Consider the following 72,089-nt stretch of genomic DNA (forward strand, 5'->3'; position numbering starts at 1 on the left):
CCCTCAACATGTAGTTCCTCCTTTAGCAGGCTTCAATCACAATTACTTGCTATTTGCTCAGGCTACTTTCACAGCATCTCCCAATCCTGTAATGGGTCTGACTGCTAATACCTGGATCAGACTGTTTATTTGTGTTTTTTTTTTTTGCAGTTTAATAATTAATTATCTACTTGAATTTTTAAGTAGTTCTTATATAAAGATAACAGTTTAATATGCTTCAAGTGGTGACACAAAGTATAATTCTGGAAAACTCTAGTAGCTTCTTTGTGTTGTATTATTTGACTAATGACTTTCTAATTTGTTAACTCTTCTCTATACATTTGAACTGAATTTTCTTTACCTGTGGTATAAAATTAGCTGTTCTATGTTAGCTGCTAATTTAGTTTCTTTGCCTTTCTCTTTGCTTCATAGATCTCTGTCACTGTCTATTCAACTTCCCTTTATTCTAGCAACTCTTAATAAATGATCATGAAGCAACAAGCTTTATGCCTCTTTCCTGACTTTTGAAAGAACCTTAGATAAGAACATCAGAATCCAACAGCTGGATTCTATCTTTCCCATTAGCAAGGAAATGTTGACAGGACCATTGGACATTACCACCTAGAAGGTCCCCTCCAAACTCTGCGCCTTTCTGCATTGGAAATCTGTCATGGTTCCTTCACAATACTGGTCACATCCTGGAACTCACTACACAACAGTACTGGAGGAGCACTTTCACTACAAGGGCTGCAGAGCCTTTAACTGATGCAACACACACAAAATGATGGATGAACTCAACAGGTCAGGCAGCTTCCATGGAGGAGACTAAATAGTCGACTCTTCAGGCCAAGACACTTCTTTGGGACCAAATGGTTGTCTACTGACATATCACGAGCAAAATGGGAAGAGCAATAAATGCTAACCTTGCTGCAGATATCCCCATCCTGAAAATGGATTCTAAAATGTCCGGTTTCCTAAGCAAAAGGAAACTAATTCAAAATTATTGAACGAATCAATGCAGAGTAGATGGGGGAAAGAAATTCATCCAATGGATAGGAAATATTTGGAACTCACTGCTTGAAAGAGTGATATAGATAATAATTATTACACTGGATGGCAAACTTTTTTGAAATTGTTGCTTCCTCAGAATTTTTTTTTTGGTTATACAGTTTAACACATGATTAAGGAGTTGGTGTAGGAAGGAGGGCATAAGTGTTTTGGATCATTGGGCTCTCTTCCAGGAAAGGTGGGACCTGTACAGAAGGGATGACTTGAACCTGAACTGGAAAGGGTCTAATATCCTAGTGGGAAGGTTAGGATATATTAGGTTAGTTTAGGTTAGAGTGTTTGTCCATCGTCGTCGATGAGGACCTCGACACCATTATGATGGTGTCGAGACTAGCACGTGATTTGGATTTAAGTGAGGGAGAGTTGCACAGCGTCTACCTCACTCTCTCTTTCCAATTCCCATCTGGATCCAGTGGCCAGAGTCCAGAGTCCAGACAGCTGGAGATGGGACTAGGTGCAGTGGATGACCAGGACGTCTTCTGTGTCTTGTCTTGCTCTACACGTTCCACGACGCTTGCAGAGACCGCCTCCTTGACCGTTGGACCTTCCATTGGTCTCGTCCGCTCAATCTGCCGGAGTCTGTCTTCACATGCAGGGTTAGACAACTCCCTATCTCACCGAGGGCTTGAGACCCGTTGGCTACCCTCACCTGGTTTAGCCAGCTTGTCGAAGCTGTTGCCCGGGGTATGACCGCTGTCGCATGCAAACAGCTACGGGGAGCCACAGGTGAGAGCTGAGTGCCAGATGGGGACCAAAGGTGGACTAACCGCCTTGAAAAGGATGAAACATGTTCTCCCACCAGAGGTACTAACCCTCCCCGACACCCCATACACCCCAGTGTATGTTAGAGTATCCTATACAAAAAGATAGGTCTAGTCCATGCATTGAGATTCTAAATTGGAGAAAGGCCAGTTTGATGATATCAGAAATGATCTGGCAAGTGTGGATTGGGACAGGCAGTTTTCTGGCAAAGATGTACTTGGTAAATGGGAGGCCTTCAAATGCAAAATTTTGAGAGTACAAAGCTTGTCAGAATGAAAGGTAAAGATAACAAGTGTAGGGAACCTTGTTTTTCAAGAGATATTCAGGCCTTGGTTAAGAGAAAATGGAGGTGCATAGCAGGTACAGGCAGATAGGAACAGATAAGGTCCTTATGGAGTATAAGAAATTCAAGGAAGTACTTAAGTAGGAAATCAGGAGGGCTAAAAGAAGATATAAAATTACTCTAGCAGACAAGGTAAAGGAGAATCCTAAGGGATTCTACATATATGTTAAGAGCATAAAGATTGCAAGAGACAAAATTGGCCCTCTGAAAGACCAGAATGGTAATCCATGTGTGGTGCCAAACAGATGTGGAAGATCGTAAATGAATTTTTTGCATCTGATTTACTCAGGAGATAGAGACAGAGTCTATAGAAGTGAAACAAAGCAGCATTGACTTCATAGCGCCTAACCAGATTACAGAAGGGGAGCTGTTTGCTAATCTGAGGCAAATCAGGGTGGATAAATCCCTAGGGCCGGACAAGATGTTACTTCAGACCCTATAGGAGACAAGAGCAGAAATTACCAGCGCCTTAGCAACAATATTTAAATCATCTTTAGTGATGGGAGAGGTACCAGAGGATAGGAGAAGAGCCAATGTCATTCTGCTGTTTAAAAAAATGCTCCAAACATAAACCAGGGAATTATAGGCCAGTGAGTCTGACATCAGTAGAGTGAAAGTTATTGGAACGTATTCCAAGGGACAGGATATATAAGTATTTAGATAGCCAAGGACAGGTTAAGGATAGTCAGCCAAACCAATCTTATAGAGTTTCTCGAGGAATTTACTAGGAAAGTGGATGCTATCTACATGGGCTTTAGTCAGGCATTTGACAAGGTGCCACATTGGAGGTTGGTCAAGACGGGTCAGTTGCTCAGCATTCAAGATAAGGTGGTAAATTGGATTAGACATTGGCTTTGTGGGCAAAGCCAGAGAGTGATAATAGACAGTTGCCTCTCAGACTGGAGGCTTGTGACTAGTGATGTGCCGCAGGGATCGGTGCTGAATCCTTTGTTGTTTATCATATATATCAGTGATCTGGATGATAATATGGTTAATGGATCAGCAAGATTAGGGGTGTAGTGGACAATGAGGAAGACTATCATGACTTGCAGAGGGATCTGTATCAGCTGGATAAATGAGTTGAAAAATGGCAGATGGAATTTAATGTAGATAAGTGTGAGGTGTTGCATTTAGATAAGACCAACCAGGGTAGGTCTTACACAGTGAAGAGTAGGGCACTGAGGAGTGTGGTAGAACAAAGGGATTTGGGAATACAGGTCCATTATTCATTGAAAGTGGTGTCACAGGTAGATAGGGTTGTAAAAAAAGTTTTTGACAGATTGGCCTTTATTAATCAAAGTATTGAGTACAGGAGGTGGGATGCTATGTTGAAGTTGTGTAAGAAGTTGGTGAGCCCTAATTTGGAGTATTGTGTGCGTCTTGGTCCTCTGCCTACAGGAAAATTGTAAATAATTAAGGAAAGAGTACAGAGAAAATTTACAAGGATGTTACTGGGTCTGGAGGACCTAAGTTATAAGGAAAGATTGAATAGTTTAGGACTGTATTCTTTTGAATGTAGAAGATTCAGTGCTTATGTGTCCAACAATAAACAGTCAAGACTTATGGATTCCATTTGCCCTGGTACAGTTTCTCCATGATCGCAATGTCCCGGTGAAAAATGTCACCATGCCAGTCACTGACAGCCCCAAGATTTGCAGAGAAAAGTCTAAATGGGAATGCAGAAAATTAATCTTTAGTGACATGTTGAACATTATGGTTTTATTTGCTTGAAGCATGTTGTCAAACAGCTGCACGTAGTTTGGTGCTCTGTCATTGCCAAGAAAATTTTCAGCAACATCCTTAAATGCCTTGCATGTGATTTTCTCAGATCCCACTAGAAGTCCTTTGAATTGCCTGTCATTGATAACCTGTTTGTTTTGTGGGCCAACAAAAATGCCTTTCTTAATCTTGGCATCAGATATTCTGGGAAACATCTCAAGTATCGAAATCCTTCATGGAAAATTTTAGTGCCTGGTGACAGCAGATTCCATCCTTGCAGTCTTGAACCCAGTAATTTCGCTTTTGCCTTTGACAACCCAAGTCTCTGACTAGATCAATTAACACAGATTGGGTTATCAGGTGAGGTACACTCAACAGAGAGGGTTTAATATCTGTATCAGTATCAGTGTCGTTTTCCATTCCTAGCTCGTGCATCATGGCTCCTCTGGACTCCATGTCTCTGGTGGTTTTGGTATTGGAAGACAATCATTATGCAGTACAGGTCTCAGGGCTGAAGGGAGATTGGGATATTCAATGGATTTTTTGTTTTTAGCAGAGAAACCAGACATACTGATCAGACAGAAGTAGCAGTATCACATGATACCATATTATTGGGACAGCGAACAGCATTGATTTTTGAGTACCTCTGTGTTAAGCTCTAAGATTGACAGTGCATGTTGTGCAACAAATGTGTGGAGCTCAGACTTTGCCTTGGTTGCCAATTTTACACCCAAAGTGGAGCTTGTAGGCTTTCTTAAAAAAGAGGGGTCATGCTCCATCTTTGAGACATAAGCGCACCAACTGCAAATATAACAGGAAGTATCGTAGCTGTTGCAACAGTGTTGAGACAGTCTGCTATCACAAATACTCCTGAAAATGCATTACTTTATTATAATGATTACACACAGTATGCTACATGTGTTGAGCAGGCGCATCAACGTGATCACAAACTGATATGCCTGTACACGTGAACATAATGCATAGAACGGCGTGTTGTGATGCTTTCATTGCCCTTCTAAAATTTGTCCTAGCATGCAGCATTTTCCCTGCCTAAGTATACCCAGGCATACCTGGCCAAGATAGAAGACTTTTCAGCCTACATTGTGGGCAACATTTTAATTGTGAACTATGAATTGATAAAACAAATATCAGTGATTTAAAAGAATGGAGAGTGATAGGGAAATTTCATGGTAACTTTCATGATCAGCAGCCCAAAATCCATAAGATACATCCAAATCCCATAAGATACACTCAAAACTATTCAGGAACAAAATCTTTGTTGTTACAACAGCATCCAACCGTGCCAGCCTCTGGGGTTTAGACACTGTAACTCTGCAGAATATGGATAGCTGGTGTGGTCCTTTAAAGATGCAGGCTCGCCCCACTAATTGGTAGCCAAGTTTTGGATTTTAATATTTAAAGAGCATCTGAACTGAGGTTTGATGTTTAATCATCAGCTCAACTTTGGATTCTTGTCTCGTATCTTGCTTAGAACTCTGTCTTTGTTTCAGTCTCACATTGTGTCTTGATTCTAGTCTCTGATGCTCCAGAACCTGGGTTCTATCCATTCTTGCCCATGTCTCTCATCACAGTATGATTGAGCCGAACCTGGACCCAGTGGGATATCAGAGCCTCTCATCAGCTTTGGTGAGCCACAGGAAGAAAATTTCTAGACAGAGCATGGAGATAGAAAACCTCCAGGTTGTCATGTACCAATTATTGCAAGGAGGAAACCAGAGTCGTTTGGGTGAAGCTGTCAGTTGCTCTGCAAAGTCAGTCTATCTTCCAACCCTGAATCGATTTGGCAGAGACCTGGGCTCTTGCTGCGGCTTCCTCACTCAGTATTCTTTGGTGTTTGAACTCCAGTCATCTATGGACCGTAGAAAGGTGGTCTTCATTATCACTCTCCTGACCAGCAGAGTCCTGGAGGTTGGAGATTTGCTGGATTTGGAGGAATTCATGGTCACCACAAAGAGGGTATTCAATCATCCCACCAGAGCAAACTGAGCCTCGGACCATCTGATGAAGGTGGGTCAGGGGGGTTGCTCAGCAGCTGACAATGCTATTGAGTTTCAGAGTCGAGCTCTTGGTTCTGGGCAGATTCTGCAGCAGATATTGGTTTTGCAGATGAGGACAGAGGAACAGGTAGAGGACAGTAGTTTCTATACCATTGAAACTCTCATACCCCTGATCCTCAGGTACTCTTGGTTGTCCCAGCATAAATCTTCTGTGAACTGGAAGGAAGGAAGAATCACTGCACAGCCCATTCGTTGCAAGGGAGTATGCTTCTGGCTTGGTGTTCTGACCCGAAGATTCTCCCAAGACTAGCAACTGATGACAAGGCAGACAAGCCAGACAGATAACCTGGAGCCAAGGGTACCCATACTGGCTCCAGCCAACAGGTACATGCAAGTTCTGACACTCTCTAGTCAAGCATGTGCTGGAACTAGGGAGAGAGAGTGGGGGCGGGTGGTTTCTCTAGCTCTGGAGCAAGCTAAGGAGGTGCCCAAGCCTTCTGGAGTTCTAGCAGTGAAGCCTGAGGGATTCAATTCCCAGGTCCCGTCTAAGGGAAAAGCTCCTAAATGTAGACCCGTCAAGCCTAGTCCTAGGAGCACAAAGACCATTTGTAGTGCCTTGTTGCGTCTCAGGCTGCGAAGGTGGAGGGCATGGAGACGCCGCTCTTGTCTGGAGTAGAGGCTCCAGGTCTCACTGCCGTAAAGCAGTGTGCTGAGGACGCAGGCCCTGTAGACTGCAACCTTGGTGTACGTCATCAGCTTTCTGTTTTCCCAGACTCTCTTTGTCTGCCTGGCGAATGTTGAGGCTGATCGTCGGATCCGTCTGTTGATCTCGGGGTCCAGGGAGAGGCTGTCCGTGATGGTGGAGCCAAGGTATGTAAAGTGGGTTGACCAAGGACATCAAGTGAGTTGACCAAGTCACCAACAATGAGGTCCTGGCCTGAACCCAGATACTCAGCCTCTTCACTCTGCTCCAACAACGCCGTCTCCGCTGGCTAGGCCACGTACACCACATGTAAGACAGGAGGATCCCGAAAGACCTGCGGTATGGGGAATTGGCCTCCGGCAAGAGAGCACAAGGGTGGCCCCATCTTCGTTTCGAAGATGTCTGCAAGAGAGACCTGAAGTCACTGAACATGAACGTCGAGAGGTGGGAAGGCATCACAAGTGATCGCTCTTGCTGGAGGCTGGAACTACGCAGTGATCTAAAGAGAGGAGAAGAGAAGCTGAGGCTTGCTGCTGAAGAAAAGTGCACTCGTCCGAAAAACAGCACCAAGGCAACACTGAAGGACAGCTCCTTCAAGTGCAGTCGCTGCAGCCGAGACTGTCACTCCCACGTGGGCCGCTACAGCCACAACAGATGCTGCTCTAACACAGACTGAAGCAAGACTTTCCAGGTGCAGATCCATGGTCTTGCGAGACTAACGGATGCCACAACATGAGTGCCTTGTTGCCATTGTCTGAGGATTTGAATTTCAACTAATGACTCTAGTGAACCTATGGAGGAGACTTTGAGGTCTGCTGAATCACCCCACTACCTAAGGAGCCACAGGAATCATCCTTGGGGAAGATTCTGGAGTAGCTACAACACTCAAGGTGGTCAAAATCCCTTCCGTCTACAAGGATTTGGAAGAGGTCTTCAGCAAGGGAAAGGCCTCAACTCTACAAATGTGCTATAGATCTACTGTCTGGTACTCTTCCTCCACAGGGTCGATTTTATGTGCTTTCAGGCCCAGAGAGAAGCGTTATGGAGTACATAAAGGAGACTCTTGCCATGGGATTCATTTGGTCCTCCAGCTCACTAACTGGTGTAGGCTTCTTCTTCGTACAGAAAGAGGGTGGGGGCCTGTGTCCATGTATCGATTACAGAGGGTTGAATTGCATAACACCCAAAAATTGTTACCCTTTTCCACTAATGAATACTGCCTTTGGATTCTCCAAGGGGAAAGGGTATTCTCAAAGTTAGAATGGCGGAGTGTGTCCAATCTAGTCTGCATAAAGGAGGGCAATGAGTGAAGACTGCATTCAACACACCATCAGGGCACCTCAGTCTCACGAATACATCAGCAGTTTTCCAGGCCTTTATAAATGACATGTTCCAGAATGCTCTCCATAAGTATATCTTCGTCTACTTAATGATATCCTCATCTTCTCAACGGACACCTGCAGACAATAAACTGCACCTGTGTGTGTTCTTCTCCAGGCAGCGATCCCCACCAGAGGTGAATTACGACATCAGAAATAGAGAGCTTGTCAAGTTGGATTTGGAGAAATGGCATCACTGAATTGAGGATGCCAAGAACCCTTTTATTATATGGACAGACCACAAGAACCTGGCTTCTATTCAGGAAGCCAAAAGGCTGAATTCTAAGCAGACTAAGTGGTCTCTTTTCTTTAGCCTCTTTAATTTCGTCCTGAACCCATTGACCGGGGTCAAAGAATCAGAAACCAGATGCCTTGTCTCATCTGATGATCCTGAAAGAGAGGAGCAGCCTAACACTATTTTGCCCCAAGCTAAGGTGATAGTACCAGTTCATTGGGGAATTGACGCACTGCTTTGCAAGGCCCAGGCGCAAAGTGAGATTCCCAAGTATGGTCCATAAAGTATGGTTGTTTGTTTGTCCCAAGTTCTGTCAGGTCTCAGGTACTTTAATGACACACATCAAGAATGACTATTCACCCAGGGATTGCCAGGACCTTTGAGAAGATCCTGGTGGCCTGGAATGGCGCGACAGGTCTGACAATATATGCAGACATGCAAGGTGTGTTCCTGCAACAAGGAGCCCTGCACTGAACCTCAAGGGCTCCTCCACCCTCTACCTGTTCCAGACAGACCAATGGCACGCATCTCCGTGGACTTTGTCATGGGTCATCTGCCTTCCAAGGGGAAGATTATCAGCGTGGTAATTGTAGATTAATATTCAAAGGTCTGCAAATTCGTTGCTTTGGGCTATCATTTGCAGTGGAGATGGCAAAATGATCCTGCACCAGGTCTTCAGGATCCACGGATTTCCGGTGAACATTGTGTTGGATTGTGATCCTCAATTTGTGTCAGGCTTTTGGACGGCATTCTGTCTGCTGGGTGGGGCAACAGTGATTCTTTCCACTAGATTTCACCCACAGTCTAATGGCCAAATAGAGTGTGTGAACTGGGATATGCCGGGCATCAGAAAAACCAGACAAGTGGTGTGAGCATTTGATGTGGGCCAAGGTCACCCACAACACTTAACAGCATTCTATACATGGTATATTCCCGTTTGAATGCTAATTTGGGTATTCTCTGCCATTCTTCCCTAATCAGGTGGTCAAGGTTGGACTTCCTGCAGCCGACGATCTCGTCCGATGCTGCAAGGAGAAATGGACTAGGGCAAGAGAGATTTTGTTGGCCTCTACCTGGAAAGCTGAAGTAAAGGCTAACTGCAAGAGAACACAGTGATCAACTTTACAGCCTGGGCAACAAGTTTGGCAGTCTACTCAGGATTTGCCTCTCTGGGTGGGGTCTAGGAAATTGGCACCCAAGTTCATTGGACCCTTCAAAGTTCTCAAAAATGTAAACCTGGTGGCTTACACCTTCCAGTGCCTCGAGATCCTCAAGATCAATCCCACCTTCCACATTTCGAAATTAAAACCAGTCCTTTAGCCCCACCACCATCAGTCCTGCGTCACCTAGGTTTATCAATGGGGTACAGGTCTTTATTGTAAAAAGTGAAATTGAGTGAAGTTATTCCCTTTGGGTCAAGAGTCTGATGGTTGAGGGGTTATGACCATTCTTGAATCTGGTGGTGTGAATCCTGAGGCTCCTAAACCTCTTTCCTGAGGCAGCAATGAGCAGGGAGCATGACCTGGGTGATATGGGTCCCCGATGACAGATACTGCTTTCCTGCGTCAAGACTCCATGTAGATGTGCTCAATGGTGAGAAGGCCTTTACCTGTGATGGATGGGCCGTATTCACTAATTTTTGTGGCATTTTCAATTTAATACCATATCAGGATGTGATGCAGGCAGTCAATGCTCTCCACAACACATCCACAGATGTTTGTCAGAACTTTTAGTTGTCATTTTCATCTACAATATTTTGTATATAAATGCTAAAGCCCCTATACAGTATATAGACACTAAAACCTATCTCCTCATAATCTTTAAACTTACAGGCATCTGTTAGTATCATGAGACCATGAATTTGCGCCTTGGGCGCAGGCCTGGGCAAGGTTGTATGGAAGTCCATGCAGCAAGTCTCCCCTCTCCACGCCACCGATGTTGTCCAAGGGAAGGGCATTAGGACCCATACAGCTTGGCACCAGTGTCGTCGCAGAGTAATGTGTGGTTAAGTGCCTTCCTCAAGGACGCACACGCTGCCTCAGCCAAGGCTCGAACTAGCGACCTTCAAATCACTAGACGAATGCCTTAACCACTTGGCCACGCGCCAACACAATCTTTAAACTATAATGTATATATACTATAACCTATGGACTCACTTTCAAGGACTCTACAAGTCACGTTCTCAGTATTAATTATTTACAATTTATTATTATTTGCATGATTTGTCTTTTATACATTGGTTTATTTGTCAGTCTTTGTCCATGTATCGTCTTTCTACTGTATTTCTTTATTTTCCTGTAAATGCCTGCAAAAAATTAATCTCAAGGTAGTATATGGTGACTTTGATAATAAATTTGGTTTGAACTATATAAATAATTGTATGAAGCAGTTATGTATGCTACCCTGCTATAAAACAAATTAATTAGTAATGCATGGCTGGTGCTCTTGATTTGGAACATTACTACCTTGCCAGCTCCTGGGCCACTGAGTGATGACTCACAATAAATAAAACAGAAACTGTATCCTCAGTGGGATATTCTCACTATTCTCAGCGTAAGTCAGAGGTGATGTATCAGGAATAATGTGTGGACTAAAGTGAATATTAATGAAGTAATTCTAATAGCGAGCCTGTTTTAAGTACAAACACACGAGGTTTTATCCAAATATTTTTTTTAAAGATTTTTTATTTGTCACATGTACACGTACCTCGTGAAATGCATCGTTTTGCACAATGACCAACACGGTCTGATGATTATGCTGGGAGCAGGCTGCAAATGTTGCCACATTTCTGGCACTAACATAGAATGCCCACAACTCACTAACTGTATATCTTTGGAATGTGGGAGGTACCTGGAGCAACAATATGGTCACCAGGAGATTATACAAACTCCTTACAGAGAACGATGAGAATGAATCCACAATTGGTGATCACTAGTACTGTAATACTGCTACTATGTGTGGATAATTGTGATATATTAAACAGAAACACACAAAATGTATGTTGGAATGGTGGAACAAACCCAGTGGGCCAAATGACCTAATTCTTTTTCAGTGTTTTGTAGACTTATATATGGCTTGCTTGCAGGACTAGGACTAAACATTGGAGAGTAACACTATCTGAATACAAAATACCTTTAAAAAGGATCTGCAGGTTCCAAAGCATAAAAGCTGAGCAACCATTGTGTTTTTCAAAGGGTTGGCTCCTTAAGAGAGGTTCAAGCTCATTTTCACTTTTCATTTCAGCATGAAAACATTTGCAGAATTTGCATTTTTATCAAATGCTTCCTTCAGTGATAAAATGCACCAAAATATTGACAGCAGATTACTAGCTTACGGCAGAGAAAATTTGTTCTTCATAACTCCTTACAGCTGAAATAGCTCAGTTGGGAGAGCATTAGACTGGAGATCTAAAGGTCCCTGGCTCAGTCCTGGGTTTCAGAAGAATTTTGGTGCAGACCAGTTAGTGCTTGACTTTACAGAGCCAACGATCATTGATCCAGTTTTGATTCCTGCCACTCTCTGTAAGGAGTTTGTATACTTCCCCATAATCACGCAGGTTTCCTCCAGATGCTCTGTATTTTCCGCACATTCTGAAGATGTTTGGTTAGGGATATGGAGTTGTAGACACACTACGATAGTGACAGAAGTGTAGTGAGACTTGCTGAAGCTGTCCAGCATAACTATTGCCAATTTGATTTAATGCAAACACTGTATGTCACCATGTTTTGATGTACATGTGACAAATAAAGCTACAGGATTTTGAATTTCAATATTTTATGAATATCGAATAAAATGGAAAACAGAATGTTAATGGACCTTGCTGTGCTAAACCATGGCAAGATTTAAGGGTGCTACAGTAGCGCAGCAGTTAGCATGATGCTATTGCGGCATGTGGTGTCAGAGTTTGGAGTCCAATGCTGACACTGTCGGTAAGGAATTTGTCTGTTCTCTCAGTGACTGTGTGGGTTGTCTCTGGGTGTTCTGGTTTCCTCAAACATTCCAAAGATGCACTGGTTAGTCGACTAATTGGTTACATGGATGTAATTAGGTGGTGTGGGCTTGTTGGGTTGCAAACACCTGCCACTGCGTTGTATCTCAAAAGAAGGACAGAAAAAAGTTTGCTATTGAGAGATATGATTCAGCTAGTTTTAAACAGGTGGGTTGCTGAGCAGCGCTGTTCGGTAAACCAGAAGAACATGTCCCACACTGTATCTCTCAATAAAGATCCAAAGCTTGAGGCCAGAACAAGAGCTTCCCTTTGCTTGTCACTGCAGGTTGCAGACACTGTTGGTTATATGTCTCTGCAGCTTACTTGTCAGCGCAGGTTACTTGGAACTGTATCTGTAACCGGGTGACCGTCGGAGCTGATTCGGGATCGTTCAAAGTGTGCTTAGGCATCCATCCGGGTAATGCTAGAATATTGCCTGTGCCTTTAAGGGAGACGGTGATGTCATTACTCACGCGCGGGAGAGTGGGGAGACCATTTTGCTTTCTGCTGAAGATGGGGTTAGGTGTTGGAATCTGGGTTCCTCCCGAGGCTGGGCGTGGTGAGGAAAGGTGCGCATTAATTGACAATATCCATGTGAATTCGTTTATGCTTGTTGGTGGATTGAGAATGTCGGTAACTTGACATGTTTTACATGTTTAGATTTCCACGAGTGAAGAAATCAACACTGGGTAGCGTGGCTTATACCAAGTTCCTCACCATCCAAGTGGGTCAGTCTTCCTGTAATTTAACTACCAGGCAATATCTTGTAAAAGTTGTGCCAAAATGTACCTTTTGTCTAACTTTATTGTATCGGGACTGATTGTGCATGTAACCGCGTAACGTGAATGTTTAGTCTCTGTTCGGAAGTTCAGCACGTGTGTATGTCTTAGATGAGATGTATTCGCTTACATTTTTTGCTGTTGTGTATAAGATGCAGGGTGGGTGGGATTCTAATGTTTGTATTGTGTTCCTTCAGGATTTCCACTACCGTATTTGTACCGTATTAGTACCGGTATTTTTTATACTGCATACGCAGTTCTGTCCATACACAAGGGTGTGAATTGAAAGTTAAACTGAGTTTGTAATGGCAAGAACTGGTTGTAAATTTGTTCGTTTTGTTTCGCGACCCTCTTCTGGCATTTAAACGTCGAAAACCGATAAAGGAATGAAAACCCGAAAAAGTCTTTGTTGTCCTGAGTGTGTACTTTTCCCCAGGCTACAAAATATCTGTAGGTTACTTGTCTCTCTACATTACATGTCACTGCAGGTTAATTGCCACTGTAGGTTACGTCACTGTTGGTCACTATTCACTGTAGATTCCTATTCACTCCAGATGACTTGTCAATGCAGGTTACTTGTCTCTGTAGGTTACTTGTCACTGCAGACTTGTTGGTGGATTGAGAATGTCGGTAACTTGACATGTTTTACATGTTTAGATTTCCACCAGTGAAGAAATCAACACTGGGTAGCGTGGCTTATATTCCTTGAAAGTGAGTCCATAGATTGTTGGATCAGTTCAGTGTTGTTGTGAATGAGATTTTCCACACTGGTTCAGCAGTCTGGTGGTTGAGGGATAATAACTGTTCCTGAACCTGATGGTGTGGGACCTAAGGCTCCTATAGCTCCTTTCTGATGGCAGCAGCAAGAAGAGAGAAAGGCCTGGATGGTGGGGGTCCCTGATGGACACAGATTTTCTATGACAGCACTCTTTAAACTATGCTCAATGGTAGGAAGGGTTTTACCTGTAAGGGGCTGGGCAATATTCATCAATTTTTGTCGGCTTTTTCATTTTTAGGCATTTTTGATTTCATTTCCAGACCATGAGATATTACAAGTAGGATAGACAAAGGAGAGATGGTGGATGTTGTATAATTAGACTTTCAATAGGGCATCAACAAGATGCCATACATGAGGCTACTTAACAAGTTAAGAACCCATGGTATTACAGGAAAGTTACTGGCATGGTTAGGGCAGTGGCTAATCAGTAGGGGCAGAAAGTGGGAATAAAAGGATCCTTTTTTGGTTGGCTGCCAATGACCAGTGGTGCTCCGCAGGAGCTGAATTTGGGACCGCTTCTTTTTATGTTATATATCAATGATTTAGATGATGGAATAAATGACTTTGTTGCCAAGTTTGCAGATGAATCGAAGATTGCTGAAGGGGCAGGTAGTATTCAGCAAACAGGTAGGCTGCAGAAGGACTTGGACAGATTAGGAGAATGGGCAAGAAAGTAGTAAATGAAGTACAATGTTGGAAAATGCATGGTTGTGCACTTTGGAATAAGAAATAAATGTGAAGACTATTTTCTAAATGGGGGGAATATCCAAAAATATGCTATGCAAAGGGACTTCAGAGTCCTTGTGCAGAACATCCTAAAGTTTAACCTTCAGGTAGAGTCAATGTTGAGGAAGGCATCTGCAATGCATATTCATAGAGGTCTAGAACATAAGAGCACAGGTGTGATGCTGAGGCTTTATAAGGCTCTGGTGAGTCCTCACCTTGAGTATTGTGTACAGTTTTGGGCTCCTCATCTTAGACAAGATGTGTAGGCATTGGAGAGGATTCAGAGGAGGTTTCAGATAAGGAACGTTTGATGGCTCTGGGTCTGTACTCACTGGAATTTAGAAGGATGAGGGAGGTATCTCATTGAAACCTTTCGAATGTTGAAAGGCCCAGACAGAATATATGTGGAAAGGATGTTTCCCATGGGGGGTGGGGGTGAGTCTAGGACAAGAGGCAACAGACTCAGGATAAAGGGGTTTCTATTTAAAACAGAGATCCGGAGAAATTTCTTTAACCAGAGGGTGGTGAATTTGTTATCACAGACAGCTGTGGAGGGCAGGTCTTTGGGTGTATTTAAAGCAGCACAGACTTGATTGGTCAAATGGCCTAATTCTGCTCCAATGTCTTGCAGTCTTATGATATTATGGTGATGCAAACATTCAGGATTCTTCACTGTACATCAATAGAATTTTGTCAATGTAGGCAGTAAAGTGAACAAAAGGAAATGTGACATTGGCCGGATATATTCTTCAGCAGAGACTCTTGGGACAATTTATACCCATAACACATTCCTGTGTATTTTCAGCAACTGTCAGGCTCAACTACATGCATAAAATTTCCGCGGTACCATAGTTACCATGGCAAAATAAAGAACAGCATTACCATAGAACAGCACAGGATTAGCCCCTTTGACCCATCATGTCTGAGCATAACACAATGCCAGATTAAACTAAATCCCTTTTATCCACATGTGATCCATTGCCTCCATTTTTACCAATATATCCACCAGTCTCATTGAAACCTTTCAAATGTTGAAAGGCCTAGACAGAGTAGATTTGGAAAGGATGTTTCCCATGGTGGGAGAATCTAGGACAAGAGGGCACAGCCTCAGGATAGAGGGGCGCTCTATCAAAACAGATGCAGAGAAATGTGGTGAATTTGTGGAATCTGTTGCCACGTGTAACTGTGGAGGCCAGGTTGTTGGGTGTATTTAAGGCAGAAATTGATAAGTTCTTGATTGAATATGACATCAAAGGTTACAGGGAGAAGGCCGGGAACTGGGGTTGAGGAGGAGCTAGGAAAAAAGGATTAGCCATGATTGAGTGGCGGAGCAGACTCAATGGGCCAGATGGCCTAATTCTGTTCCTATGTCTGATAGTCTTATGGTCTCTTAAATGCCACTGTTGTATATGCTTCCCCCAGGTTGTGACCTTTCAACTGGACTGGTCTCTAGATGAAGGGTATTGACCCAAAATATCAACTGTCCATTTCCCTCCATAGATGCTATCTGGCCTATTGAGTTCCTCCAGAGTTTTCTGTGCGTTGCTCCAGATTTTGATGCTGCCTAACCTGCTGAGTATTTCCTGCCCAATTTTTTTCTCAAACTTTCATCATCTGCAATACTTTGCTTTAAAGGCCTTTAGTAGTTTGAGCATTTGCTGTGCAGTTACACAGGTGACTTCCATCAAATACACCCAGTATGAGTCTACCTCTAGGCACAACTGCTAAGAGATTCCACTGGTTCTTGACAGCAGAAGGCCCTTCCTGAGCATCATATAGTGGATGGGAAGACAAGCCACATACGATGCACCTTCAATTACTCCAAAAGACGGAAGTAGGGTAAATACTGAAAGGCTTTTATTCACAGTAGAATATGACTTCCAGCATGCTGAGTGTCTGCCCCTGGACCGAGGAGGAGGAGCAAGGCGAAATCACCTTTATTCAGGGGTCTGTGGGAGGAGCCACAGGGGCAGTCAGCAGAGGGGCGTATCCAGACAGTTAACCCAGTTACAACATATATATGTGTGTGTGTGTGTGTGTGTGTGTGTGTGTGTGTGTGTATATATATATATATATACATATATATGTGTGTGTGTGTGTGTATATATATATATATATGTGTATGTGTGTGTGTGTGTGTGTATATATATATATATATATATATATGTGTGTGTGTGTGTATATATATATATATATATATATATATATATATTGTGCGTTGCACCCGGTATGGGAGTGTCGTGTGGTGTCTGTGTAGGGCTTGGAGTGTGCGGTGTCTGGTGGGTATATATATCGGTGGATACGAGGTTAATAGTCACCACGGAGAGTTCAGGGTAGGGGCCCGGTGCTCTTGCGGGCGCCAGGTTGCGGATGGAGACCGTGTCCTCCCGCCCATCAGGTAAAACCACATAGGCACACTGCAGGTTCGCGTGAAGTAAGTGAACCCTCTCAGCCATCGGGGAGTATTTATTGCTCCTTGCATGTTTCTGGAGCAGCACTGGCCCCGGGGACGTCAGCCAAGTTGGTAGGGTGGTCCCAGTGGTCGACTTTCTGGGGAATGAAAAGGTTCGCTGATGAGGGGTGGCATTGGTGGCCATGCATAACAAGGAGCGGATGGAGTGGAGCGCCTCGGGAAGGACCTCCTGCCAGCGGGAAACCGGCAGTCCCTTTGACCTGAGGGCTAAGAGTGTGGCCTTCCACACCATGGCATTCTCCTTCTCCACCTGTCCATTCCCCCGGGGATTATAGCTCGTGGTCCTACTAGTTGCAATTCCCCTAGCCAGTAGGTATTGGCACAGCTCGTCACTCATAAACGAGGATCCTCTGTCACTGTGGATATAGCATGGGTACCCAAACAGAGTGAAGAGCTTGAGCAGGGCTTTTATAACAGATGTGGTAGTGGTGTCGGGGCAGGGGATGGTGAAGGGGAACCTCGAGTACTCGTCGATAACGTGAAGAAAGTACACATTGCAGTCAGTGGAGGGAAGGGGGCCATTAAAGTCCACATTCAGTCGCTCAAAGGGGCGGGTGGCCTTGATTAGTTGTGCCTTTTCAGGTTGGTAGAAGTGCAGTTTGCACTCTGCGCAGACTTGGCAGTCCCTGGTTATTGTCCTGATCTCCTCATGGGAGTAAGGCAGGTTCTGCGCTTTCACGAAGTGGAATAGCCGGGTGACCCCCCCGATAGCAAAGATCTACATGTAGGGCGTATAGCCGGTCAATCTGTGCGCTGGCACATGTTCCCTGGGATAGGGCATCCGAGGGCTTGTTGAGCTTCCCAGGCCTGTACATGATGTCATAGTTGAAGGTGGAGAGTTTGATTCTCCACCTCAGAATTTTATCATTTTTGATTTTGCTCCGCTGTTGGTTATTAAACATAAATGCGACTGAACGCTGGTCAGTTAGGGTGAACTTTTTGCCGGCGAGATAGTGCCTCCAGTGCCTAATAGCTTCCACTATGGCCTGGGCCTCTTTCTCCACCACGGAGTGCTGAATTTCAGGGCCTTGAAGGGTACGGGAGAAGAACGCCACCGGTCTTCCCACCTGGTTGAGGGTAGCAGCCAGTGCGAAGTCAGAGGCGTCACTCTCTACATGGAAGGGAATGGCCTCATCCACCGCATGCATTGCTGCTTTGACAATGTCCCCTTTTATACGGCTGACGGCCGCGCGGGCCTCGGCTGAGAGGGGGAATGTGGTGGACTTGACCAGGGGGCGGGCCTTGTCTGTGTAGTTAGAGACCCATTGGGCGAAACATGAAAAGAAGCCCAGGCACCTTTTGAGGGCTCTGAGGCTGTTGGGAAGAGGGAGTTCCAACAGGGGGCGCATACGGTCGGGGTCAGGGCCAATGACTCCGTTCTCCACAACACCCCCAAGGACAGCAAGTCGGGTGATCCCGAACACACACCTGTCCTTGTTATAGGTGAGATTGAAAGCTTTGACCGCTTGGAGAAACTTTTGGAGGCTGCAGTCGTGATCCTGCTGGTCGTGACCGCAGATGGTGATATTATCCAGATATGGGAACGTGGCCTTCAGTTGGCACTGGTCTACCATCCGGTCCATTGCCCTCTGGAAGACAGATACACCATTTGTGATACCGAAGGGGACGCGTAGGAAGTGATAAAGCCTGCTATCCGCCTCGAAGGCAGTGTAAGGGCGGTCCTCCCGGCGGATGGGGAGCTGATGGTAAGCGGATTTTAGGTCTATGGTCGAGTACACCTTGTACTGTGCTATCTGATTGACCATATCCGCGATGCAGGGTAAAGGGTACGCGTCAAGCTGCGTGAACCTATTGATAGTCTAGCTATAGTCCACGATCATCCTATTTTTCTCCCCGTTCCGAACAACGACCACCTGCGCCCTCCCAGGACTTGTGCTTGCCTCAAAGACCCCCTCCCTAAGCAGCCACTGCACCTCCGACTTAGTGAAGGCTCTGTCCCCAGCGCTGTATCTCCTGCTTTTAGTTGCCACAGGTTTACAGTCAGGGATCAGGTTGGTAAACAGCAGTGGGGGAGGGATCTTGAGGGTGGAGAGGCCGCAAGTGGCGTCGATAATGCAGCAGTTGGCATAGTGTTGGGTGGGGTGTGTGGGTCGGTGTGTGGGTGTGGTCAGTAGCAGGGTATGTGACGTATTCCTACAAAACTGGGGATTTCCGACAGTGATTGGTGGGAGGGGCCCATCATACTCCATTGTCATGCTTTTCAGGGGCTCTGGAAGTTGAGCCCCAGTAGCACAGGGGCACACAGTTGAGGCATGACCAGTAACGTAAAGTCTTGATATTCTGTGCCCTGCACCACTAGCGTCGCTATACAACCCCACCTCCCGGATGTCTGTTGTATGCGACCCGGAAGCCATGGCGACCCTCTGACTTACCGGCTGTATCGCGAGTCCGCAATGCTGCACCGTGTCCGGGTGGATAAAACTCTCCATGCTGCCTGTGTCAAACAGCTCGTCCTGCGCCCCTCCACCAGGATGTCCATCATTGACCTTGCGTGCTGGTGGGGAACGCTTTGGTCGAGGGTCACGGAGGCCAGGGTTGAGTTGCTGTCTTGGTCCGGCGCGGTGGTGTGCCCCATGAGCACTCATTGGTAGTAGGCGGTGGGTGGTGGCGCCGACCAAGATGGCCGCCCCCATATCTCACACGTGGTGGCGGCGTGCAGGGAAGATGCTGGCAGGCAAGATGGCGACCCCGATGTCTCACATGTGGTGGCAGGCAAGATGGCGACCCCCATGTCTCGCACGCGTGCTGCTCGATCCCGCTCGCAGTTTGGACTTACAGACCTTGGCAAAGTGGCCCTTCTTTCTGTAGCTGGAGCAGGTAGCTTCTTGGGCCGAGCAGCATTTCCGGGGGTGCTTCTCGAGTCCGCAGAAGTAGCACTTCGCGCACTCGCGACTGGCAGCAGCCCAGGTTGATTCGCCGGCGGATTGCGGGGTTTGCAGCGCCCACGAGGCCATCGGGGGATCACGTGTCTGGAGAGCCTCAGAGTTGTGCAGAGCGGCCTCCAGCATGTCGGCCAGCTCGATCGCTGAACTTAAGGTAAGATCAGCTTTTTCCAACAGCTGCTGGTGCACATACACTGACCTGGTCCCCGTGACAAAGGCGTCTCTCACTAGGAGCTCTGCATGCTGTCCTGCCGTCAGCCCTTGGCAATTGCAGGCTCGCACATGCGTCTGTAGTGTCCGGACAAACTCAGCACTTGATTCCCCAGGCCACTGGTGCTGTGTCGCTAATCGGTGCCGCGCATGGATGGTGTTTATAGGCTGCAGGTATTGTCCTTTGAGTGCGTTCATCACGCCGTCATAGCTCGGCTGGTCTCTGATCATCAAGTAGACTCGTGGACTGACCCTGGAGAGTAGAACTCTGTGCTTCGCTGCAGGGTCAGTCACTTTAATCTCCTCTAGGTATGATTCGATGCAAGCCAGTCAGAGTTCGGAAGCGTTTCCAGCTTCAGGTGTTTGCGGGTCAAGGTCTAACTTGTCTGGTCTCACAGCAAGTTCCATGCTTTAAAATTACTGCGAATAAAATTGATGCATCTTCAGTTACTCCAAAAGACTGAAGTATGGTAAATACTGAAAGGCTTTTATTCACAGTAAAATATGACTTCCATGCTGAGTGTCTGCCCCTGGACTGAGGAGGAGCAAGGCGAAATCACCTTTATTCAGGGGTCTGTGGGAGGAGCCACAGGGGCAATTAGCAGAGGGGCATGTCCAGACATTTAACCCAGTTACAACATATATATATGGTTTACCACAACATGTGCCTGTCTTCCTTTCAGAAAATCTTGCAAATACCAGTGATAAACCATGCTGGGTCTTCACCTTTTATCTCAGTGTACTTAGATAAATTGTGCATAAGAATGTTGAACGTTGATCAAGGCTGATGCCAAAAGCCAAGCAAAAAATAAGAATCTAGAGGAAGTTCATGAGTCAGGAAGCTTCGTGGAGGGAAATGGACAGTTGGCGTTTTAAGTGAAACCATCCAGTCCAGATGAAATGTCTCAACCTGAAACATCGACTAGGTACTTCCATCCATAAATGCAGCTTAACCTTCTGAGATCTTCCTGAAGAACTGCCCATAACAAGTAGGATTTCAAAGATTTCAAAGTTTTCTAAGGTACATTTAATGTCAGAGAATGTATGCAATATACATCCTGAAATGTTTTTTTCTTTACAACCATCCACAAAAACAGAGGGGTACCCCAGAGAATGAATGACAGTTAAGTCTTAGAACCCCAAAATTCCCCCAGATCCCCCCATTGAGCTAAAGTGGCAGCAAGCAACGATCCCTCCACCCCACCAACATAAAAAAGCAGTGATACCTGCTTGTTTACAATATTAAAAGTCTGTTGTGTTACTTTTTTTGAACTCTGTGCCCAAAGATCTCGGGTCTCTAAGCACACAGCCAAAAATGTTCCAGCCTCTAATACACACCTGTCCGGAACACCGACCTTCAATCCGCCCATCTCCAGAGCCCTGAGATCCTAGGCCTCCAAAAGCGATCTGAACTCATAGGCTGAGACCTTGGGGTGCCGAACAACAGTCAGTTGTAAAGCCTCGAGAGCAGGTCCCATCCCCCCAAAGAACCGCAGTCAGCATGTAACTCCAGGTCAGGGTCTTCAATACAACCCTGAAAGGGAAAAATAGAGATATTAAAGATGGAAATAGAGCTGTTTCTGAAGATGCAAACAAAGTAACCCTCCTAAACTCTGCCTTTAATTCCAATCCCCATTCCCATTCTGACATATCGATCCTTGGCCTCCTCTACTGACATGTCATAGTCTACTCCCGGTGGCCCCCAACCTGAATGCATGATCAATTTCTCTAACTTCCATTAATTTCCCCCCTCCCTCTTCTCTCTTTTTTCCATTCCCCATTCTGGATTCTCCTTTATCCCTTCTCGTTTCCTCCCCTGCCCATCACCTCCCTCTGATGTCCATCATCCTTCCCTTTCTCCCATGGTCCACTCTCCTGTCCTATCAGATTCCTTCTTCTTCAGTCATTTATGTTTTCTGCTTATCACTTCCCAGCTTCTGACTTCATCCTCCTCTACCACCCACCTACCTTCCCCCTCACCTGGCTTTACCTATCACCTAGTTTGTACTCTTTTCCCTCCCCCCACTTTCTTATTCTGGCTTCTACCCCCTTCTTTTCCAGTCCTGATAAAGGAACTCAGCCCAGAACATCGACTGTTTATTCCTTTCCATAGATGCTGCCTGACCTGCTGAGTTTTTGTGTGTTACTCTGGATTTCCAACATCTGCAGAATCCCCTGTGCTTATGAGTTCTCCTAGATGCTACTTTTTTGTTCCAGATTCTTGTGTCTCTAAATCAGTCATGATTAAATGATGGAGCAGACTCGATGGGCCAAATAGCGTAACCTGGCTCCTATGTCTTATGTATTATGGTCTTAAATCCTAAGCATATGATCATGTTGAATTAACCATGTGAGAATTAAATACTTATAACTGGAGCAAGTTCAGCATGAGAGAGTTCAAACAGCTGAAGGCACTAAATGGATTGGTTATCACTGTCAAATCTACCATGCACTAAATTCTGGTTCTTTACGATTTGTATTTAAATGCCTACTCCCATCAAGGAGGAAGCTATGTAGCATACACACCAGAAGAACCAGACTAAAAGAACACTGATCAACATCTCCACCTCTACTTTGTTATTTCCTGTCAGTCGCCTTATGTGCAGACTAATGTCACTTTATGGATGTACAGTCAATTTATGTATATGAGCTATCATATGTATTTATATTTATTGTGTATTTTTAAATTATTAGTATTTGTTCTTTACTTTTGTGTTTTTTCTGTGCTGCATTGAATCCAGAGTACAATTACTTCCTTCTAGATACACTTGTGTACAAGAAATGACATTAAACAATCTTGACTCTTGAATCTGAATGAGTTGTTAAGAAGTACATTTATTATAGAATTCATTTGATTAATCATTTCCTGAGAGGGATAAAATTAAGTCTGCAGTGGTTATGGTTTGTAAAGAGTGAATTTTATTTTTTAGTGATGTGTTGCTCTACAATGTTGAAATATTTGAGTTCTGATTTAACTTGTTTTGCATATTTGTTCTACTCCTGATCTGGAGTGTTGCTATAAATAGAACACTCGTGTTCTCACTGCTGTCCCACATTATTCATTAGCATGACTATACAGCACCATGTTAATGTAAAATGTCCATGCAGTAATTGCCTCAAAGCTTCGAAGGGGAAAAGGCCACAATCAGGACCCACTCACCATTTACATCAATGTGAAACCTCTTCAGATGTTTAACCGAAAATACTTTCAAGTGAAGTAAAGGGAGGCAAGCTTCACTGTAAATGGAATAGAAGACCAGGCACAGAGCTGAGCTTGATTTGTCTTTAGGTGTTTCATTAATTCTCAGTGTGTGAACAACATAGGTGTTGGATCCCAATGTTTCTGCATTCCAAAGGTTCTTCGGAAGTCAAGGATGAGGTATAAAATGTGTTGCTTACAGGAATTTTATTAAGTGTCTCAAGAACACAAAAAAGACAAAGAAAAAGGAAGTTGTCTCATACTCAGACCAGTGATAACAAAAATTCCAGTAATAACAATTTACTTATAAAATAGCCAGAGTCAAGTGTTATGACCCTTGCTACTGAAAGCTAAGAAGCTTCTAGGAAAATGCAGAAGCAACTGTACAGTATTACCGTAAAATTCACTGAACAGTTACATGTATTTAGATGATTATATACAGTACAAATACAAGTAAGCTTAGGAAAGTTAAATTATATGGAAAAAAAATGACAAAGTTTAAAATTCAACAATATAATTCACCTAGCTGAGGCCTGAACTAACTATTTCAGAGATTAGTCAAGTCCATACACATTCAATCGTAACACACATCAAAGTTGCTGGTGCACGCAGCAGGCCAGGCAGCATCTCTAGGAAGAGGTACAGTCGACGTTTCAGGCCAAGACCCTTCGTCAGGACTTCGCCCGGCCTGCTGCGTTCACCAGCAACTTTGATGTGTGTTGCTTGAATTTCCAGCATCTGCAGAATTCCTCTGGTTTACATTCAATCATAAACTATGTTTTGGCCAGACCTAATAATGAAAACAGATTTCCTTAACTGAGGGGCATCTGTGAACTGGTTGGGTTTTTCATCATGGTGCAGTTGTACCATGATGACTGGCTGTCAAAGAAAAATTTATTGAATTGAATTCTTCAGTTCCCATCATGGGATACGAACTGTCAGCTGATTGATACTGATACCAGTCCACGACAGGAGCACGTTGATTGCTCAGTAATGTTTTTTTTAAAATATATTTTGTAATTAAAGCACACTTTAGAAACAGAAAAATATTGTTATGCATTACTGCACTGTGGTAGATGTCGAGGTTCTATGGTAGTTTTCTAAACAGAAGCACAATCAAAACATGTCCAAAGGGTCCAGGAAAAATTGCAACCAAGTCAATAGGACCCTCACTTTTTCACTCTACCCCCAATCCACAACACACACACATACAGACATACCTCTGCTACACAATTGACACTAATTTAGTAACTGCACAGACGCCCAAATTGAAAAAAAATAATTAAATAACAATGCTGTGTTGCTTTTGTAGAATCCTACTAAGGTATTGAATTGTGTGGAGTGTGTCCCTGCTTTAGACTGTCAGCTGCTGTTTCTGATCAATTGATCTATAACATTAAATCAAGCAACAGGCAGTGAGTGGAAGATGAGCACCTGAACCAATAGCTTCCTTAATGACATTTAGATCGGGTCACAAATTGGGTCAGAGCACTTCCCTTGAAAATTCCGTTCTGCAGTTCCCAGCTTTGCAGAACGCAGTTCCTGCTTTGACAGTTCCTGCCACTGACTGTCAGTGGTGTCAGTCTCAGCAGCATCAACACACAATGGCAGCTTTAACATTCGGGGCTCAGATGAATTTTGAAAAGCTGAATCCTTTGTTTGCTTCAATAACAGTAAGACATATGAGCAGAATTAGGCCTTTCAGCCCATCGAGGCTGTTCTGCCATTCAGTTATGACTGATTTATTATCCTGTATTCACTGGAGATTAGAAAAATGAAGGAGAATCTCAGTGAAAACTATTGATTATTGAAATGCTTAGATAGAGGGCTGGCTGGTTGTGCAATGATATCGGCGCCGGACCCGGGAGCGGAGGTTCCCGGGTTTGAAACTAGTGGGGTCCGCTCCCGAGTACGCTTTCCATCTGTGCTGGGTTGAGTGTCGAGATCGCAACTCAACCTTGTAAAATAAAGGGAAAAATACTGTGAAAACATCTGTGTGAGGAGTGGCACGCCACACAGTCTCTCCCTTGCTCTCCCTTGCTCCGCGCCTTGTAAAAGCCATGAAAAAGACATCATCACGGATGCATGGACACTGGCACGCACACGCAGACCCGCACACATGCACACGCAGATGCACGTGCACAGACTTGCACACACGCAGGCACGCTAAAAAAAAATAAGGCTTAGAGTGGATATGAAGAGAACGTTTCCTTTAGTGGGGAAGTCTAGTTCTAGAAGGCACAGCCTTGGAGTACAAAGACATCTTTTTAGACCAGAGATGAGGAGAAATTTCTTTAGTCAGAATTGGTGAATCTCTGGAATTCATCACTATGGATGACTGTAGAGGCCATGAGTGGGTACAGTTAAAGTACAGGTTGATAGATTGCAAAAGAAAATAAATCAGCTCTGATCGAATGATGGAGTTGACTGAATGAGCCAAATAGCCAATTCTGCTCTAATGTCTTATTCTCTTGCCTTCTCCTTGTTACCTTTGACACTCTTACTAATCAAGAACCTTTCCACCTCTGCTTTAAATATACCCAGTGACTTGGCCTCCACAGCTGTCAGAAGCAATGAATTCCATAGATTCACCATCCCCTGGTAAAGAAGTTCTTCCTCATGTCTGTTCTAGAAAGATATCCTTCTGTTCTGAGGCTGCACCCTCTGGTTTGAGAACCCCTTTTCCCCCACAACAGGAAATGGCCTCATGTCACTGACATCAGTCATTATGGATGTAAATAAGGGCTGAGGGTCAAATTATTCGCAAATTCATTATTTTTTTGTTTCTAAAGATAAAGTTGATAAAGTGTAATAGGAGTGGAGGTATAAGGCCCTCTGCTTCACACCCCTATAATCCTACCACCAAGAGCAGCATGGGCAAGAGAGTCTCAAACACGTGGAGGTTTCCCACACCATTACAACATGAAAGTATATCACTGGCTCACACATAGTATATCAAACAAAATATTACCACAAATAAATTAATAAAATATAATTCAAAGTGTATGTAATATGCAGCACAAAGAAACAGTGAACAGTCCTAGTGACGGGACCTTGGTGGTGGCAGGGTATTCATTAGTCTTGAAGCTGTTACCAGTCTGGCATTCCTAGTCGGATGCTCCTGTACTTCCTTCCTGATGGTAATGGGTCAAAGGGATTGTGGAATGAGTGGAAGAGATCCCTGACAATGCTTTGGGCCCTTCGTCTGCAATGATTCCAGTAGATGTCAAAAATCGGGGGTGGTGGGGGGAAATCCGATGACCCTCTTGACATTTTTTATAAACCTCAGTAAGGTCTTGCGGTCTGATGCCTTGCAGCTTCTGTACCATACAAAGATGCAGCTGATTGGGACACACTCGATGGTGCTCCTGGAAAGCTGTTAGAATGGGGACAGGAAGCCTTGTATGTCTCAATCTCATCAGAAAGTGTAGATGCTGCTGCACCCTTTTGACTATGAGGAAGTGTTGTTGGTCCAGGTTAGATTTTCCATTACGTGCACACCAAGGAACTTAGTGCTCTTCACTCTCTCCACGGCAGAACCATTGACGAGTGGTCAATCTGCACCTTCCTAAAGTCTACAATCATCTCTTTTGTCTTGCCCTTATTAAGTCTTGGGTTATTGTTCTTGCACCTCTCTATATGCCAAATCATCATTGTTGTTGATGAGGTCAACCACTGTTTTATCATTATTTTGATGATGCGGTTTGAGCTGGATTTGGCAGTCATGAATCACCAGCGTGCTGAGCACACAGCCCTGGAGAGTTCGGGTGCTCAGTGTGATGGAGCTTGAAATGTTGCTGCTAACTCAGACTGACTGGGGTCTTTCCATCAGGAAGTCCAATATCCAGTCATAGAGAAGGGTGTTGACTCCCTCCCAGCCTCTGAGGGATGGTTGTGGTCAACGCTGAGCTGATGTTGATGAACCACAGCTGACATATGAGGCATTGTTTTCCAGGTGGGACAAGATGGACTGAAGGGCTGGAGTCGATGGCATCATCTGAGGACTGTTTTGAGCAGTTGGTGAGCTGACAGGGTCCAACGTAGCTGGAAGGTAGGATTTTATACAATCAATTACCAGCTGTTCAGATCACTTCATAATTGTTGAAGTCAGTGCCACTGGGTGTTAATCATTTAGACCAGTTATCTTTGCTCTCTTGGGCACTGGAATAATGGTGACTGTCTTGAAACCTGCAGGGACAGTGAAATGCTTCGGAGAGATATTGAAGATGTTCATTAAGACATCTGTTACCTGGGCCACACAGTCCCTCAGCACCTGAGCAAGCATGCTGTCTGGCTCTGCAGCTTTGCTTGGGTTTACCCTGGCTAGGGCCCTCCTCATCTTGGTTGTGGCCCGACAGGGTACCTGTTTCTCAGGAAGAAAGGAGGTTTCCCTTGAAGCACATCATTCAATTAGTCAACTTGTACATAGAAAGCTTTCAGCCTATCAGGAAGAGAGGTGTCACTGTTGTTGATGTGCAGCATTGACTTGTAGTCTTTTATGGTTTGTATACCATGCCACATACACCGTGTGAGTTTTCTGTGTGTACTCTCACTATGCCTTCCTGAAGGCAGGGGAGAGCATGGCTACTGCTGACCCTAGAGTGTCTATTCCCCGATCTGAAGACAGATTATGCAATGTGCAAACCTCTGCAGCTAGTCATGATTTCTGGTTTGCTCTGGCAGTGTAGTGCTTAATGGTGGTAATGTCTCCAGTGCATTTCTTATGTAGCCAGTCACTGATGCCGGATATTTATCAATATTGATGTGATGTTCAGAGGCAGCCAACACCCCCCCAGAATATGCTCCAGTCTGTGCTTTTGAAACAGTCCTGCAGCGCTGAGGCACCACCACCCAGACAGGTCCTGATCTCCCTGTAAACTCGTTTGACTCACTTAACAGGGATTAGCAATGTGGTCTGAGTATCAGGGGTGAGGGTGAGCAGGGATTAGCAATACCGATTGAGTATCAGGGGTGAGGGTGAGCAGGATTTGTCATAAGGCGGTGGCTGGGAACAGAACCAAGTGTAAGACATAGACATTGAAGGACTAGGGACAGGACTAGGAAACAGTGTGAGAGCAAGGACATGGACACGAAAACTGGGAACCCGGAACAGGACTGGACAGGAGAGCTAGGAGCCTGGGCTTGGACTCCAAGCCAGAGGCTGGGCAGGGCCCAGTACCTGGGTCTTGCCTTTGGCTCGGACCCCAGAACTAGGCAAGGACGAGGCTTGGCAGGCAGGCAGGACGAGGCTGGAGTCTTCGGGCTTGAGGCTAGAGGTGAGGCTTGGCAGGAGGCAGGAGGCTGGAGTCTTCAGGCTTGAGGCTAGGCAGGAGGCTGGAGACCAGGCTTGAGGCTAGGCAGGAGGCAGGAGACTTCAGGCTTGAGGCTAGGCAGGAGGCTGGAGACTTCAGGCTTGAGGCTAGGCAGGAGGCTTGAGGCTAGGCAGGAGGCTGGAGACTTCAGGCTTGAGGCTAGGCAGGAGGCTGGAGTCTTCAGGCTTGAAGCTAGGCAGGCTCCTCCTGGGCAGAGCATGGTTCACCTGGGCAGGGCATGGTACTCCTGGGCAGGACGCGGATCACCACCCGACGGAGGCGTGGGACGGGAAGGGACAGAACCAACCGTAGGTAACAGCAAGACGGCCTGGCTTACCCGACGGAGGCAAGGGACAGGAAGGGACAGAACCAACCGCAGGGAACAGCAAGATGGCCTGGCTTACCTGGGCGGAGGCAAGGGACAGGAAGGGAGCTAGGTAAAGGGTGGCTCCAGGACAAGACTGCCAGGTGAGACGAGGTGAGAGTTACCAGCAGGACAAGGCAAGGCTTCAGGCAATGCAAGGTGAGACAAGAACTTCAGGTGAGGCAAGAGTTACCGGCAAGACAAGGCAAGGCTTCTGGCAAAGCAAGGCGAGATGAGAACTTCAGGCGAGGTGAGAGTTCCTGGCGAGACAAGGCAGGGCTTCAGGCGAGGAAACAGAAGGCAGAGGAAGGGATACAAGGAGTAAGGACAAGAACAATCCAGCAGCCATGCCTTGGTCTCTGAAGGTATTTATGCAGCCAGCCCCAACAAGCATCAGCTGACTCAATTAGAGCTCAACAAGAACAGAAACAGGGTAGACAGGAAAACCTGGAGCAAGGGTCGATGGACCGGACCGTAAACCGGAATACGGACTTCACGGACCGGACCATGACAGGATTAGCAACGTGGTCTGAGTATTGGGGTGAGGGTGAGCAGGATTAGCAGTGAGGCCTGAGTATCAGGGGTGAGGGTGAGCAGGGATTAGCAATACAGTCTGAGTATCAGGGGTAGTATAGTCACAGTCATACTTTATTGATCCCTTTATGGTGAAATTGGTTTTCGTTACAGTTGCACCATAAATAATTAAATAGTAATAAAACCATAAATAGTTAAATAGTAATATGTAAATTATGCCAGGAAATAAGTCCAAGACCAGCCTATTGGCTCAGGGTGTCTGACCTCCAAGGGAGGAGTTGTAAAGTTTGATGGCCACAGGCAGGAATGACTTCCTATGACGCTCTGTGTTGCATCTCGGTGGAATGAGTCTCTGGCTGAATGTACTCTTGTGCCCAACCAGTACATTATGTAGTGGATGGGAGACATTGTCCAAGATGGCATGCAACTTGGACAGCATCCTCTTTTCAGACTCCACCGTCAGAGAGTCCAGTTCCCTCCCCACAACATCACTGGCCTTATGAATGAGCTTGTTGATTCTGTCGGTGTCTGCTGCCCTCAGCCTGCTGCCCCAGCACACAACAGCAAACATAATTGCACTGGCCACCACAGACTCATAGAACATCCTCAGCATCGTTTGGCAGATGTTACAGGACCTCAGTCTCCTCAGTAAATAGAGACGGCTCTGACCCTTCTTGTAGACAGCCTCTGTGTTCTTTGACCAGTCCAGTTTATTGTCAATTCGTATCCCCAGGTACTTGTAATCCTCCATCATGTCCACACTGACCCCCTGGATGGAAACAGGGGTCACCAGTACTTTAGCTCTCCTCAGGTCTACCACCAGCTCCTTAGTCTTTTTCACATTAAGCTGCAGATAATTCTGCTCACACCATGTGACAAAGTTTCCTGCCGTAGCCCTGTACTCAACCTCAACTCCCCTGCTGATGCATCCAACTATGACAGAGTTATCCAAAAACTTCTGAAGATGAGAAGACTTTGTACGGTAGTTGAAGTCCGAGGTGTAAATGGTGAAGAGAAAGGGAGACAAGACAGTCCCCTGTGGAGCCCCAGTGCTGCTGATCACTCTGTCAGACACACAGTGTTGCAAGCACACGTACTGTGGTCTGCCAGTCAGGTAATCAAGAATCCATGACACCAGGAAAGCATCCCCATGCATCGCTGTCAGCTTCTCCCCCAGCAGAGCAGGGCAGATGGTGTTGAATGCACTGGAGAAGTCAAAAAACATGATCCTCACAGTGCTCGCTGGCTTGTCCATGTGGGCGTAGACATGGATAAGCAGGTAGACGATGGCATCCTCAACTCCTAGTCGGGGCTGGTAGGTGAACTGGAGGGAATCTAAGTGTGGCCTGACCATAGGCCAGAGCAGCTCCAGAACAACTCTCTCCAGGGTCTTCATGATGTGGGAGGTCAATGCCACCGGTCTGTAGTCATTGAGGCCGCTGGGGCGCGGCGTCTTCAACACAGGGACGAGGCAGGATGTCTTCCACAGCACAGGAACCCTCCGGAGCCTCAGGCTCAGGTTGAAGACATGGCGAAGTACTCCACATAGCTGAGGGGCACAGGCCTTGAGCACCCTGGGTGAGGGTGAACAGGGATTAGCAATACATTCTGACTATCAGAGGTGAGGGTGAGCAGGGATTAACAATACAGTCCGGGTATCAGGGATGAGGGTGAGCAGGGATTAGCAATACGGTCTGAGTATCAGGGGTGAGGGTGAGCAGGGATGAGCAATACAGTCTGAGAATCAGGGATGAGGGTGAGCAGGGATGAGCAATACAGTCTGAGAATCAGGGATGAGGGTGAGCAGGATTAGCAATGTGGTCTGAGTATCAGGGGTAATGGTGAGCAGGATTAGCAACGTGGCCTGAGTATTAGGGATGAGGGTGAACAGGGATTAGCAATACGGTCTGAGTATCAGGGGTGAGGGTGAGCAGGGATTAGCAATGAGGCCTGAGTATCAGGGGTGAGGGTGAGCAGGGATGAGCAATACGGTCTGAGTATCAGGGGTGAGGGTGAGGAGGATTAGCAATGTGGCCTGACTATCAGGGGTGATGGTGAACAGGATTAGCAATGTGGCCTGAGTATCAGGGGTGATGGTGAACATGATTACTCATGCGGTCTGAGTATCAGGGGTGAGGGTGAGCAGGGATTAGCAATACGGTCTGAGTTTCAGGGGTGAGGGTTAGCAGGGATGAACAATCTGGTCTGAGTATCAGGTGTGAGGGTGAGCAGGGATTTACAGCGTGGTCTGAGTATCCGAGGTGAGCGTGGGTTGAGCCTTGTAAGCTCCACGAACATTGGCATAAACCAGGTCTAATATATTCTTCCCTCTGGTTGTGAATTTGACATTCTGGTAGAACTTTGGCAGGACTTTTTTTGAGTTCTCTTGCAACAATCATCGGTGGCTTTAAGGTCTCAGATTCCGGCATAGAGTTCCTGCAGTAAATAGCAATAATCACAATGGCAGTGAACTCAGTAACTAGAAGGGTCTGCACTTTACCATTAAAAAATCTGTCTGTGGTGAGCATTGGCTGTTACCACCAAGGCATTCACACACCTGTTCTTCTTGAAATAAACATATAGACCTCTTCCACAGGTTTTACTAGAGATCGCAGCATTTCTGTTCACCCAAAAGGAGATTCCGCCTTCTAGCTAGATGACTGAGTCTGGAACGCTCTATCCCTACAGCAATGGAGGAGTATCTTCATGTGAGGCTGCAGCAATTCCGAAAGGCAGTTCACCAACAGCTTCTCAAGGACACTTAGAGATGGGCCTTGGCTATAATGTCCACATTATGACTAATAATTTCCAGTGCTATTGAGAAGGTACTAAAAGTTATGAACTCTGGGTCAGAGTCAAAAAACCATTTTGTTGTCTTATTGATTTGTGTTGTGTGTTAATTGCTCCTGAATCATACCACATAAAAACAGAATCATTAACAAAGTTCCAGTAATTTTCCTCCCTCTCATTCTCTCTTTAACTATTTCAACTCCACTCTTATCCCATCTTCTCTTCTCACCTGCCCATCACCTTCCTCTGGTGTCCTTCCTCCTTCCCTTTCTCCCGTGGTTCGCTTTCTTCTCCTATGATTCCTTCTTCTTCAGCCCTTTATCTTTTCCACCTATCATCAGTCAGCTTTTACTCCTCCCCTGCCCTCACCTTCTCACTGCGGCTTCTTTCCCATTTCTTTCCAGCCCCGATGAAGGGTCATGTCCTGAAACATCAACTATTTATTCTTCTCCATGGAAGTTGCCTGACCTGGTCAGTTCCTTCAGCATTTTATGTGTTTTGCTCTGGATTTCCAGCATCTGCAGAAGCCCTTGTGTTTATAATGAATAAACTTATTTGGCTCTTAAGACTTTTGACATCAAAGCACGTTGAGTTTCTTGCATTAAAATGCTCGTGGCCTAACAAATTCATTATTTCCAATTCTTCAAAGTAATGGATAGTACTTTGTTACTTAGCCTTTATTTGACTCCATAATGAATGGGTCAACCACATGGGGCATTCTGACTAATCTTATCTTATCCCAACCCTAATGTTTAATGTCTTGGAGGGTTTGGGAGCTTTCAATATGATGTCCAAATGTAACAAAATACATACGTGCATAAAGGCAGAGATGTGTGTGATGCTTGCTCTTATTATCCTCTCTTTCTCATGCATTCTGCGGGATTCAATGCTCAGAGAGGCATGTTGCCAACACCGTTCATTGGCTGAGGCAGATATATTCATCCTGTGGCAGCCGCTTATGGATAAGACTGAATTTTCTAGTTTGATCCAGAGCCCATTTAGTTGCCAGCTCCATTATCACCAGCCCAGCAAGCTCTCAAGGGTATAAGTATGTGGAATGAAATACAAATACATTTCTTGGAAAACGCTGCACTTTGAGAGTTTGAGTAGTTTCTACTGCACTGGGGTATGAAGAGAAATTGCATTAGACTGCACCTACATTCCCAAGTCTTTCACATAAGTGTGCTCACTGATCCAAATAACTAATAATTATATCTCCTATCAGATTCCTTTCACCTTCAGCCCTCTACTTCTTCCACTGATCACCTCCTAGCTTCTCACTTCATCACGCCTCCCACCCTCCTCCCTTCTAAACCCGGCTTCACCTCTTGCTTTCTCAGTTTGTACTCCTCCTCCTCCCCTATATTCTGATCCTAGCTTCTTCCTCCTTCCTCTCCAGTCCCAATAAAGGGTCCTGGCCCAAAACATCAACTCTTTTATTCCTCTCCATAGATGCTGCCTGACCTGCCAAGTTCCTCCAGCATTTTGTGCGCGTTTTCCAGCATTTCCAGCATCTGCAAAATATGTTAATAATTATAGCTCTCTTTTCTATCAGTCTCAACACAAATTTAGATACTTTTTAAACTCCTCTGTTATAATCAATAGAGATAAGGGAATGCAGTCATGTATGTTTACATTCAGGAGTGAATGGGACAAAATAGATTAAGCCAGATTTGTTTGGCCCTGAAATGAGGCAGTATAGATGCAATATTAATTGGCAAGTTATTTCAGAGATTAATTAACTCTTTAACAACAAAGCTGTGCTGTTCTGTCACCTTCTTCAAAGTTCAGAGTAAAATGTATTACCAGAGTACGCACATGTCACCACGTACAACCCTGAGATGTTTTTCTTTGGGCATACTTATCAAATCTACAAAACAGTAACTAAACAGAATCAATGGACAACAAACTGTAAATGCAAATGTAAATGAATAGCAATAAATAATGAGCATGAAATAACGACAAAGGAGTCCTTAAATTAGTGTAGTTATCCCTGATGGCAGCAGGAAGAAGAGAGGTGCGGGGGAGATCCTTACTGGTGCTGTGCTCAAGTCAAGTCAGGTCAGACTGAGACCCTTCATCAGGAATCAGTAAGATTTGGACTCATTGTTGCTTCCTGAACTGCTGAGCTCCTCCAGCACATTGTGCGTGTCATTACATTCTGCACTTGATTTTTCTTTTTATCATCTCAATGTAATAATGAGTGTGGGCGGTGGGTGAAGATATGCCTCTACCAAAAGAGGTGTAAGGCGCTCCTTCCCTCCACTAGCCTGCAGGTCACCCCTGGGCAAGGTGAACCACCTGCTTAGCTCCCCAATCAGGGTCACGTGAAGCTATGGGAGCAGGTAGTGGATGGTCGTTTGAACAGCTGGTGTATATCACAAGTCCTAGTTATGCGACCACTGATACCGGGAGACATTCTCTGAAGAGTATTGATAATGGCTAGAATCGTCCATCTTGTAAAGACACAGCCCAGAAGAAGGCAATGGCAAACCACTTCTGTAGAAAAATTTGCCAGGAACAATCATGGTCAAAGACCATGATCACCTCTGTCATGCGACATGTCACATAATCTGTCTGTATGGCATTCAAACAAAAGGTTTTCTTAGTATGTATGACAATAATATAGCAATGCCTTTTAGAAAGTATCTTAAACAACACACCAAACCAAGAGCAAGAGTAGTTTTTTGACAGGAAGGGTGATGAGGCTGTAGAATTCACTCTGAAGTCCAGAGATACAAGTAGCAGATACTTTGGAATTCCAAGGTTGCACGATTAGGTGGATGCAGAGATAGGACACATGATAAGTGAATAAGTGTCTTTGAGAAGTTACTTGGCAGAACAATGAATAGCAGACACAGACTACTTGGACTTGAGCAAATCTACAAGGAGCACCACAACAAGAATGCGGCATCCATCATCAAGGACACCCACAATCCAGGCCATGCTTTCTTCTTGCTACTGCTATCAGGAAGGAAGTACAGGAGCATTAAGTACCACCCCACCCCAGGCTCAGGCTCAGGCTCAGTTATTACCCTTCAATCATCTGGCTCCTGAACCAGCATGGATAACTTCACTCACCTCAACACTGAACTGATTCCACAACCAACAGATTTACTTTCAAGGAGTCTACAACTCATAGTTGTTTGTATTTCCACAGATTGCCTTTGCTTACTCATTAGTTGTTTGTCTGTCTTTGTGTGTTTATTTTGATTCTATTATATTTCCTTGTGTTACTGTAAACACCCACAAGAAAATGAATCTCAGGGTAGTATATGCTGACATTTGTGTACTTCGATAATAAATTTACCTTTAATTGCCAATAGAGAACAAGAATCAAGAGGGACAAAGAATAGATTAAAATAGTCAAGGAGAATCATAAAAAAAGGAATCAAAGAAGCCATGAGGAGGAATGATGTCAGGGGTAAAAATAAAATATGCTGTCATGCCTGGACTGAAGACACATTGTTAATACAGAACAGAGGAAGTCTTTACCTAAATTTAACCGTCATGAAAGGAAACAGCATTTCTTATCAAAACAGGAAAACTATCTCTTGTTCTTCATCACTTATACAGTATATATAATATTCCTTTTTTTATTGTAATTTAGAGTGCATTTTATATATTGCATTGTATATTTATATAATTCTTTCTGAGAATATAGTTTTGTTAATGATAATTTTATGATTTAATAGTTTTACTGCAGAGATATGGTGTGACACTTCGGTCTTTCACTTAATTACATATGGAGAAAGAGCATGAAGTAATGACAAGGCTTTGATGTGTTATTAAGTTCTGCAATGGAGAATTATTGTGATGGAGAAAATTAGTCCTCAAAGCAAACAAAGGAGAGACCTAACAAAGGACAAATTACAAACAATCAGAATCATTATCACTGACATAGGTCATGAAATTTGTTGTTTTGTAGCAGCAGTACAATGCAAAATATAAAATGTGCTGTATATTGAAAGAAGACATAAAATAATATTATATATATATAGGTTCATCTGACCTAACTTGGTTTGTTGTCATATTCCATTGGATTACACTTCTCTAATGGGTCTTGGAATGTTTTCATTGCCTCAGGGAATTATATAAATGAAAACTGTTATTACTAGATTCTTTACTGTCCACCTTCTATCAGCTCACGGATAAACAACTAAGTGTTTGATCAATAGCATGTTCAGGCTTGTGTACCTCCAAGGAGGTGCTACAAGACACACACTCAATGTTTCAGGAACAGCTTCTTCCACTCTGTCATTAGATTTCTGAATGGGCATTGAATCAACCCATGAGCACTTACTTGGTATTTTGTTCTCTTTTTGCACTACTTATTGATTTATATATCTCATTATAATTTATCATGTATTTTATGCGCACTTCACTGTACTGCTGCCACAGAACAACAAATTTCATGACATACATCAGTGATAGTACCTGACTCTGATTCTATAGAGCCAATTAGTGCATTTGGAAAGAACTCCATACTTGGTAAGATTTAGGATTTCAGGAGAGAGGGGAGATTACATGTAGAGGGATGCAAGACAATTCAGTGGAAGGGCAGGGAAGAATTTCTGGCTCCCCCACTTCATTTCCTTCCCTCACTGCAATAAGTTCAAAGTAAATTCCAACAGTTCTACACACTTTTTGACTGGACTATTAACTCTTACGAACCAGATTTATTATCACTGATATATGTTGTACGACTATAAAACATGAAACTAATTGAAAGAAAAATGATGGAGTCAGGAAATGTGGGTCTTAGTTTTGCTTTGCTTTAATGAGGCGCGCACTTATGATGTGGTGGCGTGATAGAACATAGAATAGTACAGCACAATACAGTCCCTTCGGCCCACATTGTTGTGCTGACCCTCAAACCCTGCCTCCCATATAACCCCCCCCACCTTAAATTCCTCCATATACCTGTCCAGTAGTCTCTTAAATTTCACTAGTGTATCTGCCTCCACCACTGACTCAGGCAGTGTATTCCATGCACCAACCACTCTCTGAGTGAAAAACCTTCCTCTAATATCCCCCTTGAACTTCCCACCACTTACCTTAAAGCCATGTCCCGTTATATTGAGCAGTGGTGCCCTGGGTAAGAGGCGCTGGCTATCCACTCTATCTATTCCTCTTAATATCTTGTATACCTCTATCATGTCTCCTCTCATCCTCCTTCTCTCCAGAGAGTAAAGCCCTAGCTCCCTTAATGTCTGATCATAATCCATATTCTCTAAACCAGGCAGCATCCTGGTAAATCTCCTCTGTACCCTTTCCAATGCTTCCACATCCTTCCTGTAGTGAGGCAACCAGAACTGGACACAGTACTCCAAGTGTGGCCTAACCAGAGTTTTATAGAGCTGCATCATTACTTCGTGACTCTTAAACTCTGTCCCTCGATTTATGAAGGCTAACACCCCATAAGCTTTCTTAACTACCCTATCTACCTGTGAGGACATGTACCCCCAGATCCCTCTGCTCCTCCACACTACCAAGTATCCTGCCATTTACTTTGTACTCTGCCTTGGAGTTTGTATTCCAAAGTGTACCAACTCACACTTCTCCGGGTTGAACTCCATCTGCCACTTCTCAGCCCACTTCTGCAACCTACCAATGTCTCTCTGCAATCTTTGACAATCCTCTACACTATCTACAACACCACCACCCTTTGTGTTGTCTGCAAACTTGCCAACCCACACTTCTACCCCCACATCCAGGTCGTTAATAAAAATCACGAAACGTAGAGGTCCCAGAACCGATCCTTGTGACATATGCCATTCATGGACTTCTACATATAATTCACATGGAGAAATTTAAATAAAAAAGAATGCTTAATCAAATGATGTATTTACAATATTACTGCAATATTAAATACACAATTGATGTTGCCTGACCTGCTAAGTTCCTCCAGCATTTTGTGTGTCACATTTAACACTTGCAATTTTCCAGGCAATTTCATAAAGTTAGTGTAATTGGACGAAAGAAAAATCACACTGAGTAACCAAGTGATTAAGAACAAAATATTGTCCTGCCTTTCAAGCCTCCCAGGAGTACCTTTTTCCTTAGAATTAATGTGGTAATATCTTTATGACACAGGAACATTTAAGAGACAGACTTGCACTTATACTGCATTATTAATCAATATATATTTTACTGCACATGCACAAAAAAGATCTTCCCAGCAGCAACAACGGTTGTCATGACAACGGCTTTCCGCTCTGACGGTGCACATCTTTATAACAGAATTAGAGTATAACAGCCAATTACTGCAAATAAACATATCTTTCGTGATCCTGTAAATGGCTCACATGTAGATGCTGACAGCAAACATGCCTTTGATGTTCTTAGCAGGCAATCAACTCTAAAATGTGAATTTGAATGACAGTGAAGTTAGATAGGTGTGGAGACCGATTTGTTCTATTATTGTATCTCAGCTTGATGCTATTCAGGATGAGAGGGAAAAATGCAAGGTCCCAGAGTGGTTCCATTCCTTACACATCCTTCAGCGTGAACTAATGAATGCAAACTGGGCAGTGTGGTATATGACCTCGTACACATTATTTGCTTTTATCACCTTGATCCTGACTGGTTGCATCATTGACTGGTATAGAGACACCAATGCCCAGGAACAGAAAGGTCTATAAAAAGTAATGAATACGTCTCTGTCCACACCATTGAGCACATCTACAAGGAGAGCTGCCACAAGAAAGCAGCAGCCATCATCAAGGACCTCCACCAATCAGGCCATGTTCTTTTCCCACTGCTGCATCAGGAATGAGATATAGGAACCTAAGGTGGAAGACATCTGCAGTATACTGAACGTCCAAGAGTGCCAGGGAAGTGACAATTGTGCAGTGAAAATTACGACTGAGAAAGTTCTCAGGAAGCTTAATGGTCTGATGGTGGATAAATCTCCGTCCTGATGGAATGCACCCTCAGGTTCTGAAGGAAGTAGCTGGACAGATTGTGGAGGCATTAACGATGATCTTTCAAGAATCGATGGATTCTGGCAATGTACTGGATGACTGGAAAATTGCAAATGTTATTCCGCTATTGAAGAAGGGTGAGAGGCAGCAGAAAGGAAACTACAGCCTGACATCAGTACTTGGGAAGTTGGTGGAATCGATTGTTAGGGAGGAGATTACTGAGTACCTGGAGGTGCATGACAAAATAGGCCAAAGCCAGCATGGTTTCCTGAAAGGAAAATCCTGCCTGACTAACCTACTGCAATTTTTTGAGGAAATTACAAGCAGGGTAGACAAAGGAGATGCAGTGGATGTGATGTACTTGGATTTTCAGAAGGCCTTTGACAAGGTGCTGCACATGGGACTGCTTAGTAAGATGGGAGCCTATGGAATTACAGGGGAGTTACTGGCATGGGTGGAGCATTGACTGATCGGCAGAAAACAGAGAATGGGAATAACTGGCTGTTGGTTACCGGTGGAGTTGCACAGGGGTTGGTGGTGGGACCGCTGCATTTTATGATGTATGTCAATGATTTGGACTATGGAATTAATGGATCTGTGGCTAAGTTTGCCAATAATACAAAGATAGTCGGAGGACCAGGTAGTGTTGAGGAAACAGAGAGCCTGCAGAGAGACTTAGATAGATTAGGCGAATGGGCAAAGAAGTGGCAAATGAAATACAATATTGGAAAGTGTATGGTCATGTACTTTGGTGGAAGAAATAAACAGGCAGTCTCTTATTTAGCCCTTGCATACAGTTCATATTCTATACCTTCACAGTATGGTCCAGGTCAATTTTGACCCGGCCCAAGAATCTCCTCATAACAAGTGTCCATACCAACTTTTGAACCACAAATCTATTTGGAATGTACAAGTAGCCTATCTGACATTAATAAATGGGTGATTAATCCTTAATTAATGTTTCATAGATGTAAAATCCATTTCAAAAGATACGGCTCAAATTTGACCCATAATAGCCTCAATGTACATTAATCCTTAATTAATGCTTCAGAGATATAATATCCATTTCAATAGATATGGGTCAAATTTGACTCGGAACAGCCTCAATGTACAAAAATTTGTAGCACCTGTACAAAAGTATAAAATTTTAAAATATTTTCATTTTTGTGCAGTTTGGGTCACTTTTGGAAAAGTCATCAAATTTCGGCTAAAAAAATGCCATTTAGGATGTTTTTACTGCTGTCAAATGTCCAAACGGGTCAAATATAACGGGTATAAAGTGCACTTTACTTTATTGTCGCCAAACAATTGATACTAGAGCGTAGAATCATCACAGCGATATTTGATTCTGTGCTTCACGCTCCTTGGATTACAAATTGATAGTAAATAAAAATTTAAATTATAAATTATAAATAGAAAATAGAAAAAGGAAAGTAAGGTAGTGCAAAAAAAAACAAAAAACGAGAGGCAGGTCCGGATATTTGGAGGGTACGGCCCAGATCCGGTCAGGTTCCGTTCAGCAGTCATATCACAATTGGAAAGAAGCTGTTCCCAAATCTGGCCGTACGAGTCTTCAAGCTCCTGAGCCTTCTCCCGGAGGGAAGAGGCACAAAAAGTGTGTTGGCTGGGTGGGTGGTGTCCTTGATTATCCTGGTAGCACTGCTCCAACAGTATGCTGTGTAAAGTGAGTCTGAGGACAGAAGATTGGTTTGTGTGATGTACTGCGCTATGTTCACGATCTTCTGCAGCTTCTTCCAGTCTTGGACAGGACAACTTCCATACCAGGTTGTGATGCACCCTAGAAGAATGCTTTCTATGGTGCGTCTATAAAAATTAGTGAGGGTTTTAGGGGACAGGCAAAATTTCTTTAGTTTTCTCAGGAAGTAAAGGCGCTGGTGGGCCTTCTTGGCAGTGGACCCTGCTTGGTTGGACCAAGTCAAGTCATTTGTGATATTGACCATGAGGAACTTAAAGCTTTTGACCTGTTCCACTTGCGCACCACAGATGTAAATTGGGTCGTGCAGTCCGCTCCTCCTTCTGAAGTCAACAACCAATTCTTTCGTCTTGCTGATGCTGAGGGATAGGTTATTGTCTTCGCATGGTGCCACCAGGTTCTTAATTTCCTCTCTGTACTCAAACTCATCATTATCCGAGATACGGCCTACAATTGTTGTGTCATCAGCAAACTTATATATTGAGTTTGATGGAAACTTGGCTACACAATCATGGGTGCACAGTGAGTACAGCAGGGGGCTGAGTACACAACCTTGTGGGGCACCGGTGCTCAGAGTGTTTGTAGGGGAGAACTTGTCCCCTATTTTTACAGCCTGGGTCCTGTCTGTGAGGAAGTTGAAGATCCAGCTGCAGATCTGAGTGCTAAGGCCCAGGTTCCGGAGCTTAGGAATCAGTTTATTTGGAATGATGGCATTAAAGGCAGAGCTGTAGTCAATGAAAAGGAGCCTTACGTATACGTCTTTATTCTTCAGGTGTTCTAAGGAGGAATGTAGGGCCAGAGGGATGGCATCTGCCGTTGACCTGTTGCTCAGGTAGGCAAATTGCAGAGCATCGAGGTTGACTGGTAGGCTGTGGTTGATGTGTGCCATAACCAATCGCTCAAAGCACTTCATAGCAATTGATGTCACAGCAACAGGTCGATAGTCGTTCAGGCATGCCACCTTGTTCTTCTTCGGCACTGGGATTATCGTTGCCTTCTTAAAACATGAGGGGATCTTAGACTGAAGCAAGGAGTAGTTGAAGATGTCAGCAAACACTTCAGCTGGCTCGCTTGCACAGGCCTGGAGAGCCCATCTCGGGATGCCATCTGGGCCCGTTGCCTTCCTTGGATTTATCTTCAGGAAGGCCCTTCTAACGTCCTCCTTGGTGACGATGAATCTTGATGCCACCAGGTCTGGTTCATCCGGAGGGAGCGGGACGCTCCTCTTCTGTTTGAATCTTGTGTAGAATATGTTAAGTCATTAATCAAGATGGCGCTGGTAACTGGCAACTGTGCACGTGCTCTTCCAAGCAAATTGCCCTCTACGCCATCCTATACCCGAGAAACAATTCTAAACCTCCAATCTGCTACATCTAGCAAGATCAACAACACCTTGGCGAAGCTACTGACCCAGCTGGAGATCACCGTGCCAGAATTGCTTCTTAAACTCCGGACTGCACCTGGACTCGACCAGTGAGGCCTGGTCTGAGGCCCACCACATTCCTGGAGACCCGCGGCCTACTACCGTGCTGTAGCACTTGGAGTCGCGGCCCATTCCGACCAGCACCTCTCTGGAGCAGAAGACGACCACACAGAAGTGACGTCAGAGATCTCAAGGTGCCCCAGACGCTTCGCCGGAGCGACCACCATAAAGCCCCATTGGTGGACATTCACAGCTGCCGGAAGTGAGGCCTCCGCCGCCGACTTCAGAAATCGAGCCCAAGGCTCGGCTGGAGCGCAGGCCTCTGCAACCGTGACTCAGCTCACAGACTTGTTTCAGCCAGGAGCCCGGCCCTCCGGGATGAAGTGTCGGCTTCGGGGCCCGACCCAATCAACAGCCTGGGCCCCCGGCAGCTGGAAGTGGCAGCAGAGCCCCGTCATTGGGCCCGACCTGGAGCGCCCGACGATGCGACCCACCAATCGATCCCCGCGGGACGCGTCCACCAACCTCAAAGAGCTGCCAACAACACACTGCATCAATGGAAACCTGGAAAGATGCACTATTTACCGAGGAAGCATGGGAAAAGAGCTGGGCTGCTGGTCAGATTGAAGCTGAGGGCCTTCAGGATCCCTGTGCCCACCATCCTGCTAGCTAATGTGCAAGCCATAGAGAACAAAGTGGATGATCTTAAAGGGAGACTCACCTACTGCAGGGAGATGCAGAACTGCTGTGTATTCTGTCTCACTGAGACCTGGCTCTCCCCTGCCACCCCTGACTGTGCCATCCGACCGGAGAGATTTTCGATCCATCGGATGGACCGCACGGCGTCTTCGGCAAGATGAGGGGAGGTGGTGTCTGCCTACCCGTCAACACTGCGTGGTACAGTGGCACTGACAAGCTCCTGCAGCCCAGACCTGGAACACCTGTTGGTGAAGCGTCGTTCCTACTATCTGCCATGGGAATTCACTTCGTTCATACTGACAGCGGTCTACATTATCCCCCAGGCGGACGTGGAGTGTGCTCTGAACATACTGTATGCCAACATCAGTGAACTTGAGACCAGGTATCGGGAGGCTTTGCTCATTACAGCCAGGGACTTTAACCAGGCCAACCTCAGAAAGGCGCTGCCAAAGTTATACCAACGTGTCTCCTGCCACACTAGAGGAAGAAACAAATGGGTAGACTATTATTTAGATGGGGACAGAATTCAAAATGCAAAGATGCAAAGGGACTTGGGAGTCCTTGTGCAGGATACCTTAAAGGTTAACCTCCAGGATGAGTTGATGGTGAAAAAGGCAAATGCAATGTTGGTGTTCATTTCTAGAGGTTTAGAATATAAGAGCAGGTATGTGATGTTGAGGCTCTATAGGTCACTCGTGAGACCACACTTTGTGTGCAGTTTTGGGCTCCTCATTTTAGAAAGAATATAATGACATTGGAGAGGGTTCAGAGAAGATTCATGAGAATGATGCCAGTAATGGAAGTGTTACCGCATGAGGAACATCTGGGAACTCTTGGGGTGTATTCCTTGGAGTTCAGGAGAATGAGGGGGGCATCTCATAGAAAAATTCCAAATGTTAAAAGGCCTGAACAGATTAGATATGGCAAAGTTATTTCCCATGGTAGAGGTGTCTGGGATAAGAGGGCACGACTTCAGGATTGAAGGACGTCCATTTAGAACAGAGATGCGGAGAAATTACTTTAGTCAGAGGGTGGCAAATCTGTGGAATTGTTGCCACAAGCAGATTTATTTATTTATTTGTTTGTTTGTTTGCTTTTACAGCATGTAGAGATACAGTGCAGAATAGGCCCTTCAAGCTATGCTGCCCCAACCTATTCACTGGGCAATTTACAATGACCAGAACGACCTACCCAGTATGTCCTTGGAGTGTGGGAGAAAAGCAGAGCACCTGAAGAAGACCCACGCATTCCACAGGACGGACGTACAGAGACTCTCACGCCCCAAGACGTGATAGTGACACACGAACCACTATGCTACCATGGCACTGTGGATGGAGTGGAGTGCTAAGGCTGTGGCTTCATCAATGGACTGACTTGAGTGATAAGTGAACTAGAAAGAATCGAAAGTAGTAGGAAGATGGAATTTAAATGTGAACCATAACCAGCCACTCAACAAACTTCGTTATTATTAAGGTCAGTGCTAGTGGATTATAGTCATTAAGGCAGGTTAGTATAACCCTTTTGGGCACCAGGATGACTGTGGCTGCCTTGAAGCCTGTGGGGACAGTGGACTTCCAGAGCAATGTTGAAGATGTCTGTTAACTTGTTTGCACAGTCCCTCAGCATCCAACCAGGCATGCTTACATGTGTTGACCCTGGCTGGGGTTTACCTCACATCAGCTGCTGCCAGTCAGAGTGCCTGCTCTTAGGTGGGAGGGGGTCGTTCTCATAGACAAATCATTCCAGGCATCACACCATGTGTAAAAGACATTGAGGAAGAGAGAGACGTAGCTGTTGTTGACACACAAGGTGGACTTCGCATCCGCACAGTCTGAATGCCCTGCCACATGCATCTCCTGTCTCTGGTGTCACAGAAATGGCTACATATTCTCGTGAATAATCCCATTTTGTCTTCCTGATGGTGTGGTAAACTGCAATTCTTCCTGATCTGACAGCCATCTTACCCTTGACCTGAAGGGAGTATTTTAATCTCTCAGTCATGTCTGAACCTGTGCTGCCAACCACGGATTCTGATTTGCCCTCACATAGATGTGCTTTATAATAGTAATGTCCTCAATGCTGCCAGTCACAGATCCTGCATATTCATCAATGATAATATGATTGTCAAGGATAGATGACTCACAGTTTCAGGGGACCTGAGTTCGATTCGCACCTCGGGTGTTGTCAATGTGAAGTTTCCATGTTTTCCACATGAACAAGGGTGCTTCCTTCCACACCTCAAATATCTGGGTCTCCTGAAATATATTAAGGTGGATTGGGTCTCTTAAAGTGCATTGAAGTAGATAAGATCCCAGAGGCTGACAGGATATACCCTAAGTTATTGAGAGAGGCAAGAGATGAGATTGACCTCTCTAGCCACAGGAAAGGTCCTGGAGGGCTGGAGTAGCTAATGTTGTACCTTTTTTTTCAAGAAGGGAAACTAAGGTAATCCTGGAATCTACAGATCAGTGATTCTCACAGCCGTGGCAGGGAAAGTACTGGAGAGAATTCTCAGGAGTAGAATTTATAGCAATCAGAAAGCCATGAACAGTCAGCATATCTTTTGACGTGGTAAGTTTTGTCTTACTAACCTAATCTAATTTTTTGAGAAGCTGATGAAGGTGATTGATGAAAGTAAAACATGGATGCTAATATTTTGAATGTTAGTAAGGCAGTTGATAAGGCCCCTCATGGGAAGCTCATCCTGAAGTGTAAGATGTATGAGATTCACTCTGAATTGGCTGTTTGGCTACTGAGGTGACTTTAAACTAGAATGATTGGGGGGTGGGAATCAAATTAAAGAGGCTAGGCGAGAGGAGGTTAGTTCACAACAGGGGGATGGGAACCAGTGCAGAGAGACAGAGGGGTGTAAAATGAGGGTAGAAGCAAGAAGTAGTAAGGTGAAAAGTAAAAGTGGCAGGCCGACAAATCCAGGGCAAAAATCAAAAAGGGCCACTTTTCAACATAATTGTATAAGGGCTAAGAGAGTTGTAAAAGCGCGCCTGAAGGCTTTGTGTGTCAATGCAAGGAGCATTCGTAACAAGGTGGATGAATTAAAGTGCAGATTGTTATTAATGAATATGACATAGTTGGGATCACAGAGACATGGCTCCAGGGTGACCAAGGATGGGAGCTCAACATTCAGGGATATTCAATATTCAGGAGGGATAGACATGAAAGAAAAGGAGGTGGGGTGGCGTTGCTGGTTAGAGAGGAGATTAACGCAATAGAAAGGAAGGACATAAGCCGGGAGGATGTGGAATCGATATGTGTAGAGCTGCATAACACTAAGGGGCAGAAGACACTGGTGGGAGTTGTGTACAGGCCACCTAACAGTGGTAGTGAGGTTGGGGATGGTATTAAACAGGAAATTAGAAATGTGTGCAATAAAGGAACAGCAGTTATAATGGGTGACTTCAATCTACATGTAGATTGGGTGAACCAAATTGGTAAGGGTGCTGAGGAAGAGGATTTCTTGGAATGTATGCGGGATGGTTTTTTGAACCAACATGTCGAGGAACCAACTAGAGAGCAGGCTATTCTAGACTGGGTATTGAGCAATGAGGAAGGATTAATTAGCAATCTTGTCGTGAGAGGCCCCTTGGGTAAGAGTGACCATAATATGGTGGAATTCTTCATTAAGACGGAGAGTGACATAGTTAATTCAGAAACAAAGGTTCTGAACTTAAAGAAGGGTAACTTTGAAGGTATGAGACGTGAATTAGCTAAGATAGACTGGCAAATGACACTTAAAGGGTTGACGGTGGATATGCAATGGCAAGCATTTAAAGATCGCATGGATGAACTACAACAATTGTTCCTCCCAGTTTGGCAAAAGAATAAATCAAGGAAGGTAGTGCACCCGTGGCTGACAAGGGAAATTAGGGATAGTATCAATTCCAAAGAAGAAGCATACAAATTAGCCAGAAAAAGTGGCTCACCTGAGGACTGGGAGAAATTCAGAGTTCAGCAGAGGAGGACAAAGGGCTTAATTAGGAAGGGGAAAAAAGATTATGAGAGAAAACTGGCAGGGAACATAAAAACTGACTGTAAAAGCTTTTGTAGATATGTGAAAAGAAAAAGATTGGTTAAGACAAATGTAGGTCCCCTACAGACAGAAACAGGTGAATTGATTATGGGGAGCAAGGACATGGCAAACCAATTGAATAATTACTTTGGTTCTGTCTTCACTAAGGAGGACATAAATAATCTTCTGGAAACAGTAGGGGACAGAGGGTCCAGTGAGATGGAGGAACTGAGGGAAATACATGTTAGTAGGGAAGTGGTGTTAGGTAAATTGAAGGGATTAAAGGCAGATAAATCCCAGGGCCAGATGGTCTGCATCCCAGAGTGCTTAAGGAAGTAGCCCAAGAAATAGTGGATGCATTAGTGATAATTTTTCAAAACTCTTTAGATTCTGAATTAGTTCCTGAGGATTGGAGGGTGGCCAATGTAACCCCACTTTTTAAAAAAGGAGGGAGAGAGAAACCAGGGAATTATAGACCGGTTAGCCTAACGTTGGTGGTGGGGAAACTGCTGGAGTCAGTTATCAAAGATGTGATAACAGCACATTTGGAAAGCAGTGAAATCATTGGACAAAGTCAGCATGGATTTGTGAAAGGAAAATCATGCCTGACGAATCTCATAGAATTTTTTGAGGATGTAACTAGTAGAGTGGATAGGGGAGAACCAGTGGATGTGGTATATTTGGACTTTCAAAAGGATTTTGACAAGGTCCCACACAGGAGATTGGTGTGCAAACTTAAAGCACACGGCATTGGGGGTCAGGTATTGATGTGGATAGAGAATTGGTTGGCAGACAGGAAGCAAAGAGTGGGAATAAACGGGACCTTTTCAGAATGGCAGGCAGTGACTAGTTGAGTACCACAAGGCTCAGTGCTGGGACCCCAGTTGTTTACAATATATATTAATGACTTGGATGAGGGAATTAAATGCAGCATCTCCAAGTTTGCGGATGACACGAAGCTGGGCGGCAGTGTTAGCTGTGAGGAGGATGCTAAGAGGATGCAGGGTGACTTGGATAGGTTAGGTGAGTGGGCAAATTCATGGCAGATGCAATTTAATGTGGATAAATGTGAAGTTATCCACTTTGGTGGCAAAAACAGGAAAACAGATTATTATCTGAATGGTGGCCGATTAGGAAAAGGGGAGGTGCAATGAGACCTGGGTGTCATTATACACCAGTCATTGAAAGTGGGCATGCAGGTACAGCAGGCGGTGAAAAAGGCGAATGGTATGCTGGCATTTATAGCAAGAGGATTCGAGTACAGGAGTAGGGAGGTACTACTGCAGTTGTACAAGGCCTTGGTGAGACCACACCTGAAGTATTGTGTGCAGTTTTGGTCCCTTAATCTGAGGAAAGACATCCTTGCCATAGAGGGACTACAAAGAAGGTTTACCAGAATGATTCCTGGGATGGCAGGACTTTCATATGATGAAAGATTGGATGAACTAGGCTTGTACTTGTTGGAATTTAGAAGATTGAGGGGGGATCTGATTGAAACGTATAAAATCCTAAAGGGATTGGACAGGCTAGATGCAGGAAGATTGTTCCCAATGTTGGGGAAGTCCAGGACGAGGAGTCACAGTTTGAGGATAAAGGGGAAGCCTTTTAGGACCGAGATGAGGAAAAACTTCTTCACACAGAGAGTGGTGAATCTGTGGAATTCTCTGCCACAGGAAACAGTTGAGGCCAGTTCATTGGCTATATTTAAGAGGGAGTTAGATATGGCCCTTGTGGCTAAAGGGATCAGGGAGTATGGAGAGAAGGCTGGTACAGGGTTCCGAGTTGGATGATCAGCCATGATCATACTGAATGGCGGTGCAGGCTCGAAGGGCTGAATGGCCTACTCCTGCACCTATTTTCTATGTTTCTAGAACTAGCTTCCCCATATGGAAGAGAGCATAGTGGTAAATGAGATTTATTCTAGTGGGAGGTGTGTGATTGGTGGTGTTCCACAGGGGTCTGTACTGGAACCTCTACTGTTTGAGATGTTAATAAATGACCTGGATAAAATGTAGATGGGTGGGCTAGTAAGTTTGCTGATGATACAAAGATTAGTGGTGTGTGCAAAGTGTAGATGATTGGTGACGAGTAAGATATAGATCTTTGGCAGCAATGGTAGAAAAATAGCAGATATAGTTCAACGTTCAACCCAGCAAATGTAAAATGTTTCACCTTGGTAGTTCAAATGTAAAGAGACAGTACACTGATTAGGGCAAGACATTTAACAGTGTTGATGAACATAAGGACCTTGAGGTCCGAGTTCCCGTCTACCACCACTCTCCTCCGTCTAGCAGAATTAGTCCTTACTCTTAATAATTTCTCCTTTGGCTCCTCCCACTTCCTCCAAACTAAAGTTGTAGCCATGGGCACCCATATGGGTCCCAGCTATGCCTGCCTTTTTGTTGACTTTGTGGAACAATCCATGTTCCAAGCCTATACTGGTATCTGTCCCCCACTTTTCCTTCGCTACATCGACGACTGCATTGACGCTGCTTCCTGCACACACGCTGAGCCCGTTGACTTCATTAACTTTGCCTCCAACTTTCACCCTGCCCTCAAATTTATGAGGTCCATTTCTAACACCTCCCTCCCCTTTCTAGATCTTTCTGTTTCTATCTCTTGAGACAGCTTATCTACTGATACCTACTATAAGCCTATGGACTCTCACAGCTACCTGGACTATTCCTCTTCCCACCCTGCCTCTTGCAAAAATGCCATCCCCTTCTCGCAATTCCTCCGTCTCCGCCTCATCTGCTCTCAGGATGAGGCTTTTCATTCCAGGATGAAAGAGATGTCTTCCTTTTTTAAAGAAAGGGGGTTCCCTTCCTCCACTATCAACTCTACTCTCAAATGCATCTCCCCCATTTCACGCACATCTGCTCTCACCCCATCCTCCTGCCACCCCACGAGGGATGGGGTTCCTCTTCTCCTCACCTACCACCCCACCAGCCTCCGGGTCCAACATATTATTCTCCGTAACTTCCGCCACCTCCAACGGGATCACACCACCAAGCACATCTTTCTACTTTCTGCAAGGATTGCTCCATACGTGACTCCCTTATCCATTCGATTCCCCACCCCCATCCCTTCCCACCGATCTCCCTCTCAGCACTTATCCTTGTAAGCGGAACAAGTGCTACACATGCCCTTACACTTCCTCCCTCACCACCACCTAGGGCCCCAGACAGTCCTTCCAGGTGAGGCGACACTTCACCTATGAGTCGGCTGGTGTGATATACTGCGTCTGGTGTTCCCAGTGCGGCCTTCTATATATTGGCGAGACCCGACGCAGACTGGGAGACCGTTTCACTGAACACCTACGCTCTGTCCACTAGAGAAAGCAGGATCTCCCAGTGGCCACACATATTAATTCCACGTCCCATTCCCATTGTGATATGTCCATCCATGGGCTTCTCTACTGTCAAGATGAAACCACACTCAGGTTGGAGGAACACCACCTTATATTCCATCTGGGTAGCCTCCAACGTGATGGCATGAACATTGACTTCTCTAACTTCCGTTAATGCCCCTCCTCCCCTTCTTACCTCATTCCTTATTTATTTATTTATTATTTATTGTTTTCCCCTTTTTTTCTCTCTCTGTCCCTCTCACAATAACTCCTTGCCTGCTCTCCATATTCCTCTGGTGCTCCCCTCCCCCTTTCTTTCTCCCTAGGCCTCCCATCTCATGGTCCTCTCCCTTCTCCAGCCTTGTATCCCTTTTGCCAATCAACTTTCGGGCTCTTAGCTTCATCCCTCCCCGTCCTGTCTTCTCCTATCATTTCAGATCTCCCCCTCCCCATCCCACTTTCTAATCTCTTACAATCTTTTCTTTCAGTTAGTCTTGACGAAGGGTCTCGGCCTGAAATGTCAATTGTGCCTCTTCCTACGGATGCTGCCTGGCCTGCTGCGTTCCACCAGCATTTTGTGTGTGTTGCTTGAGGTCCGAGTACTGAGTTTTCTGAAAGTGGCTCTACAGGTTGAAAGGGTAGCTAAGGCATATTCACTTATGGAATGCCCTACCAGGGTGGTGGTAGAGGCAGATTCATTAAGGACATTTAAGAGATAGGCACATTGTTGAGAGAAAAGTGGAGGGCTATGTAGGGTTAGAATGATCTTAAAGTAGGTTACGAGGTCAGCACAACACTGTGGGCCAAAGGGCCTGTACCACACTGTAGTGTTCGATATTCTATTTACATCTACTATCATTGTCCTAGACTTTTAAGTATAAAGACTGTGACTTAAAAAATGACAAATAATGTCAGTACCGCAGCACAGACTAGATAGACCAAAGAGCCTGTTTCTGTGGTGTAGTGTTGTATGATTCTGTTACTCTATGTTCTTTTAAATCCACTTAATGGCTGCACACCAATAACTTGTCAGCACTACACTTCCTCTATAATGACAAAATATCATTCTGCACTCTTTTGTTCTTTTCCCTTGTATTGTTACAATGAAGTGATCTATAGGGATGATATATATGTGACAATAGTAATCTAATTTATCATAATAGTCATCCAACTATTTACATCTTCTACCCTTGTTTCTTCTCAGGGCCCAATGCAGTTAGATCAGAAATTATCTTAGACCATAAGAACATAAAACATAGGAGCAGAATTAGGCCATTGGGCCCATCAAGTCAGCTCTGTCCTTCTATCCTGGTTGATTTATTATCCCTCTCAACCCCATTCTCCTGCCTTCTCTCTGTAACCTTTGATGTCCTTACTAATCAAGAACATTTCAAACTCTGCTTTAAATATACCCAATGAGCAGGGCTCCACGGCCATCCGTGGCTATAAATTTCACAGATTCACCAACTTCTGGAGAAAGAAATTTTCCTGTTCTAGATGGTTATCCCTCCATTCTGAGGCTGTGCCCTCTGGTCCTAGGCACCCCCACTACAAGAAACACCTTCACTATATCCACTCTATCTCAGCCTTTCAATATTCGATAGGTATCCACCCCACCTACCCCCATCGTTCTTCTAAACTTGACTGAGTACAGGCCAGAGCCATCAAACACTCCTCATGCATTAACCATTTCATTCCCAAAATCATTTTCATGAATCCCCTCTGGATCCTCTCCAATGCCAGCATAACCTATTCTAGATAAGGGGTCCAGAACTGCTCACGATACTCCTAGTACAGATTTTCAGATTCCTGTGTAATTCTATTAGCATTCACATCTCCCTTTTATTGTTTGCCTAATATTTTCAGTCTGTGATGGTTGGTCATTAAACTGGCCTGAACTATTTAAAAATATGTAGATAATGCAAATTGCAACAAGTTATTTCACCTTTTGTGATAGTAAAATTGGAGGAAACATTCTGTGCTTGAAGAGGGATTAATTAGATGCTAATTTGTTGAATCATCATTTCGCACAGCAAGAGATTAATTATTGGAACAGACAGTGCAACCAGTTGGTATTGATTCATTCATTTACAAAGTAGATATGTTCCTTTCATTGAATAGATTTGAGATGAACAGATAGGTTCATCTACGCAAATAACTACACATATGAGAATGAGACTTCAAAACGGAGACACAAGAGACTGCAAATTCTCACACTGGTAGCACTTGTGTTGCTGCCAATCTGCCCCTCGATACCTGTCTGAAATTAAAGTTGAATCAGTCCCCTCCTTCCACCAGTCTCCATCTGCCTGTGTGTTTTAACCTATTGCCCACTCATCACTGTCTCCCTTCCACCTCTCCCCCCTCCGCCCCCCATCACCTAGCTCCATCCTTCACCACTCCTCAGGACATTTGTCAGCTACTGACCCCATCACTTCCTTCACCTGCTCCTCCTTATATGCTCTCAGTCCTGATGCAGAGTCTTGACTAGAAATATGGACAATTCCTTTGCCCCCCCCCCCCATATACGCTGTCTGGCCAACTGAGTCCTCTAGCAGTTTGTTGTTTGCTCAATACCTCAACGTGCTACTTTCATACAGTTGTTTAACCTGCATTTGAACCTGTTGGAATTCTTTGAGGATATTACACATAGTATGGATAAAGGGAATGCAGTGAATGTTGTATATTTGGATTTTCAGAAGGCATTTGACAAGGTGCCACAAATGAGGCTGCTTACTAAGTTACTAAGCCCATGGTATTACAGGGAAGTTATTACCATGGGAATAAAAGGATCCTTTTCTGGTTGGCTGCCAGTGATTAGTGGTGTTCCCATATGAGAAACGTTTGATGGCTCTGGGACTGTACTTACTGGAATTTAGAAGGAAGGATTTAGAAGGCAAGTGTAGGGGCTATTGGGTGTATTTAGGGAAATGATTGATTGGTTCTTAATGAGTTATGGCATCAAAGGTTACAAGGAGAAGGCTGGGGAGTGGGGCTGTGAAAGGAAATAAAAAAGACCTGCCATGATTAAATGGCAGAGCAGACTCGATGGGCTGAATAGCCTTATTCTGCTCCTATATCTTATTGACTATTTCATATCGGAATGGCATTTTCTCATGTTCTCAATTTTTATTGCTTTTTTTTGTTATTATTATATTTCTTTTTTTTGCTTTTTGTATTTGCACAGTTTGTTTTCTTTTGCACACTGGCAGATGGCAAGTTGCCACTGGTGGACCACAGTGACATTCTGCGGGCTACATACAATACTTCTAAATATGTTTCTTTTGAATTACTCTCACTGCAATCCGCAGCATGAAATTTCCCTATAAGCAATGTACTTTCAAATCAGCTTAATGATCTACAGATTTCATGATCACCTGAAGGACTCGGTGGACAAAGCTACAGGTACGCCACCTGAAAGCAATCGAAAGTTCATCGCCATGGCGGTGGAGGGGGGTGGGGGGGAGGACTCCAAGACAAGCTGAAAGGCAAAAGAATGAGACCCCCTGTAATCAGTATCTTATTAGCAAATATGGGCAAGATTGCTGAATCAGAGGGACATGAGAGATTGTTGCGTTCAATGTTGAGTGAGACATGACTTTCTTCCACCATGCCTGATGCAGCGATCAGACCTGAAAGCTTTTCAATTTATAGAATGGACAAAACTGCTCATTTGGAAAAGCCAAAAGGTGGAGGTGTGTGCTTCATGCTAAACATGCAGTGGTGCTCCAATGTGGCTGTTTTGTGAAACTCATGACCCCAACCTTGAACACCTAATGACTTTTACCTTAGGAGTTTTGACCACAGTTTCCATACCACCAGTGATTGACTATAATCAAACACTTGAGATACTGCAGGATGCTATCTCCAAAGAAGAGAGTCCATCCCAATGCAGTTCAAATCATAGTCGGGGACTTCAGCCATGCTTGTTTACAGAAAGCCCTGCCTAATTACCGTCAGCATATAACCTATAGAACCAGAGGTCCCAACACACCAGACCACTGTTATACTAAGATAAGGAATGCCTACCGTTCCATGCCCAGATTGCATTTCAGTAAATCTGTCCTTCTTCCTGCATGCAGGCAGAGACTAAAGAGCAAAGCTCTAGAGATTAGGACAGCAAAGAGGTGGTCGAGGGAGGAAGAGAAGTGGCTGTGGGATTCCTTCAAGTTGGTGGACTTGGCCGTGTTCAAGGACTCGAGTGTGGATCTGAATGAATACACCATGGTTGCCACATACTTCATTAAAACAGTTGTAGGTGAGTGTGTCCCTATAAAATCATTCAGAGCCTTCCCCAAATAGAAGCCTTGGGTGAACCATCAGATCTGCAATCTGCTGAGGGCAAGATCAGAGGCATTCAAATCTGGTTTCCAAAAAAGTTACACTAGGTGCAGAAAGCCATCTTACAGGTGAAGTGGCAATTCTGGACTAAACTTCAATGAAGGATGCTCAACAGTCGTGGCAAGGCTTGAATACGCTCACCTTTTAAGGTAAATCAATGCTTTCAATGCTTGCTTTGACCACCTAAATATAGAGGAACCAAAACATGGAGGTACAATCCCCACGGATCTTGTGATTTCAGGGTCGGAGGCCAACGTAGGTAAGCTGCCTTCAGGATGGCGAACTCACATAAAGCATCCAGGCTAGTCAGGGTATCTGGCCATGTACAAAACACCTCTGCAAATCAACCGGGCTGGAGTGTTCACTGAGATCTTTAACCACTCACTTCTGCAGGCTTCAAGCAGGCTTCAATTATATTGGTGTCAAAGAGAAACATGGTAACCTGCTTCAATGACTATTGCCCAGTAGCACTTACATCCACAGTGATCATAGAACATAGAAATCTACTGCACATTGCAGGCCCTGGGGTCCACAATGCTGTGCTGACCATGTAACCTACTCTAGAAACTGCCTAGAGTTTCCCTACTGCATGGCCCTCTATTTCTTCTATGCCATGTACTTCCAAGGATCTTAAAAGACCCTATTGTATCCATGTCTACCACCATCGCTGGCAGTGCATTTCATGCACCCACCATTTTCTGTGAAAAACTTACCTCTGACATCCCCGCTGTTCTAAGCACATTAAAATGATGCCTCCTTGTGTTAGCCATTTCAGCCTGGGGAAAGAGCCTCTGGCTATCCGCAGAATCAATGCCTCACATCATCTTATACAGTTCTACCAGGTCACCTCTCATCCTCCAAGGAGCAAAGGCTAAGTTCACTCACCCTACTCTCATAAGGCAAACTCTCCAATCCAGGCAATATCCTTGTAAATCTCCTCTGCACTCTCCATAGTATCCACATCCTTCCTGTAGTGAAGTGCCCAGAACTGAACACATAACTTCAAGTGAGGTCTAACTAAGGTTTTATATAGCTGTAACATTACCTCTTGGCTCTTGAACTCAATCCCATGGTTGATGAAGGCCAATGCACCATACGCCTTCTTTACAATGTTGTCACCCTGAGCAGCAGCTTTGGGTATCCAAAGGACGTGCACCCCAAGATCTCTCTGATCCTCCACACTGCCAAGAGTCTTACCATTAATATTATATTCTGTCTTCAAATTCAACCTATCAAAATGAACCACTTCACACTTATCTGGGATGAACTCCATTTGCCACTTCTCAGCCCAGTTCTGCATCCTATTGATGTCCCACAGTAATCTCTGACAACTCTCCAGACTATTCACAACACCCCCAACTTTTGTGTCATCAGCAAACTTACTAATGCTCATCCAGGTCATTTATAAAAGTCACAAAGATGAGGGGTCCCAGAATAGATCCCTGTGGAACACTACTGGTCACTGACTTCCATGCAGAATATAAACATTCTACAGCCTTCTGAGGGCAAGCCAATTCTGGATTCACAAAGCAAGGTCTCCTTGAATCCCATGTCTCCTTGCTTTCTGAATGAGCCTTGTATGGGGAACTTATCAAATGCCTTACTGAAATCCACATACACTACATCCACTGCTCTATCTTCATCAATACGTTTTGTTACATCCTCAAAGAATTCAATCAGGTTTGTAAGGCATAACATGTCCTTGACAAAACCATGCTGACTATCCCTAATCAGATTATGTCTCTTCAAATAGCCAGAAATCCTGCCTCTAAGGATCTTCAACAACTTATCCACCACTGAAGAAGGATTCACTGTTCTATAATTTCCTGGGTTATCTCGACTCCCTTTCTTGAACAAGAACATTTGCCACCCTCCAATCCTCTGGTAATCTTCTATCCCTGTTGTCATGTGACCGGCAACAATGAGTTATCAATTGAGGCAGGTTTTATAAAAAAACAAACATTTATTAAATTCTGCTCAACAATAGCAAAATAACAAAATCAAAGTATTCAAACGACTAACTTAATCGGAAGTTAACTGCTATATGGCAACTCTGGAACAGTTCTTAAAAGGGTAAATTCGAAAACAGTTCTTAAAGTGGTAAATTCGAAAGTCCAAGTGATTTACAGAGTCAATAAGGAGAGCCCTCTCTGGAAACGAATTTTTTCGAAGACGTGACGTTACTGCTGATTCTCCAAAGGATTCACAACGAAGGAAATAAAACGGCTGAAAGGAACTGATCTTTTCCTGGCAAGTGAAAACTGCACAAACTTCTCTGCTCTTGCAGGAGTTATCTCAGATACAGATCACTTTTCTGAATGAAGACTTAATAAGGTCGATCCTTCATTAAACCGCCAATAGACTCTAACTTTATTCGATCCTTCAGGTTCCTGTCCTTTAGTAAGGTCTTCACTCTCCAACACTACTGTAAAGGTAAATCAAAGATACACCAACAAAGCTGACAGCGATTGGTGAAACTGCCGGCACAACGATTTTACCTTACAATAGAAAGTAAAACTCCGTTTTAAAAAAAACTGCGTCATGAAAAGAATATGCAGAATAACGGAGTAACTAACGAAGCAAACAACAACCCAACTGAAACTAACTGCGTCACACCAGGGGTCTCCTTTATACCTGTTGAGAACAGGTCATCATGTGACCTCACACTGGTGGAAAAATTATATCATGTAATCTCCACAAGACATTACATCATGCTCATAAAACAGTCACAAGATACCCATGGAGTATGTAACACTATTTATGATGCAAAGATCATTGCCAGAGACTCAGCAGTCTCCTCCCTCATTTCCCACAGTAGCTTGGGTTATATCTCATCTGGACTCATCTACCCAGCATATTCTCATTCTTAATGTCTATATGCTCAAGTGTTTCAGTCCACAGTAAGTCATCCCCACAATTGTCAAGATCCTTTTCCCTACTGAACACTGAAGCAAAGTATTCATTGAGCACCTCTACAAGCTCCTCCAGCTCTACGCATACGTTTCCACTATCACACCTGATTGGTCCTATTCTCAGATGGCTCATCCTCTTGCGCTTCACATACTTGTAGAATGCTTTGGGGTTTTTCTTAATTCTGCTCACCAAGGCCTTCTCATGGCCCCTTATAGTTCTCCTAATTTCATTCCTCCTCACCATTCAGCACATCTACACAAAGTGTTATTGCAAGAAAGCATTATCCATCATCAGGAATGCCATCCACTCAGGACATGCTCCCTTCAACATTGCTGTCATCAGGAAGAAGGTACAGGAGCCTCAGGACTCATAACAACAGATTCAGGAACAGATATTACTCCTCAACCATCAGTCTCTTGAAACAAGGGGATAACTTCACTCAACTTCACTTCTGCATCATTGAAATGTTCCCACAACCAATGTAATCACTTTTAAGGACTCTTCATTTCAGGTTCTCAATATTTTATGTTTAATTATTCATTATTATTATTCCTTTCTTTTTGTATTTGCAGTTTGTTGTCTTTTGCACACTGGTTGAACAAAAGACAAATGGTCTTTCAATGTTTCTATTTTGGTTATTATTCTATTACGGATTTATTGAGAATGGCCACAAGAAAATGAATCTCAGGGTTATATATGGTGTCATATATGAATTTTGATAATAAATTTACTTTGATGGCTCAGGCAATGTCAATCTTTCCAGTAGATTTAATGATTATTTCAGCATAGGTGGGTCATAAGATATCTAAGTCTGTGTTTGTTAGCCCTTATTAACTTACACTGCACATGCTTGCCTTGGCTAGTCTAACAGCATTTTCTAAATGCATCATCTCTGTGACAAAAGTCAGGACATGCCTGAGGATACCACTGCCTGCAGGCTAAATTACAGTTACACACCATCTGGACTGAGGAACGTTTTGCCAGCCCTCCTCCATTATGGTTGTAAATCTCTGAAGATTCCACATAGTAGCACTGTGGGAGGAGTTTTCTCCAGAAATGCGCTGGAACCTGGCTACACAGGATGAGAGGTGGTTAAGAAGCCATACGGTATGCTTGCCTCTATTAGTCGAGACACTGGGTTCAAAAGTCAGGGAGTTATGTTGCAGCTTCATAACTGTAATTAGGCCACACCTAGAGTATTGCATACGGTTCTGGTCAGCCTATTACAGGAAGGATGTCAAGGTTTTGAGAAGGTACAGAAGAGGTTTACCAGGATGTTGCCTGAATTAGAGAGCATGGGCTATAAGGAGAGGTTGGACAAACTGCAGTTATTTTCTCAGGAGTGCCAGAGGCTGAGGGGAGATCTGTTAGATGCTTAGAAGATTATGAGAGGTATAGATAGCATAGACAGACAGTATCTTTTTCCCTGGGTTGTGATGTCTAATACCAGTGGGCATGCATCTAAATTTAGAGGGTGTAATTTCAAAGGAAATGTGAAGGGGGCAAGTTTTTTTTACACAGAGAATGATAGGTGCCTGGAGTGGTGGTAGAGGCAGAAGCATTAGAGACTTTTAAGAGACATATAGATTGGCACATGAAAGTGAGGAAAATGGAAGGATGTGGATATTGTGTAGGCAGAAGGGATTAGTTTAGTTGGCTGTTTGATTGTTAATTCAATTGGTTTGGCTCAACATTGGGGGCTGAAGGACCTGTTCTGTGTTCTATGTCCTTAACTTATAAAGATAGAACTGTGCATTTTGCCAAGAGGATCTGACTAGTGATGCAAAATGCTGGAGGAACTCAGCATGTCAGGCAGCATCTATGGAAAAGAGTGAACAGTCGACGTTTTAGGACAAGCCCCTCCTTCAGGACTGAGAGGAAAGGGAGGGGATGCCTGAATTAAAATGTGGACGTAGGAGAAAGTGGTTAGCTGGAAGGTGATAGGTGAAGCCAGGGGGGTGGGAAAGGTCAAGTGCTGGAGAAGAAAGAATCTGATAATGACAGGAGAGTGATAAAAGGTTAAAGGGAAGCAGAAGGGGAATATTCATGAATACAGCCAAACAAAACAGCATTCCTGAGCATCACTTCTGTTGAACAGTTATCCAATTGTACTTTTGTATATTTATAATTAAAAGTATATTCTCAGAAAAAAATGACAACAACATTTCAAGAATCAAGATTCTAGTTTATTTATCTATTTACTTATTTATGTTGAGATATACTGCGGAATAGGCCCTTCCAGCCCTTCAAAGCAAACTGTCTCGTAACCACAACAACCTGATTTAACCCTGACCTAATTGTCACGGGACAATTAACAATGAGCAATAGCCTACCAACCGGTACATCTTTGGACTGTGGGAAGAAACTGGAGGACCTGGAGAAAACCCACACATTCCATGGGGTAGACATACAAACTCCTTACAGATGATGCCGGAATTGAACTCTGAATTTCGATGCCCTGAGCTGTAATAACGTCATGCTAACCACTACACTACCATGGTATCACTTGTCACTTGTACATTGAAACATACAGTGAAATGTGTCATTTGCATTAAGAACCCGCACACCCAAGGATGTGCTGGGGACAGCCCACAACTTTTGCCACACATTCTGGAGTCAACACAGCATGCCTGCAATGCTTGGCAGAGAAACACAGAACACAACAAGCAACAAAACAGCCCCATTCCTCCCTCCCACCCACACACACATACAATCCTCTAACCCAAAAATAGCTGGAGGCTTCTATTCGAACTTGCAGACATCAGGCTTCAATTTCCCCAGTTTAGAGAGAAGGCTGCTCACTGCCTCCCCCTAAAGGACAATTGGGATGTACAATAAATCCCAACCTGCCAACAAAACCCAGATCTTGAAACTGAATTATAGGAAGATTGGGTTGAAGTAGGAAAGAGCCAAAATAAAACATCAGCAAACCTGTTGAGCATTACTTATATCTTGTATATAAAAAATTCCACTTTCTGTGTCTATCTTAATTCCTTTAAAAACAGAACCGGAGCATGAAATGGATGAAAGTAAGCTGCAACTGAGAATTTATTGAACGTGCATTTGCATTTAAAATGAAGATGGATGGTAATCAGGCTCCGAAGCGTGAGAGGTTTAGGCCCACTGTTAATTTTCACACATACATAGCCAATTAATCCCGAAGGCGTTTTTGGATTAGAGTCACTGAGCTATAGAGCAGAGAAAAAGGCTCTTCAGACCTATACATCGATACCAACTAATGTCTATCTAGGCTAGTCACATTGGTCTGTATTTGGCCTATATCTCACTAACCCTTTTCCATCCATGTGCCTAACAGAATATAATTGGATTTGTCTCTCCCACTTCTTTAGGCAGACCTTTGTATATACCCCTTCACCCTTTGTGTGAAGAAGTTTCCTGTTGGGTCCCTTTTAAATGTTAGCCTTGTCACTTTAAATCTATGTTTTTTAGTTTTATGTTTCCATAGGCTGGGAAAGTACACTGTTAGGGACCCACAACATCCAGGCTATGCTCTTTTCCCACTGCTGTCATCAGGAGGAAGGTACAGGAACCTTCAGTCTCACACCACCAGGTTGAGGAACAGACAGTACCCCTCAATCATAAGTTTCTTCAGCATGGATAACTTCACCTGCACCAATATTGATTCCACAACCTGTGGAATCACTTTCCAGGACTTTATAATTCAATTCCACAGTATTATTTATTTATTCATTCATTATTACTTTCTAATTTGTTTTAACTGATATTTACACAGATTGTTTTATGCACATTGTTTGTCAGTCTCTGTGTATAATTTTTCATTGATTCTATTGTATTTCTTTGTTTTACTGTGAATGCCTGCAAGAAAAATAATCTCAGGGTAGTACTATGATACTGTAATAAAGACCATAAGACCTGAAGACCTGAAGACATAGGAGCAGAATTAAGCTACCTGGCCCATCGAGTCTGCTCCACCATTCAATCATGGCTGATCCTTTTTTCTCTCCTCCTCAACCCCTGTTCCCGGCTTTCTCCCTGTAACCTTTGATGCCATGTCCAATCAAGAACCTATCAATCCCTGCCTTAAATACACCCAAAGACCTGGCTTCCATAGCTGCATGTGGCAACAAATTCCACAAGTTCACCACACTTCTGGCTGAAGAAATTTTTCCGCATCTCTGCTTTGAACTGGCGCCCCTCTATCCCGAGGCTGTGTCCTCTTGTCCTAGACTTTCACCATGGGAAATATCTTTTCCTCGTTTATTCTGTCTAGGCCTTTCAACATTCTAAAAGTTCAATAAGATCCCCCTCATCCTTGTGAATTCCAGTGAGTACAGAGCCAGAGCCATCAAATGTTCCATGTTTAGCCCTCTCACTTTAAATCTATGTTCTTTCGTTTTATGTTTTTGTACCCTGGGAAAGTACACCATTAGGGACCCACAACATCCAAGTCTTAATCTTTTCCTGCTGCTGTCATCAGGAAGAAGGTACAGGAATCTTCAATCGCACAAACATCAAACTTTTAAAATAAAGTTATTTTAAACTTTTGAACTTTGAAAAGACTGTGGCCATCTACCTCATCCATCCTTCGGATGATTTTAAAAACCTCAATTAGTAGGAGGCTTTAGCTCTTACTCTTCAATGAGAAAAGCCCAAGTGAATCAAGCTTCTCCTTACATCGCAAGCCCTCCAATCTTGGTAATAACCTTCTAATTTTTTTCTGTATCCTTTCCAACTTATTGACATCAAATTGGAAACTTCTCCAACACCAAGGGAAAAGAGTCCTCAGGGTCTTCAAGCTGGGCAAGTTCAAGTTCAAGTTTAAATATCATTCAACCATACACGAATATAGCCAAACAAAATAGCATTCCTCTGGGGCCAAATAACGAAATGCATACAACACTCCGCACATAGCACATGGTATAAATAGCACATATGGTTATGACTTCAGAAAAACATACAGTCTCAAAGGAAAACATAATATAGCACAAGTCCCTGAGTGACATGACTAGAATTGATAGTAAGTTGTCTTGGTCCAGCTTGTTCTTCCACTGAGCGAACACCAGAGAACAGCACCAAGAAAACAATGGAGGACAGCACGAAGCAAAAACATTCATCTTCACCACCGACTCAACCTGGAGGTTAACCTTCAGGATATCCTGCACAAGGGCTCCAAGACCCTTTACATCTCTGCATTTTGAATTCTCTCCCCATCTAATAATAGCCTGCCTGTTTATTTCTTCCACCAAGGTGCATGACCATACACTTAATAATATTGTGTTTCATTTGCCACTTCTTTGCCCATTCCCCTAAACTATCTAAATCTCTCTGCAGGCTCTCTGTTTCCTCAATACTACCTGCTCCTCCACCTATCTTTGTATCATTGGCAAATTTACCCACAAATCCATTAATCCCATAGTCCAAATTATTAACATACATCATAAAAAGCACCACAAACCCCTGTGGAACTCCACTGGTAACCGGCAGCCAGCCAGAATAGGATCCCTTTATTCCCATTTTCTGTTTTCTGCCGATCAGCCAATGCTCCACCCATGCCAGTAACTCCCCTGTAATTCCATAGGGTCCCATCTTACTAAGCAGTCCCATGTGCAGCACCTTGTCAAAGGCCTTCTAAAAATCCAAGTACACCACATCCACTGCATCTCCTTTGTCTACGCTGCTTGTAATTTCTTCAAAAAAATTGCAGTAGGTTAGTCAGGCAGGATTTTCCTTTCAGGAAACCATGCTGACTTTAGCCTATCTTGTCACGTGCCTCCAGGTACTCCGTAATCTCATCCCTAACAATCGATTCCACCAACTTCCCAACCACTGATGTCAGGCTAACAGGTCCATAGTTTCCTTTTTGCTGCCTCCCATCTTTCTTAAATAGCGAAGTAACATTTGCAATTTTCCAGTCATCCGGTAAATGCCAGAATCTATCGATTCTTGAAAGATCATTGTTAATGCCTTTGCAATCTCTCCGGTTACTTTCTTCAGAACCCAAGGATGCATTCCATCAGGTACAGGAGACTTATCCACCCTCAGACATTTAAGCTTCCTGAGCACCCTCTCAATCGTAATTTTCATTGCACATACTTCACCTCCCTGGCACTCTTGAATGACCGATATACTGCGGATGTCTTCCACTGTGAAGATATATGCAAAATATGCATTCAGCTCCTCTGCCATCTCTGTGTCTCTCATTACAATATATCCAGCATCATTTTCTATTGGTCCTATATCTACCCTCAACTCTCTTTTATCCTTTATATACTTAAAAAAGCTTTTAGTATCTTCTTTGATATTAGTTGCCAGCTTCCTTTCATAATTCACCTTTTCCTTCCTAATGACCTTCTTAGTTTCCTTCTGTAACTTTTTAAAAAGATTCCCAATCCTTTATCTTCCCACTAGCTTTGACTTCCTTGTATGCCCTCTCTTTTGCTTTTACTTTGGCTCTGACTTCACTTGTCAGCCACGGTAGTGTCCTTCTTCCATTCGGAAATTTCTTATTTGGGATATATCTGTCTTGCACTTCCCTCATTTTTCACAGAAATTCCAGCCATTGCTGCTCTGCTGTCCTTCCTGCTAGTGTCTCTTTCCAGTCAACATTGGCCAGTTCCCCTCTCATGCCATTGTAATTTCCTTTATTCCACTGAAATACTGACACATTGGAATTTAGTTTCTCTTCCTTAATTTACAAATTGAACTCGATCATATTGTGATCTCTGTTCCCTAAGGGTTCCTTAACCTTAAGTTCTCTTATCACCTCTGGATCATTGCACAAGACCCAATCCAGCACAGCCAATCCCCTAGTGGGCTCAACAACAAGCTTTTCTTAAAAAAACCATCCTTTAGATATTCTGCAAATTCTCTCTTTTGAGGTCCAGTACTGGCCTGGTCTTCCCAATCCACTTTCATGTTAAAATCCCCAACGATTATCATGACATTGCTCTTCTGACATGCCTTTTCTATCTCCTGCTGTAGTTTGTAATCCACATCCCAGCTGCTTTTTGGAGGCCTGTATACAACTGTCATTAGGGTCCTTTTACACTTGTCATTTCTTAACTCAACTCATAGAGATTCTACACCTTCTGATCCTATGTCATCCCTTTCTAATGATTTAATATTATTTCTTATACACAGGGCCACACCACCCCCTCTGCCTACTAACCTATCTTTCCGATACGCCGTATATCCTTGGACATTCAACTCCCAATGGCAGCCATCCTTTAGCCAATTTTCGGAGATGGCCACAATGTCGAGCTTGCCAATCTGTAGCTGAATTTCAAGATGCCCATTTTATTTCTTATGCTGTGTGCATTCAAATATTGCACTTCCAGTCGAGTATTTGTTGCTTTCTGTTTTAACTGCACCACGCCTCTATTGCCCTGTAACTCATCCCACTGACAGGCAGAGATTATGCCTCATCTCTGCCTGTCCTTTCTATCATCTCTGCTGGAAGCTATCTTTGATTTATTTCTGTTTTCCCCCTCCTAAGCGCTATCACTCTGGTTCCCATCCCCCTGCCAGATTAGTTTAAACCCTCTCTAACAGCTCTATTGAACCTGCCTGCTAGGATATTGGACCCCTTTGGGTTCAGGTCTAACCCGTCCTTTTTATACAGGTTGTACCTCCCCCCTAGAAGATGCCTCAATGATCTAGGAATGCGAAGCCATGCCCCCCTACACCAGTCTCTCAGCCACACATTAATATGCCTGATCATGCTATTCTTGCACTCATTAGCACATGGCTCAGGCAGCAATCCTGAGATTACTACCCTGGAAGTCCTGCTTTTCAGCTTCCTACCCAACTCCCTGAATTGTCTCTTCAGCACCTCCTCCCTTTTTCTACCAAGACTTCTGGCTGTTCACACTCTCCTTTCAGAATACTCTGCAGCCAATTGGAGATATCCCGTACCCTGGCATCTGGGAGGCAACATACCATGTGGGTATCTCTACCAGTCTGACAGAACCTCCTGTCTGTTCCCCTCACTATGGAATCACCTATGACTACCGCATTCCTCATCTTCTTCTCTCCCTTCTGCACCATGGAACCAGGCTCAGTGCCAGAGACCCAATCGCCATGGTTGTCCTTTGTCAGGTCACCCCATCTCAACATCATCCAAAACAAGATAACAATTACTGAGGGGGATGGCCACAGGGTTGTTCTCTACTGTCTGAGCTCTTTGCATCCCTTCCCTGACAGTCACCAACTTATCTAACTCCTGTTTTATGGGAAGGATGTAATAGAGAAATGGAGGTCATTTAAAGGTGAAATTTTGAGGGTGCAGGATCTTTATGTTCCTGTTAGGTTGAAAGGAAAGGTTAAAAGTTTGAGAGAGCCATGGTTTTCAAGGGATATTGGAAACATGGTTCGGAAAAAGAGAGGGATCTTCAATAAATATAGGCAGCTTGGAGTTAATGAGGTGCTCAAGGAATATAAAGAATGTAAAAAGAATCTTAAGAAAGAAATTAGAAAAGCTAAAAGAAGATACGAGGCTGCTTTGGCAAGTAAGGTGAAAATAAATCGGAAGGGTTCCTACAGTTATGTTAATAGCAAAAGGATAGTGAGGGATAAAATTGGTCCCTTAGAGATTCAGAATGGATGGCTATGTGCGGAGCCAAAAGAGATGGGGGAGATTTTGAACAATTTCTTTTCTTCAGTATTCACTAAGGAGAAGGATATTGAATTGTGTAAGGTAAAGGAAACAAGAAGGGTAGTTATGGAAAGTATGACGATTAAAGAAGAGGAAGTACTGGCGCTTTTAAGGAATATAAGAGTGGATAAGTCTCCGGCTCCAGACGAAATATTCCCTAGGATCTTGAGGGAAGTTAGTGTGGAAATAGCAGGGGCTCTGACAGAAATATTTCAAATGTCATTAGAAACGGGGATGGTGCCGGAGGATTGGTGTATTGCTCATGTGGTTCCATTGTTTAAAAAGGGTTCTAAGAGTAAACCTAGCAATTATCGGCCTGTGAGTTTGATGCCAGTGGTGGGTAAGTTGATGGAAAGTATTCTTAGAGATGGTACATATAATTATCTGGATAGACAGGGTCTGATTAGGAATGGTCAACATGGATTTGTGTGTGGAAGGTCATGTTTGACAAATCTTATTGAAGTTTTTGAAGAGGTTACTAGGAAAGTTGATGAGGGTAAAGCGGTGGATGTTGTCTATATGGACTTCAGTATGGCCTTTGACAAGGTCCCACACGGAAGGTTAGTTAGGAAAGTTCAGTCGTTAGGTATTAATATTGAAGTAGTAAAATGGATTCAGCAGTGGCTAGATGGGAGACGCCATAGAGTAGTGGTGGATAACTGTGTGTCAGATTGGAGGACGGTGTGTAGCAGTGTGCCTCAGGGATCTGTACTGGGTCCAATGTTGTTTGTCATATATATTAATGATCTGGATAATGGGGTGGTAAATTGGATTAGTAAGTATGCAGATGATACTAAGATAGGTGGCGTTGTGGATAATGAAGTAGGTTTTCAAAGCTTGCAGAGAGATTTAGGCCAGTTAGAAGAGTGGGCTGAAAGATGGCAGATGGAGTTTAATGCTGAAAAATGTGAGGTACTACATTTTGGTAGGACTAATCAAAATTGGACATGCATAGTAAATGGTAGGGCATTGAAGAATGCAGTAGAACAGAGTGATCTAGGAATAATGGTGCATAGTTCCTTGAAGGTGGAATCTCATGTGTATAGGGTGGTGAAGAAAGCTTTTGGTATGCTGGCCTTTATTAATCAGAGCATTGAGTATAGGAGTTGGGATGTAATGTTGAAATTGTACAAGGCATTGGTAAGGCCAAATTTGGAGCATTGTGTGCAGTTCTGGTCACCGAATTATAGGAAAAATGTCAATGAAATTGAGAGAGTACAGAGGAGGTTTACTAAAATGTTGCCTGGGCTTCATCTCCTAAGTTACAGAGAAAGATTGAACAAGTTGGCTCTTTATTCTTTGGAGCGTAGAAGGTTGAGAGGGGACTTGATAGAGGTGTTTAAAATTATAAGGGGGATTGATAGAGTTAACATGGATAGGCTTTTTCCATTGAGAATGGGGGAGATTCAAACAAGAGGACATGAGTTGAGAGTTAAAGGGCAAAAGCTTAGGAGTAACATGAGGGGGAACTTCTTTACTCAGAGAGTGGTAGCTGTGTGGAACGAGTTCCAGCAGAAGTGGTTGAGGCAGGTTCGATGTTGTCATTTAACGTTAGATTGGATAGATACATGGACAGGAAAGGAATGGAGGGTTATGGGCTGAGTGCAGGTTGGTGGGACTAGGTGAGAGTAAGAGTTTGGCATGCACTAGAAAGGCCAAGATGGCCTGTTTCTGTGCTGTAATTGTTATATGGTGATATGGTTATATGCAGCCTCGGGGTGAATAACTCCTTATAGCTCCTTTCTATTTCTTGCTCAGTTTCCCTAATAACCTGTAGGTCATCAAGCCACAGCTCTATATCCCTAACACGGTCTCTCAGGAGCTGCATCTCAGTGCACCCAATGCAGATGTGGTCAACTGAGAGACTGGAAGATTCCCAGGATTCCCACATCTGACACCCAGATCTAAGTACTAACCCTACAAACAGGCTCTCTAGTCCTTAAAAAAAAATGCAAGGAGAAAACGAAGTCCACTTACCTTGCCAAAGCCCTCCACTCTGCCTCAGACTACTCCATCGATGACCACTCTGATGATCGCTCTGTTAGGCAGAGTCTCCCTTTTATGCCTGAATCTTCCCTGCTCTCCAACTCACGATTGGTGTGCTAGTTATAGCCGAGTTCCCGTGAAGCTCCTGCTCTCCTTGGGCACTGATATTATTGTTGCTCTTTTGAAGTGGCTGCGAGCCTTTGAGAGCAGCAGTGGGAGAACGTAGATTATCTTTGAATGCTCCTGGTAGCTGGTTAGTCTCCGAGTCTGAATGAACACATCATAGTTGTCACTGACTTCACCAAACCTGTGTGGATGAGTGTGTGCCTTCGAGAACAAGCCAGACACACCCAGTCAAAAGCCACAGATGAAATGCTTTGAGTCAAGGCTAGAGTCAACTCTTGCCTAAGCAAGGATCTGGGCCCTCTGCAATTTGCCTAAAATCACAAAAAGGCTACTGCAGATGCAGTCTCACTGGCTGTCGACTTGGGGTTGGATCACCTGGATAATAGCAAGATCTATGTCACGCAGCTGTTTATTGATTACAGTACAGCATTCAACACAATTATACCCTCAATTGTAATCAACAACCTCCAAAAACTGAGCCTCTGTACTTCCCTTTCCACCTGAATTCTTGACTTCTTTATTGGGAGACCACAGGCTAAGGGGATTGGAAATAACATCTGCTTCTTCCTTGCTGACAATCAACACTGCCACACCTGAAGGATGTGAGCTTAGCCCACTGCTTTAGTGTCTCTACATCCATGACTTTGTGGCTAGGTACAGCTCAAATGCCATCTATAAATTTGTCAATGATGAAACTACTGTTAGCAGAATTTTAGATGGTGATGAGGGCATGTACCATAGCAAGATAGATAACTTGAGTGGTGTCACAGCAACAATCTTTCACTCACTGCCTGTAAGACCAAGGAATTCATTGTGGACTTCAGGGAGGATAAGTTGAGAGAACACATACAAGTACAGAGATCGGAAGTGGAAAGGATGAGCAGCTTCAAGTTCCTTGGCGTCAACATCCCTGAACATCTATCCTGGGCCCAACATATTGATGCGGTTACAAAGAAGGCACAACAGTGGCTATACTTCATTAGCAGTTTAAGGAAAAGTGGTATGTCACTAAAGACACCTGCAAATTTCTACAGATGTATCATGGAGAATATTCTAAGTGTTTGTATCTCTATCTAGTATCGAGAAGCCCTGCAAAAGATCAGAAAAAGCTGCAGAAAGTTGTAAACTCAACCAACTCCATCATGGGCACCAGCCTCCCCAGTATCCTCAGGACCCCAGGTCCCCTTGCACCTCTGATTTTTTAATTTTCTTCCCAGTTAGAAAATAGTCCACACCTTTATTCATTCTACCTAAGTGCATGACCATGCTTTTCCCTACATTATATACAAGGTGTCACTTCTTTGCCTATTCCCCCAATCTGTTTGAGACCTTCTGGAGACAACCTGCTTCCTCAGCACTACCTGTTTCTCCCCTTATCTTCGTATTGTTGGCCAGAAAGAACTACAGTCTGCAAATCAGTGAATTTGAATGAATCAAGGACAGGGAGAGCAGACAGACCATTTGCCTTTGTTCTTGACATGAGGGAGGATATGGAGGGTGCCATTTTATTAAGAGACTGTGTTCTCCATTTTGGCCGTTGCTTGGCTTGATTAGTGCTTTAAAGTAATCTGCTGAATTAGGGATCATTTCCGAACAAGAAGTTATTTGTGAGATGTTCTTTGGTTGGATATAACATCCGGGTTTTTGACTGTTGGGGTCTGAATCTGTTCTGCATGTTTCAAGCTGGTTGCTGATAGAGAACGAAGAAACATAAATTACCAATTGTCACTTGCTGGAAAGAGAGCAATAAATGGATGCTGACCTGGAGCCGAGCCAATAAAAAGATGTTAACATTCCTACACACAACCAACAACCAATGACGCTGGAATGTAACATTTGAATTGGTAAGGAATGAATATAAAAGCTGATGCTTCAAGTGTGCTGACAGCAGTAACTTTGTAGGAGGCCAACTATTGTGAATGTGGGGTGTCCATGGATACGAGAAGATTGGAAATGAGACTACAGTGAACCTGTGGCCAGCAGCAGAACTCCTTTTTAAACTGGTATTATATTTTCTGTTTTTTGACTGTTCATGGAAGGTCAGGAAAGCAGGGTAGGTGTGCACACAGGCATTTGGTTAAGTAAGTTCACGTGTCCTTCCATCGGTAATTACAGATTCTCTCTGTGTCTCTCTGATCATTATTACAAGGGCGATCCTCCGCAAACTTGGCCACAAAGCCTTCAATTTTTTCATCCAAATCATTGCCATATATCGTGGGAAGAAGTGGCCCCAACACCAACCCCTGCAGCATACCATTAGTGACTTGCCGCCAATTAGAAAAGGCTCTTTTATTCCCACTCTTTGTCTCCTATCAGTCATCCAGTCTTCTATCCATGCTTTTTCACAATACTATGGGTTCTTACATTGTTAAGCAGTTTCATGTGCAGCACCTTGTCGAAGGCCTTCTGAAAATCCAAATAAGCTATATCCACTGTCTCTTATTTGTTTATCCTGCCTGTTATTCTTCAAGAAATTCCAGCAGATTTGTCAGGAAGAATTTCCTCTTTAGACAACCGTGCTGACTTTGTCCTATTTTATCATGTGCCTCCAATTACGCCTAAACCTTATCCTTAATAATAGACTCCAACATCTTTTCAACTATTGATGTCAGGCTAACCGGCCTATAACTTCCTTTATCCTGCCTCCCTCCTTTCCTAAAGAGTGGGTTCATATTTACAATTGTCCAGTCCTCAGGGACCTCTTTCAGAACCCTAGGGTGTAGTCTATTTAGTCCAGGTGACTTAGTTACCTTCAGATGTTTCAGCTTCCCAAGCACCTCCTCCATAGTAATAGTAATGACACTCTCACATTTCTGGCATTCTGCTAGTGAAGGCTGACACAAATATTTATTAAATTTGTCTGCCATTACTTTGACTTACATTATTGCCTCTCTAGTGTAACTTTCCAGTGGTCCAATATCGACTTTCATCTCTCTTTCACTACCTATATATCTGAAAAAAACTTTTTGTATCCTCTTTTATTCTATTGGCTAGCTTACCTTCATATTTCATTCTTTCTCTCTTTATGGTTTTTTGCTGCTTTCTGTTGTTTTTTAAAAGCTTTCCCAATTCTCTAATTTCTCACTCATTTTTGCAATATTATATGCCTTCTCTTGATTTTATGGTGTCTTTGACTTTCCTTGTCAGCCACAGTTGCCTCATCCTCCCTTTTGAATACTTCATCATCTTTGGGATGTATATTTCCCATGCCTTCTGAATTTTCCCCAGAAATATCAGCCATTGCTGTTCTCTCATCATCCCTGCTCGTGTCCACTTCTAATCAAGTTTAGCCAGCTCTCATGTCTCTGTAATTCCTTTTGATATACTGTATTATTGATACATCCAATTTTAGCTTCTTCACAAACTGCTGAGTTAATTCTATTGTACTATGATCACTGTCTCCTAAAGGTCTCTTTACCTTAAGCTGCCTAGACAAATCTGTGCCATTACAAAACACCCAATCCAGAACTGCCCTTCCCCTAGTGGGCTCAAACACAAGCTGCTCTAAAAAAAAACTATCTCAAAGGCATTCTACAAATTTCCTCTCTTGGGATTAAGCACCAACTTGATTTTCCCAATCTACCTGCATATTGAAATCCCCCATGATTATCATAACACTGCTGTTATGACATGCCTTTTCTATCTCCCATTGTAAGTTGTAGCCCACATCCTGGCTACTGTTCAGAGG

General features: G+C 44.0%; 1 long non-coding RNA gene across 1 annotated transcript; it reads left to right on the forward strand.

The window, feature by feature from the left end:
* Positions 1 to 12,675: 12,675 nt before the first annotated feature.
* LOC140210881 (uncharacterized) lies at positions 12,676 to 32,787 on the forward strand. The gene is made up of 4 exons (XR_011889321.1): positions 12,676 to 12,763; positions 12,855 to 12,922; positions 27,218 to 27,313; positions 32,069 to 32,787. It is a non-coding gene; the product is annotated as an uncharacterized lncRNA (long non-coding RNA).
* Positions 32,788 to 72,089: the final 39,302 nt, after the last annotated feature.

This window comes from Mobula birostris, chromosome 16 (genome assembly GCF_030028105.1).
Source record: "Mobula birostris isolate sMobBir1 chromosome 16, sMobBir1.hap1, whole genome shotgun sequence".
Taxonomy (NCBI): Eukaryota; Metazoa; Chordata; class Chondrichthyes; order Myliobatiformes; family Myliobatidae; genus Mobula; species Mobula birostris.